This window comes from Lygodium microphyllum, chromosome 9 (assembly GCF_053477565.2).
Source record: "Lygodium microphyllum isolate KBCC chromosome 9, Lygodium_microphyllum_v1.1.10, whole genome shotgun sequence".
Classification (NCBI taxonomy): Eukaryota; Viridiplantae; Streptophyta; class Polypodiopsida; order Schizaeales; family Lygodiaceae; genus Lygodium; species Lygodium microphyllum.
Genome location: NC_141143.1, coordinates 113,664,940 through 113,737,028, shown reverse-complemented (window position 1 = coordinate 113,737,028; position 72,089 = coordinate 113,664,940). Strand labels below are relative to the sequence as shown.

At 38.9% G+C, this 72,089-nt stretch overlaps 1 protein-coding gene across 1 annotated transcript; it reads right to left on the bottom strand.

Moving 5' to 3' along the window:
* Window positions 1-33,896: 33,896 nt before the first annotated feature.
* Window positions 33,897-68,269, bottom strand: LOC148031441 (UDP-glycosyltransferase 85A2-like). Its single transcript, XM_087684980.1, has 3 exons — window positions 67,624-68,269; window positions 34,790-35,208; window positions 33,897-34,599 (listed from the first exon to the last, which is right to left on the bottom strand). Exons 1-3 carry the CDS (start codon window positions 68,252-68,254, stop codon window positions 34,063-34,065), a joined length of 1,587 nt encoding a protein of 528 aa, XP_087541106.1. The 5' UTR covers window positions 68,255-68,269; the 3' UTR covers window positions 33,897-34,062.
* Between the last annotated feature and the right edge of the window lie 3,820 nt (window positions 68,270-72,089).

Here is a 72,089-nt window from a genome sequence, read left to right as displayed (position 1 = left end):
ACACATTTGCTCTATCCTTGGGTTGCATGTTCAATGTTGTTGAGAGGACAATGTTGTATGACAACTTGTAGCACAATGACATCATTTGAATACTCAATCCATTTACACATAGCCATAATGAAAGATGTACCAAAATGGCATCCCTATACATTATGGTCTTTCCAAAATGTACCAATCCATTTACACATAGCCATAATGAAAGATGTACCAAGCAAAGATGGCATCCCTATACATTATGGTCTTTCCAAAATGTACACTTGTAAAATGTGTTAAAGATTTTTGGATGAAAGGACAAATGGATCAAAGTGGCCTATAAAAGGACATGTCATGGGTTGGCCTCTCCATTACTACATTCTAGCCTTTTCATTACATCATCTTGGTCATTATCCCATTTTCAGCACCACTTCCTCATCAAATACATTTCCAATTGAACCTATATTAATAGTAGCCAGTCATCTGCACTTGTGGCATGCACTTGTGGCAACTTTTCTCCTATTTATTAACATCAAACTTGATGTTTCTCAAGGTTTGTTGCTAATGTTTCCTATTGGTTTTATAAATCTCCACTAAGACCTGAACTGTTGCGTTTTCAGCTTGGTAATTCTACTGCCATCTCCGATGGTCTTCCTTAGTTTTCCATGCCAACAACCAGCCATCATAGTTATTTTTTTTCCTAAATAGCCACACAATTGGGTGGCATCATTTTCAAATCATAGATGGACGACTACTCTATTTAGGATCCATATGGGGTACAACACATTCTCATACCTGCTTCAAAAGTCATCAACTCCACCATCAACTCAATTCCCCCAATCCTTAAGATGTGTAGGTGAAAGGCTCATATTATTCTTATTTTTTTATACACACTTATCTCATTGATTATTTATTATAGATTATTATTGTCTAGAAAAACATATTTCTACATGAGTAGATTTGAATAGATACATGTGAGAGTGTATATAGACTTGTGGGGCCTACATTTCTTAAGAGTTGATGGTTACAATTAGATATTTGATGATGTCATGGAGAAGATGTACCATGCATATTAGTAGTATGACTAAAAATCTAAATTGGTCCTAGCTTTTAATAATTGCAAATTAGAATTGGAGATTACATATTTATTATGATTAGGATGCTTCATATTCATCTCAAGGTATTAGCATCTTAATCTATAATTCTAAGGATAAATACAATAATTGGAATTTTGTCTAATCGGTATCATTCATCTCAAATTCTCTCAATTAGAGCTATGTATATCATGTGCTTTAGATGGTGATATTGGACCTCTCGGTCAATATACTAATAGTCAAATTCTTATACTCTTTATCTGATATCACTAGAACAAATACATCATTTAGTACTTGCTTTGTTGGTCTACAATTTTAATAGTCTCTGGCTACATGTAGGTGTCTCATGTTCTAGAGATGAGTCTTCTTATGCATGTTATATCATTCTTTAAATGGTGATATTGGTCTTGCTTGTTAGTACTAATAGTCAAAATCTTATGCTCTTTCTTTGAGCTCACTAGAATCAGTACATCATTCAATACTTACTTGTAGGTCTACAATTTTAAAAGGTTTTGGTTACAAGGCTTAGGTGTCTCATGTTGCTAGTGGTGAACACTCTTATGTATGCCAATGTGTAAAGCTTCTGTTTGATTGTACGCCTTATTGGTATTCACTAGGTTTATATTTGAGTGCTGTTATGCTTCTCATGCTTCGATTGGTGATAAATTATCATTTTATTTAGTGAATGAAGCTTTAGATTTGCCTTGTTAGTCCAAAAATGTAAACCTAGAGGTGTTAAGAGTACTACAGTAGGTTTGTTATAACAGTTATAGATAGATTGCCCTCTTGATCCATGGCATTCCTTATCATTTTCCTAGTTAGAAATATACATAAGTAGGGAAAGTAAATAATAGGGAAAGTGGAACAATCCCTAGTTAGAGAAAGTAGGGAACTGCATAGGAAATTTTTATAAGCAGGGAAATTTCCCTACATTAGTTAAAGAAACTAGGGAATCGCATGTGATATTTTCATAGGTAGGGAAAATTCCCTATGTAGGAAATTTTTTACGCAATTCTGTATTTTCTTTAACTAGGGAAATTATTAGGTAGGGAAATTTCCCTATGTAGGAAATTTACAATTCAATTCCCTAGTTTCTCTAGGTAGGGAATGTTCCATTTTCCCTAATATTTACTCTCCCTACTTATGTGTATTTTTAACTAGGGAATTGATAGGGAATGCTCTTTTTTTTCCTATATAGGGAATGATTAAAAGTTCCTTGTGAATGAGTTTCGAGGCGGTGTCGATGCAGATAGGCATGAAGGTGCTTGGTTGGCCTAGATTCTTCTCGTGTCTACATCTTTGAAGAAGACCGACAAGGTTCTCGAGTGCACGTTTCTCGACCACCATCACTACAAGTCTTGCAAGAAATGTAGGAAAAAGCATTGCCATGTGTCATGCAGCTTAAGGGTTTTGATCTAGGCTAGTGCAAAAACTGTTCAAATAAGGAAGTGGGCGGCATGGACACGGTAGTTAAAACTGACCACAAGCAATCATTTTTTGCATACTTTCTCGGCACATCAGAATATTACCTTACAAAGGAAGGTCATTCAAATGTATGGGCCTTAGCTAGATGATGTCTTAAGTCATGTAATGATTTAGTTGGAGGAGTGACAACTTGCAAGAATATAGCTACGATGAGTGTTCACAAAAAATAAATTCCCATATGATGGAAAATACGACAAGGTTGAAATGTGATCTCTTTCAAAGAAAGAAAAAATAGCAAGTTTTATTACTAAAATCTCTTTCAAATAATCATTATAGCTATCTCGTATGCCAACAAAACCACCACCCTTTGGGAGCAACCATCCTTCCATGTGTAGTATTGACCTGTCTAGCTTTCCCTTTGCTAGTTAAACTATGTTAACAAATTTGATGTTGCATGAAGTTGGCCATTGGAAAAATAGTATATGACTATGCAAAAATGGATTGGCATGGGAGAGTGCAAGCCCTTTTGATTGTTGTGATTACTGTGATGTGCCTACTACTAAATACATTTACACTTCACTATAAGTATTCGAATCATAGGTTGCACCTGCTTCAAATATTTTGCTAGCACATCCAAGGATATAAAAAGTTCACCATTGCAACGAAGAGAAATAGCAAGGTGCTCCATTCACAAAAATCATGATGTTGCACTACCCTTCTTTGTGCCATCCACTTGCTACCAAACAACCACATGTCTCTCCCCTATGTTCTCTTACCCCCCTTTGATCATAATCTTTATCTAGTTTTAAGGAAGAAGGTGATTGATTTCTATTACTGCGCCCTCAAATGGTGAAGGTTACGATCTCCCAAAAAACAAAGGTTTGAACTCCTAGGTTAATAAGAGTTCAATTATTATTGACTTGTCAAAGCAAAAAAGCAAAAATCATAATTATATACAAGATAACAAAACCTATCATCATAGAAGAGATACACATTGAAAGGCAACACATGAGGTTTAGAGACCATTGAGGTTTTTGAGGGTTAGCGGTCGATTCTAATCTTAGACTTAAATAACATGCTTTGTTATTCCTATGATAGCGTGAGTCAACTGCCTAGTTTTAATTTTTAGGATGTGATACAAACCAAAGTGAATGGGAAAAAATATTATGTGTGGCATGATGTTGAGCGGTTTCTCTATCATGCAAGCTAGTGTTCAAATTTGTTTCTCTAGAGTTTCTCAAAGTTAGATAATACTTTGAATATCTTTGATCAGTCGATGTCAATTGATAGAATGTTTTTCAAATGGATTTTTAGGCTTGAGCTTTGCAAGGTGGTGAGCATTCCTATATTGGAAAAAAGTTGATTTTCTTCAAACAAGTGGATGACATTTAGGAGCACAACCCTACCTATAGTATGGTCAAGAGTCTAATTGTTGATGTACTTGCAAAAGTATATGGCAATCCGAAAGAGACCTTTTTTATTATTCCAAGAATGGATATTGATGCCAGGAGGCATATTCCATGGTGGATTCTGTGAGACCATGGTGGATTCCATGATGTTTTTATTCCACGGTGGACTCCGTGAGGTTTTTCGATGGATTCTGTAAAACTATATTTATTTGTTGGGGTTCGTACACAAGGTGGATTCCTTGTGCGAGAAGTTGACGAGGATGCCTGTTCTTTTTCGGGCATCAAAATAATTTAATGTGCACATGGGTGATTTCGCAAAATACATATTAAATTAATAGATGTTTATGAGTTTAGACTGCACTCGTATTAAATTAAGGTTATGATAGAGCTCCAACCTATTTATTTATTTTGTAGCTGAAGACTGCTAGGTATTCACTTTTTTTAGTTTAATTTTATTATTTTCTAACAATCGTGAATGCTTCAGTTTTAATGTGTAGAGCAGGCAATGGTGGCATTGAGAAGCACTGGGTAATGGCGTGTATTCAGATTACCTAGAAGAAATTATCATTTTTGATGGGTGTGCGCCTTATCATCAAAGGTGTGGCACTAATATTTATTTAGATGCACTTATTTATTAAAGCACTTGATAAATATTTATTATTTTGTATACGCATAGGTGCTTGTTTTAAATATTTCATTATTGGACATTGTATTTGGGCACAGTCCAATTTTTGGGATGCCCAATTGCTTTATTCTTTATTCGGATAAAAGTAAACACAAAAGTCAAAAGCATGCTAATTGTAAATTGGGCTATTTTTGAGCTTGGATATTGATAAATTTATAAATACATGCCTTGGCAAGCGCTAAGACAAGGCATGTGAGGAGATTGTACCCAATTTGTCTTTTTGTCTCATATCATCCAAACCTCTATTCTTGCTTTATGAGTTTTTGTAGAGTTCTTTGTTCTTGGGAACCTTCCAACATTCACCATGGGCATATACAACATCCGATTTGTACATCAGTGGTATCAGAGAAAAGCTGAAATCAAGGGCTTCCAATCGCTTACCATCTCGCGCGAAGGCAAAGCTCCTAGAATGAACGGGAAGCTTAATGTTTAAGCTTATAAAGCTTAAGCTCCACAATTCAATCGTCGACAATGGCAGCATGCACTAAACGACGACCTTTGTGGCCAGTACAAAACAAAATCGCAAAATCTTTTTTTTTTTATAACAAGCCTTGTAAACCCAAACTTGAGTTATGCTCATCTCTCTAACGAGATTTCGAGTGTGTGAGGTTGTTTGAGATTTTGCAGAATGTGCAATTAAAACATGGAAGATTTCATAGCCGAATGTGATTTTTAGGAATCAACCATGGAGTAAAAATTAGACTTAATTATGATGCAACTTCAAGAAGCGCGAAGAGCACATCAAAATTTGCAAGCACAACTAGCTACACTTCAACGATCCAGTGTTGATTAAGATGGAGTGCAATCCGAAGATGTTATTCGACGTACGATTGATGCGACACTCAATGCATAGTCTCTTAGGAAAGAAGCCAAGATAAGTAAAAGAAATTTCAAATTCTATACTTTTCATGGACAATGTGATGGAAAAACTGTTCTCGCTTTTATCAATTAGTTTGATGATTATTTTCATGAAGTGCTAGTAGTATGCTGAAAAAGATAAACTTAAATGCGTCACTAACCATCTAGTAGATAGAGCATGGTTATGGTGGATTGTTGTTCGTAAGAGTATTGATTGTCCCACTAATTGGGAGGCCTTTCAAAAGAAATTTTTGTAGAATTTTCTTCCACCTCAATTCCATGAAAAAGCAATTAAACAGTGGGATCTTCTGCAACAAAGCGATCATGAAGAGCGTTTTTGGAGTGTCTTACTGCAGCTTCGAACGCTTGAAGATGTTCCTAGAGGCGATCCACAAGCACAAGTATATATCCGGTTTGCTTGGTCACTTCTATGCGGAACTGAACATGTTCAAGCCAAAGACTTTGGAGGATGTGATTTCTTTAGCGCATGATACTGAAGATAAAATTCATGGATGAGAAAAGCGATCGCAACAATTTTCGACTAATGATAACTTTGGTACAAAGTAATTCAATTCTAACTTTTGAAGATTCAATCAAAATCGCTTTGTTCCTTCTTCTTTCCATAAAACCTGGACTCGACCTCCGTATTTACCATCAAACACAAAATCAAACCCTAAGCCTCTCTCCAGTCAAATCCCAACATACCCAAATTTTCAGCCCTTACCAATAATGTTTCCAAAGCAAAGTCTATAGTTTGCTACAAGTGTCAACAACCTGGACACTTAGCAATGATTTGTCAATCTAAGAAGCCAGTTGTTCAAATCAATTACTTGGGAGTGACTGAAGATGAATACCATAAAGATATGCTAGTTTTTACTGAAGATGATGGTGATATTGGTGATACTTGAGATATTTTACCAGGTATGCCAAATCCTCATTCATTATTAACGATGAAATGTTTTGTCCATGGTCAAGAAAAGATTATTTTGCATGATGATGGAAGCACACATGATTTTATTTTTGCAAAGTTGGTAAAAGAATTAGATTTACCTACTGTTCCAACTCATTACCGCATAAAGGCTACATTCTTAGGTACTAGATACAATGGTACACAAGAAGTTCATGACTTAGAAATTAAAATTAGCGATTATGTTGAGCCCAAAAATTTCTTGGATGTGCCTTTGCAAGCTAGTGATATTATTTTAGGAATGCCTTGGCATCACAAATATAATCGCGTCATAGATTATTCCACACATTTCATGAAAATTCATTTTAACGAAAAATAAATTACATTACATGGAACGCACACCTTTGATAATTTTCCCTTGCTTAGTCTCACACAAGCTAAATGTGTTTTGAGAAAAGGTAGCAAATCATGCTTAGTATGGTGAATAAAATTGAAGCTAAGAAAAATCAAATGCATCCTAGGCATGCACAATTTCTTTCACAATTTAAATGTTATTTTGCTATTGATTTACCCCCTGGTTTACCACCTACACGTCCTAAAGATCACAAAATAGATTTAATCACTCGTTCTCAACCACCATGTAAAGCACCTTATACACACAATCAGATTGAATAGAAATAAATCCAAGCAGAAGTTGAAGAATTGTTAACCTGAGGACTCATTAGGCCTAGTAGTTCTCCTTTTGGTGCACCTATCCTATTAGTTAAGAAGAAAAATAATACATATAGGATGTGCATTGACTATCATGCCCTAAACAAGATCACTGTTAAGAATAGATATCCGATCCCTAGGATAGACAACCTCATGGATAAACTATAAGGAGTCACTATTTTTAGTAAGATAGATCTCAAATCTGGATATCATCAAGTACGATTGGATACACCTAAAATTTTCAAAACTGCATTTAGAATTCAATTTGGTCATTATGAATTTCTTCTTATGCCTTTTGGTTTGTCCAATGCACTAGCTACATTCAGTCGTATGATGAATCGAATATTTTTGAAGTATCATAATTGTGTCATTGTTTTCTTTGATGATATATTGGTTTTTAGTAAGAATGAGAACAAACATTGTGAACATCTATATTTGGTTTTCAAATTGTTGAAAGATAATCAATTATATGCCAACCCTAACAAGAGTGAATTTTTCAAAACCCAAATTGAATACTTAGGTCATATTGTTTCTTTTGATGGTATTCGTGTTGATCCTAAAAAGATAGAAGCAATTTTGAATTGTCCAATTCCTAAAAATGTGCATGAGTTACACTCTTTCTTAGGTCTTGCTAGCTTTTATAGAAAATTTGTGAGAAATTTTTCATGGCTTGCATTGCCTTTGACGAAATTGTTAAAGAAAGGTAATGTGTATCATTGGTCTGACAACCAACAAAAGTTTTTTGATTTATTGAAACATGCTTTAACAGATGCACTTGTTTTGCAATTACCTGATTTTAATAGACCATTCTTTCTAGTAGTTATCACTAATGCTAGCGGATCAAGAGTAGGAGCTGTCCTCATGCAAGATTCACATCTCATAGCCTATATCAACTGAAGCATTCACAATTATTAGAAAATAATAAAATTAAACCGACAAAAGTGAATACCTAGCAGTCTTCAGCTACAAAATAAATAAATAGGTTGGAACTCTATCCTAACCTTAATTTAATACGAGTACACTCTAAACTCATAAAAATCCATTAATTTAAATATGTATTTTGTGGAATCACCCGTGTGTACATTAAATTAATTTGACACTCGAAAAGGACAGGCGTCCCCGTTAACTTCTCGCACAAGGAATCCATCTTGTGTACGAGCCTCGGCAAATAAATATAGTTTTACGGAATCCACGAAGAAAACTCACGAAATTCACCGTGGAATATGCCTCTTGGTATTAGTTTTCACTAACCATGATTTGCCAAAAGTTATTATTTTTTATTGTGATTTTAGATTTTACAATAATTTTTGGACTACTTTGTTTTCTAATTTAGGTGCTAAGATTGATTTCTCATTTGCATTTCATCGTGAAACTAATGGGCAAAAAAAGCTACTAACGGTACAATTCTAGATCTTTTGCGTGCATACACAATATCAAAACCACAAACATGGAATACACACTTGCATCTACTTTAATTTACATACAATAATACACCACACATAGCTACATAAAAAGCACCTTTTAAAATCATTTATGAACATAGATTACCTACATCTATTACATCATTGTCAAACAAAGTTAAAGCTACTTATGATATTGCCAATACGCATTATACCATTTTTGCTGAAGTTAAAGATATGATTGCGAAAGCTCAACAATCATACACTAAACAAGCTAATAAGAAAAGAAAAGCCATGAGTTTCAATGTTGATGATTATGTTTGGTTATGCATTAATGAAATGAGGAGATTGCAAAGTGTTGAGAAACACCCTATTGTTAAATTGGCACCTAGATTTTATGGACCTTTCAAAATAATTCACAAGATCAATGACAATGCATTTAAATTAGAACTACCCCAACATTGGAAAATCCATAATACTTTTCATATCGGTTTACTACGACCTTTTAGAGGCCAATTACCTGTCCATCCTATCTATGAAAACCCTCCTTTGTTAGAAGAAGAAATTGAAATCCTTGAACCTGAAACTATTCTAGACACTGACTTTATGACCACTAGAACTGACCATAGATATTCTAGATGTTTGGTTAAGTTTAAAAATCATCCTGTTGAAGAGGCCCAATGGATACACGCCCGCGACCTAAGTGCTTACCCCTCACTGCTCGCTCCACATTGAGCTAATAGCAATTGAGGACAATTGCTATCCCACCCTGGGGGTATGATACCAGGAGGCATATTCCATGATGGATTTCATGAGGTTTTTATTACACGGTGGATTCCGTAAGGTTTTTTGGTGGATTTCATAAAACTATATTTATTTGCTGGAGCTCGTATACAAGGTGGATTCCTTATGCAAGAAGTTGACGGGGATTACTATCCTTTTCAGACACCAGATTAATTTAATGTACACGTGGGTGATTCCACAAAATACATATTAAATTAATGGATTTTTATGAGTTTAGAGTACACTCGTATTAAATTAAGTTTAGGAAAGAGTTTCAACCTATTTATTTATTTTGTATCTAAAGACTGTCAATTTAATTTTATTATTTTCTAACAATTGTGAATGCTTCAGTTGTTGTGTAGATTAGGCAGTGGTGGCGTTGGGAAGCACTGGGCAATGGCGTGTATTCAGATTACCTAGAAAAAATTATCATTTTTGATGGGCGTGCGCCTTATCATTAAAGGCGTGGTACTAATATTTATTTAGGTGCACTTATTTATTAAAGCGCTTGACAAAGATTTATTATTTTGTATGTGCATAGGGACTCAGCTTAAATATTTCATTATTGGACATTGTATTTAGGCATAGCCCGATTTTTGGAATGTCCAACCGCTTTATTCTTTATTTGGACAAAAGCAAACACAAAAAGCCAAAAGCATGCTAAAAGTAGTTTGGGCTATTTTTTAGCTTGGAGATTAATAAATTTATAAATACATGCCTTGTGAAATGCTCACACAAGGCATGGGGGAGATTGTACCCAATTTGACTTTTTGTCTCATGTCGTGCAAACCTCTCTTCTTTCTTTATGAGCGTTTGTAGAGTTCTTTGTTCTTGGGGACCTTCCGGCGTTCATTACACATGCATATAACATCCAATCTGTGCACCAGATATACCTGCAAACATGGAGGAAAGAAAACTCAAATTATTCTTGATGGAGAAACTAGATAGTTTCCTTTACAAGTGGCTCCAATTCACTAACCTTGCAGAGATTGTATAGTTTGGCCCTCAGGGTCAAAGAAAAGATGGGAGGCAAGTCAAGCATATGGAGTTGGCCAGAAATGCATTAGGGAAATGAAGGATGATGGCCTACGTGGATTGGTCTAGAGGTCAAAGAAGACCTAGATTGTGTCAAAAAACCTGCCTTGTAAGAAGTTGGGAATAGTTAAAAATGTTGATAATATGCCATGTCACACTGACATTGGTATAAAAGGAGAGAAGATGTAATTTTTCATATCTTTTTGACACATTAATACAATTACAGTCTTTCTCTCCCTTCTTGCTCACAGCTTCTATGGCTTCCTCATCTTTCTTGTCTTCCTCTCTCTAAATCTAGTCTTTCTCTCTCCTCGTCACTCTTATTCTCTCTCTTTCGGCAGTCTTTCTCTCTCCTTCTGCAGTCTTCTCTCTCTTCTTTCTCTCTCCCTGGTTCTCTCTCTGACAAGTGGTATCAGAGCTTCAGTCTTTGATCCATTATTTTCTTCCATTTTCAGTCCCATTTTCCTATTTCAAAACCAATTTCAGACAAAAATGGTACAAGATAGTGACTAGTGGAGTGCTGCAGGACACCTACAGTTAGCAAGTGACTACATCTGGAGATATCCAAGGTCAGATATGGTGGGTAAAGGCTTAAATGGCTGGACGTTATCAAATTTTATGCAAAATTGAAGATAACTAGGGTAAAGGATGGTTAACCGGGCCTAGTTTGGAAACAAACTGTGGTTACTTTGAAAAGAGGGGTTTCTATTTCCCCTTTCCTGGAATTTCCTGCAGGTTTCATGGAAGATCAGCCCTAAAGATCAGTTCATATCTCTCTAAACCCTAAGTTTCTTGGTCAAATATCACATGGAATAGATTCCTCAGCTCAAGACCTTCAGAATGAGCATATGGTTGCTCAAGTTTGCCACTGCCATGGAGCCAGAAGCAGCCCCAAAAATTGCGGCGCAATTTTCGGGCTGATTCCAGCCCTACCCCTTGCTCAGTTTACTTCCCCTCAGCTCTAGCACTCTTCTTGATCCATTTCAAACATAAATCTTCAACAATATTAAGATTCTCAGCTCCATTCAAGGATTCCTCAGCTCTTCTTAAACCCTAGGTGAACAGTCCATGGGCAGCCATGAAAGCTTCAGCCCAAGCTTTCATTTATTGACAATTTCTTGAAGATTCTTCATCCTTTTGGCCCGTGGAATCATCTCAGCAAGGATTCTTCAACAAATTGCAAGGATTAAGCACGGAATGGTTAAAGATTGAAGATCAAGAGCTTCTATGGAGCAAAAATTTGGGGGAAATGGGTTTAATGCTTCAATTTCAAGCATTTGAAGCTTCAAGATTGGTCTCAAGCACCGGATAAGCAAGCCTTATAGATTATTTTACCAACATTGGACAACCGGGGGCTCTATCAAGCATTTGAGAATTAATCAAGTCATCTTCAGCCATGTCAAGATATTTCTCTTCAATTCTTAAATCTCTCTCATTAATCCAATTGCTGAGCTTAATCCATTTGATTGAGAGATTAAAGAATTGAACATTATTCATCAAATTCCCAGCCAACCTTTGCTTGAATCCATCTATTCATGAATGCAATGCTTGCTTAATGCATATTAGTTCCAATCAGTGAATTAGAGGCTTCAATCTGAAATTTCAGCATAACACTTGAATCCTATTGACTGAATACATTGAATTGATGCCTTTGTTTACTCTAATCCAATTGATTGGCTGAATTTCTTTTGCCTAAATTGAAATATTGTAAAGGGTAAGTACTAGCAATTAGTGAGTCACTGAATTGCAGTGGTAAGACCCTTCCCCAATCTCAATTTTTCTTATCTCAATCAATCGCATCTCATGAAAGGCTGAATGAATATTTCTGAATTGCATATCATGCTGATTGCTTAGCACACTAGCCTCTGCCATGTTGATATTCCCACCGAGGAAAAAGGTGGATGTCGAGGGAGATAGTGGGACAAAAGAGAGGTGACCCTCCCTCACTATCGAAGATCCCGAAGGGGTGCAACCAACCGACCCGGGGGGAACTTTGCCCACCTCCCGGTGATTCGGAGCCCGTGTAGGGAGCCTGCCATGCCGTTTTATCCCTCACACAGGTACATCGAGTGGAGGATTGAAGATTGAATACTTTCCAAAGACTCAAGTACCTACAGGACCAAAACAAGGTAAAACAGGGAATTTACAGATCACTTACAGGGTATTTATAGGTGGATACAGGTACACCCTTCATTGCTGAAGCATAGGTGCATGTACTACAGGGTACCCACAGGTCCTATATACCCCTTTGCAGGGTTTGTAGCCATTTGGGGTTACTATCTTGCATTACAAGGTCAAAACAGGGCACTTACAGGTCTAGACAAGGTGCAGGACTGGACAGTTCAGACTCTGAAATCTAGCTACAGAATTTTCTGTCCTAAACATGTTATAGCGTGCTATAGCTCATCTCGAAGAGGGCATTGTTAGCTTCGATTTGCATAAAAAATTTCTGAAATCGGAGCTTCCTAGCCAAAGTTATAGCCGTTTTACTGACAGGGGATACTGCAGGACTGCACTAATATGGCAGGACATAAAGGCAAAAATAAGGTCCAAGAGGATTATGCTCAGCAAATCAGGGATTCCATGATAGATAGCACACTTCAAGAGAACCCTGAAGAGCTTCAACAACAAGGAGAAGTGAGTTTGCTCAACAATACTTTGTGTGCCCATGAACAAAGACATAGGGAACGACATGAGGTCATCTTGTCAAGAATGGAGCAAATGGTTCAATCTACTGATCAGACCAAGGCTTCTATTCATAAGTTGGTAGAATCCAACGAACAAGTCATGGCACAAATTGCTAAATTTATGCAGTTGCAAATGGCATCAAAGGAAGTTAATGAGAAGGCTTGTTCAAATAGTGGCCCTTCAATCCCACTTCAGCCATCTAATCAGAATGGTCATGGAAATGGGATTATTGGAAGAAGAGGCATTCCAAATAGTCAGTATGAAGTAGGAGAAGCTTCACAAAGGCATGATGACTATTTGGGCTGTTTGAATGGGGCCAATACTCAAGCTTTTGGACTGCATACTCAGAATTCCAGGGGTACTTTACCAACAGGAAGATTACATGGTGATTCTCAGCTACCTGTTGGAAGATTTCAGTCTCAATTTGGAGGTTCTGTACTTGGAAATCCTGATCAGCCAATTTTGGGACAGCAACCCTTTCATGAAAGAGAATTCAATGACAAAATTATTTTAGCCAAATTCAATGGCCAGTCATCTTCACCATCAGAATTAGAGGAATGGACCTCTAAGATGGAGTCCTATTTTGATATATATCCTAAAACTGATGATATGAAGATTCACTTTGCTTCCTTGCACCTAGAAGGATTTGCCCATACTTGGTGGAGGTATATCAAGAAAGAGAATGTACTTATTGAGAATTGGGAAGCTTTCAAGGCACTTATGGCTGAAGTCTTTGTTTCGCCTCTTGAAAAAGAGAAGCTAGCATGGAGATGGTATGGTTTGGAACAAAGGGGCCTAAGTGTAAGAGAATATACAAACCAATTCCTCAACTTGACCATGTATGTGGAAAGCATTAGTGATGAGGCCAAGCTACACAAGTTTATGTATGGTTTAGAACCATCTTTGTCAGCTGATGTTATGGCGCAAAATCCTACTTCACTTTTCAAGGCTATTGAGCTTGCGGAGCACTATGGAAGAAAGTATAGGAAAGAGTCTTCATTTCAGCCAAGTTATGGACAGCCAAGGACTGTTTTAAAGCAAGGACAAGTTGGTAACATTTATGGCAGCAATCATGTGCCTAGTGGGAGCTTATGGGTACCAACTTATCCTCCATTCAATGCTTCTAGGTTTCAAAGTAATTTTAGGACAGCAAACAGTCCAAAGGTTGAATTTAAGCAGGGTGACAACAAGCCTAAGTCCATTTCAGCTAATACAAATCCTAAATCTATTCCCATGGATCTTTACAAGGAAAGGAAGGACAAGGGCTTATGCTTCAAGTGTGGAGAAAAGTATACTCCTGATCACGCTTCAAAGTGTGTATACAAAAATGTCAAGCCAAAGCTTCAGAGTATGCTAGTTTTTGAGGACTTTGAAGATGACATAGATGAAGGTAATGCAGTGGCAATCAATGCTGAAAATGAAGATTTTGAGGATGATGGTGGACAGGAGTACTTTTATGATCCAGCCGACTCTTTTCCTTTTGATCTAGGCGGAGATGTTCCATTTGATCCTAGGGGATCTTGTGATGAGTCGCTTGCTGCCACTAATTGTTCTATCTCTATGGATGCTTGGACGGGATCTACGAGCCCTAATACACTTCGTATGAAGGGAAGCATATGTGGAAAGCCAGTGTTCATTCTGATAGATAGTGGCAGTACTCACAGTTTTGTCAATCAGTCCATTATGAACAAGTTAAATTATGTTCCCACAGACTTACAGCAGCCCATTAGAGTACAAGTGGCTAATGGTGAAGAAGAAATCAGCACACAGATTTGCCCACAGGTTTCTTTGCAGTTGGCTAAAAATTTTGAAGTCAAAGTAAACCTAATCACTTTGGAAATGGGGCCCATAGATATTGTACTTGGTTGTGATTGGTTGATGACATTAGGCAGGATCACTATGGATTTCTCACAGTTATACATGGAGTTTATCACCAATGGACAGCTCATCCATTTATAGGGAATTCCTAGTAGATCTGATTTTCAGCTTATTACCATTCAACAACTCAAGAGAGAATACAAGAAGCGCTCACAGATATTTGTTTTGCATTTGAACAAAGAAACACAGGATCAGCCCAATAATTCAGCAAACCATCCAGCCTTGACAGCTCTTCTTGAGGAGTATAGAGATTTGTTTGAAGTACCTACTTCATTGCCTCCTAAGAGAGCGGTGGATCACCCCATTGATTTGGAGCCCAACTCAAAGACAATCAATAAGCCACCTTACAGACTATCAAAATGTGAACGAGAGGAAGTAGCCAAGCAAATCAAAGAACTTCTTGAAATGGGATTCATTGAACCAAGTTCTTCACCTTATACATCTCCAGTCCTGTTAGTCAAAAAGAAAGATGGATCTTTCAGAATGTGCATTGACTACAGGGATCTCAATAAGATAACAGTGAAGAACAGGTATCCTATACCTAGGATTGATGATTTGCTTGATGAACTTAAGGGGGCTCGATTCTTCACGAAGATTGATTTGAGATCAGGGTATCATCAGATTCACATGAGAGAGGGTGATGAAGTCAAGACTGCTTTTAGGACTAATCGTGGGCTCTATCATTTCTTGGTGATGCCATTCGGGCTTACAAACGCTCCAACTACCTTTCAAAGCCTGATGAATAAGATCTTGCAACCTTTCCTCTTTCAGTTTGTCTTGGTGTTCTTTGACGACATTTTGATCTATAGCAAGACTTTACAGGATCATTTGTCACATATGAGGAAGGTTTTTGATGTGTTGAGACATCATAGGCTTTTTGCTAAGGAGAAGAAGTGTTCTTTTATGCAGACTGAAGTGGAATACTTGGGGCATATAGTCAGTGAAAAAGGAATACAGGCTGATCCCAAGAAGGTGCAATGCATAAGAGATTGGCCAACGCCTACTACTACTATCTCTCTTAGAGGATTTCTTGGTCTATCTTCATTCTATCACCGATTTATAAAGCATTATGCGGCAATTGCAGCTCCTTTGACTGACAGGTTGAAGAAAGAGGCTTTCTTTTGGGATACTCTTGCAGATAGCAGCTTCAACCAGTTAAAGGAATTACTTACTTCTGCTCCTATCCTAGTATACCCGGATTTCTCCAAAGAGTTTACTATACAGTGTGATGCTAATGGCTGTGGCATTGGGGCTGTTTTGCTTCAGGAGCATGGAGTAATTGCATTTGAGAGCCGAAAGCTTACAGATAAGGAGATGGCCATGAATGTTTATGACCAGGAAATGTTGGCTATCCTGCATACAATCAAGAAATGGCACCATTACTTATATGGCAGTCGATTCAGAGTACATAGTGATCATCGGGTACTCAAGTATTTCCTTACTCAGTCAAATCTCACTCCAAAGCAACGACGATGGGTAGCTACATTACAGAATTATGACTTTGACATCACTCATACAAGGTGCAAAGATAACATAGTGACTGATTCTCTTTCTCGTATGTGGGCCTGCAAAGTGTCAGCCATGACAGAACTACATAATGATTGGATTGAAGAACTACAGGAGGCCTATCTTTTAGATGAGGAATTCAGCCAAATCTTTCAAAAATTACAGCAAGATCTTATGGAAGAAAACTCGCATTACCAGCTTAAAAATGGTCTTATTTGGTGGAAGGGCAAGATTGTTATTCCCTCTACTTCTTCTTTCAAGCGGAAAATTATGGAGGAGTTACATTCTTCGCCTTTAGCTGGACACTTGGGAGTTTTCAAGACTTATGACAGGATCAGTAAGAGCTTTTATTGGAAAGGACTGTGGAAAGATGTCAAGGACTTCGTTATGAAGTGTATGCCTTGTCAGCAAAATAAGGATAGCACCCATAAGCCAGGAGGTTTGTTACAGCCATTGCCTATTCCTACGGGTAAATGGACTCATATTACTATGGACTTTATCACTGGCTTACCTACTACCAAGAAGGGGTGGAATAGTATTTATGTGGTGGTTGACAGACTCACCAAAGCAGCTCATTTTATCCCAACAAAAATTCAGTTTACTGCTTCTCAAGTGGCCAATCAGTTTATGGAGCATATTTTTAGACTACATGGATTACCGCAGGTGATTGTCCATAATAGGGACTCAAAGTTTATGAGTAACTTCTGGCAAGCGGTATTTACATCTATGGGCACTAAGTTGGCTCCATCTACGGCTTATCATCCCCAAACTGATGGACAGACAGAGAGAGTTAATAAATGGTTGGAGACATACCTTCACCATTTTTGCTATGATGTCCAAACTTCATGGGATTCTTGGTTACACCTGGCTGAGTTTGCTTACAACAATTCCACTCATGCGAGCATAGGAGTTTCACCCTTTGAGGCTTTGTATGGTTACAAGGTGCCCTTACCCACAGTCATCTTTAATGAAAAGATCAATCCTCATGGGAAGGAAGAGTTGGAAAGAATGCAGACCCTTCTTCAGCAATGCAAGGTGAATCTAAGAAAGGCTTAAGATCAAATGAAGATGTATGCTGATGAGAAGAGGAGGCCTTTAGAGTTTCAAGAAGGAGAGCTGGTTTTGTTGAAGGTGCCCAAATCCAAGTACTCTACGTTGTCGTGATGCTGTGCATCCGAGCCGTATACACCTTCATTTTTGTTGTGCATTTGTGTTAATTTCTGCGTGTGATTTGATGCATTTTAATAATCCGCATCCAATGTATATATTCCCTTAGTGCATGCGCATGATTTTGTTTGGATGCATGATGTGTCACCATTGCTCCTTTCTCACTGAAATCCTCATGAGAGATTGATAATATATAACCTGTCAAAGGCTGTCATAGTGGTTGATCAGGTTGCGGTAAATCACTACGTTAGAAGCAAGGAGATGAACAGAGGAACATAAACAAAAATTAATGCCCTTATTACGAGATTAAGTGGATGATGATGCTGTGTCATAGTGGTGGGGTAAAAAGGAAGGACGCTTGCCTAATTCTAACATGTGAATAAGAGGAAGAAAAACTAAAGATAGAGGAGAAAAGGAAGGGAAAAAGGAGACTAATTGGGGAAAAGAGTATTTTTGAATGGCAAAAAGAGGGGGAAAAAGACTGGGCAGGACGCGTTCGAATCGAAGGAGTCGATGGCATAGACGAGCTGGGAAAAGACACACAGGAGGGGACCTACAGAAGAGGACTGCGAGGCTGGTTTGAAGTTTTGGTGCCGAGACATGAAAGGGGGAAGAAGGGGCACCAGATTTCCAGAGCCATCCTGCACACTCTAGCCACTGCGTGCGTGGAGCAAACCTATGGCGATCTCTTCAAATTCCCTCTCTCTGTCGTGTCGGATGTCAAAAAGGAGTTGGTTGAGTACATAACCAATCCCCAGAGTTATGGTGCTTTCACGCCTGATGCTGAAGCATTGGGCCCCGTGGTGATGGCTCGGGACTTTCTGGATCAGTTTGCACTGTCGAAGACAAATTTCCTAAGTAGAGTCTCAAGCAAGCTAGCCGTGATGCTGCTGCCTTTCAATATCGATGGAGCGAGACACAGAGAATACTAAGTTTAAAAAAAAAAAACTCAGAATGATCTTGATCATATCATGCAATAATCCTCTGTATCCGTGTACAGCTCGACACTGAAGATGGTTTACTGCTGTGGAGGCTCTCGAGAATTGTCGGTATGAATGGATGCAGAAATACCACATGCCACAAGGATCGATGATGTGCGCACCAGGGGAGTTCTTATTTTTTTTCCAAGCTGAATGATGAGTAAAGTGCTGCAAGACGTTTATTGATTCTTGAGGAAGAACTTAGTCTGTCTTATATGTTTCAAAGGCTGCGCTTAAGCAGATCCTAGACGAGTAAACATAATCGATATAAAAATGCAACATATCCCATCTTGCATACAAATCTAGCGACTTCTGTGAATGAGGATTGTTGCTTCTGGATCGTCGTTCGAGTGTTCGAACTCAGGTTGAAGTTTGGCTTCAAACATTTGCTCCAGGATCTGAAACTCCAATTCATAGGCACTCCTGCGAAGAAGTTTTTCTAGTGTTGAAAGGGAAAGGATCTATTTTTCTGGAAACTGAAACTAAAACAAAATTTCCAGGGCAACCAAAAGAACACATCATCTCCTCGAACACCACATTTACTATCCCTGTCAATTATGTCCATCAGTTAAGGAACACAGATGCACAAGAAGACTTGCAGGTGGTTGTGAAAATATCACGGCCTCCAATCAAAGTGTTTGTTTACAAGACTTGGGACTCTCCACATGCAGCAGCTGTGCTGAAGTTCCCCTATCCATGGGATGCAGCATGTTTCCAGGAGATAAATGAACAATCTGAACTTGATTATACTTCGGATGAGTTGTGATTTTTCCTAAAACAAGGGAGACCTAAACAATGCCTAAAGAAAGTTGATTGTAGATGGTGTATCCAAAAAGGAAAGTGATCTGCTCAATGTGAATCCTCAAACCTATGGGTTGAAAAGCTACAAGCTGTTTACTGAATCAAATATTTGCCGATAGCAGAAGCAGATTTATACTTTCTGAGGCAGGAAACAGTATTCTCCATAGCTGATACATTAGTCAAATATATGGAAGGTGTGAAAGTTTTCGTGTCTAAAAAATTCCAGCAGAACTCTTCAAGTCTCTTCAAGCCCATGTGCCAAAGGCATAACTGTCTTCAAACACCTGAATGCAAAACAATTTATGAGATACTACAGATTTTTCTGAACTTGGACCTCATGTAATTTACTTGACAAACAATATAGAGTACTTTGGCATAAAAAAATTTGAGTTCTTCTTGTTAGCCTCTTTCCTTGTTATTTCTTGAACCCCGTGTTCTGCAGCTCTTGCATAAACTCTACGACATTTCTGGTGAACCCGACGTGAAAGTGCTGCGTCATCAGCAAGATGGGAGACTCGCAAGAAGAGATGACAGATGATAATGTTATGAAGAACCTGTTTCAGTCATTTACCATGTATATGCAGCAGCAAGTTCATGCAAAGCGAGACAGTGATGCTATGGATGCTTTGAAAGCTGTCCAACAGGAGTTGAAGCAGTTTAATGGCCAGCAAGTGTCAACTTACCTGCATTTGTATGAAGAAAAGATGAAGTTTTTTGGTGTTTCTCAAGATGTTTGGAGCCGCTACTTCTTGCGGATCGTGGTGCGCGCTCTTGAAGGGCGAATTGCAGAAATTCAAGAGGCACATGCAGGTTGGGCTGAATTTAAAAAGGCATTAAAAGATGAATATTTCTTGGAGGATACAGGTCTTATGAATCGCAGGAATTTTTTAGCATGGGTTTCTATGCCCAACAAGGGACTTTCTGTTACCGCTCTTCTGCGAGAATTTGAAAGCCGTTATGATCAGTTGGATGGGACTGAACAGCAAGCTTTGGAGATGCAGAAAGTGGAGTTATTTTTGCAAGCTGCAGATGCTGATTTACAGGAGAAGTTGGATGATCTTTTGGAAGATCAAGCTACTGAGTCAGGTTTAAAGACTGAGTGGAGACATGTCATTGATGCTGTAAATGCTCTTGTCAAGAAGCAGCGCAGGAGAGTTAGATTGCATCGAAATACCGGATTAGTTCCTGAAAAATCCTTGGAGACTTCTTCTTCTACCCCTGCTGCTACTCCTTTGCCTAAGCCTACTCCTCCTGTTATGAATCCACCAGTTCCTGCTGCTCCAGTGCCCTTATCTGTAGATGATGTTATTAAAGGCTTGGCGGATTTGACGATTGAAGCAGTCAAAGCTGAAGTTGGTAAGTTAAAGGAGCAACTTATGTCAGTACCTGCTGTAGCACCTGCTCCAGTGACTGCTTTTCCAGCTGGTCAAAGAAAAGGGCGACGATGTATTTGGTGTGATAGTACAGAGCACCAACACTGCAGAGATTGTGATGCTTTTCAGGAAGCACGTAGGAAGAATGTAGTGTTCTGGGGACAAGATGGGAAGATATGGCTGACAGAGACTGGCGCTCCTCTTGACACAAACTTTGGTAAGGGAGGTATGAAGAAGCTTGTTGATGATATGGCTGCACGATCAGCTTATGTGAGTGTTAGAGGAGATGCTTCAGCTTTTGGAGTCCAGCTTGAGCAGAAATCTGATGGAGACTCTGCCTTATGGTCTTCTGCCTTGGAGATAGCAAGAAGAGGGAAGATTCAAACTTCTACTATGACTTGTGTGGGCTCTAGCATCCGAGGAGAAACAGGATGGGATTCTCCCGTTGACAGGTATTCTATTTTTGCTTATATTGCTAAAACACAGGGTTTAGATGCCATGGTTGAAGAAAAGAGAAGAAGAGATGAGGAGGGTCCTAGTACCTCCAAAAAGACTAGAGGGGGTGACTTTGTTTCACCACCTATTACAGCTCCACCTATGCCAAATTCTCCAACTCAAACAGGTTCTGACCAACCAATGGGAGACAAGCAGAAAGAAAAGAGGCAATCAAGAAAAGAGCCAGGATTCAAGCTCTTGTCAGACCTTGATATGCAAACGGATATGAGTAAGATTTTTCATGAAAGAATTTTGAATAGTGAAGTCACTTTTACTGTTGGAGAGGCTCTTGGGATTGCTAGAAGAGAAATACAGGATCAGATGCAGGATCTTTTGCGAAGGAAACGACATGCGATGGAAGGACCTGCTTTACAAGGATTGTGGCATGGAGCTCTTGGAGAAGAGCATGATGATGCAGTGATGGTTGAGAATGCTTCTATGGAGAAAATAGTGCAGCCTATGCAGTATGAAGATGATGAGACCCCTATTCTCATTCCTCGCAGCCATTTTTCACGAAGTCATTGGGCTAGAGCAACCACTGAGACAGTGGTAAGGATTGGAGAGAAACAAATTCCCTTGATTGCTTTAGTTGATCATGGTTCTGAGATTAATCTTATTGCTCGAGGTGTTTATGAGAGTGGCAAGTGGCCTATGGATGCAGAGCATGGCTGGCGCATGAGAGCCGCCAATAATACTTCTGGAGATATGTATGCTGCTTGTCCGAGTATCAGAATTTCTATTGGTAATGTTGAAGAGGATTATCATTGCTTTGTTCAGGATTCATGCTCTTATCCGATTATTCTTGGACAGCCTTTCATTACAGAAGCAAGAATGGAAACAAAAGTGATGGATGACGGATCAGCTTATGCGCGGATACGCAGTAAAGATGGTATGCGAGCTGTTCAGTTTATGACTGTTGGGGTAAATCATCCAAGAAACAGGGACTCCTTGCGTGAGGCACCACTACCTGCGAAGGAGTTGGATTTTCATTAGGTACCGCTGTCTTGCGAGACGCCAGTGGTACGGAGCGGAGAAAAGAGGAGATCTCGCCTCCTGGCAGTCAGTCTTTCTCCAATAACTTTGTTGGATTTACTTCAGATAGTTCGGTAAGTTATCAGAAAATTTCAGATTTGCCTAGAGCTGCCAGGCAGTACATTGGTCGTAAGGAGAAAGAGTTGAAGAATGCAGGTATTTTGCAAGCAGAAGAGCATGTGGATGGATTGTATGAAGGAATGTCCTATGCAGATACATTGCTTGAGATGAGAACAATGCTGAAATCTGATGCATGCAAGGGTTCAAAGATTATACCTGTGCAAACCTTGGATATGTTTCAGGAAATTTCTGGTTTTATGCTGCAAATAGAGTTAGAGGCTGAGAAAATTCAGCAAACTGAATTTATGGCTGATCTTAATCAGCTAACAGAATTGCAGAGGGCTGAAATCATTCAGCCAACAGAGTTGAATGCAGAAAAATTTCTGCATACAGAGTTTCAGGACGCATCTATGCAGTCCATAGAGCCGAGGGCTGAATTCATTCAGCCAACAGAGTTGAATGCAGAAAAATTTCTGCATAAAGAGTTTCAGGCTGCACCCATGCAGTCCATAGAGTTAAAGGCTGAAATTTTTCAGCCAACAGAGTTGAAAGATGCTGAAAATTTGCAGAAATTGCAGCAAAGGAAAGAGTGCTTGAATGATGCCAAGGTTGACACAAAATATAAAACAGTTGATAAGAAGGTTAAGCCGGTTGCAGGCCCGCTTCCTTCTGACAGTGATGAACAGATTGAGAAAGCTATGAAGCAGCCTATGTTGAGGGATCCTGCGAATATTGGACATAAGTTTACAGCTGAAACTCTTGCAGAATTGAAGATTGGAAATGAAGATTTTTTGCTTCCAGTGGAAAAAGAATGCTTTAGAGAGATGCTTGGACGTCATGGTAAGGCATTTGCTTTCTTTCCACATGAAATTGGCTGCATTAGTCCCGAATTGGTTGCACCTATGGTCATCTTCACTGCTCCTCATGTACCGTGGAATATACGTCCTATTCCTGTGCCTAAAGCACACTTGCCAAAGCTGATTGAGTTGCTGAATGAGAAGATTAAAATGGGGATTTTGGAACCCTCTTCTGCACCCTATTCTAACAGGTGGTTTACTGTACCAAAGAAGAATGGTACTTTGAGATTTATTCAGGATATGCAGCCCGTGAACAAAGTGACAATCAGGAATGTGGGTACAGGTCCAGTTGTGGATGAATTTGCTGAGGCTTTTGCAGGACGAGCCATCTACTCACTAGGTGACTTGTATTCAGGTTATGATCAGTTTCAGCTTGCCTTGGAAAGCAGGGATATTACTACTATGCGGACACCTATTGGTCTTGTGAGGATGTGTACCTTGCCTCAAGGTGCTACAAACTCAGTTGCTCATATGATGAATGCTATGCATATAGTTCTTCGAGACTATATTCCGCAGTATACCATGCCATTTCTAGATGATGTGCCTATTAAGGGTTGTGCAGAAGAAGAAAAGAATGAAAGTCTTGATTTGCGTGGATGTAGACAGTTTGTGGCTGATCACTTGAATGCTTGTGAGCAAATATTGACACGATTAGAGGAGGTAAATTTGACACTTTCAGGGCTGAAATCTGTCTTTGCTGTTAATGAAGTCATCATAGTTGGGCATATGGTTGGATATTATGGCAGAAAGCCTTCTCCTGCAAAGGTGGATGCCATAAACAGGATTGCAGAGTATTGCTCAACTACTTCAGAGGTGCGGAGATTTGTGGGAGCTTGTGTATTTTACATGATTTGGATTCCTCATTTTGCTCATATTGCAGATGTTCTCTATCAGCTGCTTCGAAAGGGGCAGAAATTTTATTGGGATGAGAAGCATTCAAGAGCCATGCGTAAGCTCAAGAAGCTGTTGCAATCAGCTCCTACTCTACGCAAGGCGGATTATCAGTGTGGACGGCCGATCATGTTGACAGTTGATACTAGCCCTATTGGCATAGGATGGGCTGTGGGACAGGATGATGCTGAGGGAAATAGGTATGCTATCCGCTTTGGAGCTAAAGTTCTTAATGAGCGACAAAGAAGATATCCACAGATCAAAAGAGAGTTGTGGGGAGTAGTCACTGCACTGAAGTGTGATAAAGGGTATTTCATTGGAGCTTCAGTTGTTGTGGAAACAGATTGTTTGCCTTTGCTTGGCATGATTACTAGTTGCTCAACTCCAGATATAGCGATGCTTCGGTGGATTGCCTATATCAAATCATTGAATCCAGAATTTCGACACATAGCAGGGAAAGATAATCCAGTTGCTGACATGCTTTCTAGAGCAAGATATGAGGATGAGGAGTCAATGCTTGCAGAAGATGATGAGACAGAGTTTGCTGCTTCTGTCCTTACTCATGATTGTCATGTATCTACTGTTGAAGCTTTTATTGAAGAACTTTATGTTGATGAGTGGCTGCAAATTGGACAATATCTAAGTTCATTGACTCGAAGAGCTGATTGGACAGATGATTAATTCAAGAAAATCAGAAGAAAGGCTTATGGGTATTTCTTGAAAGATGGTTTTCTTTGGAAGCATCCAAAGAAGAGAGGAGGCTTGCCCTTGAGAGTAGTTTGTGATGTAGCGATGCAAATACAGATTATGCGAGAGTTTCATGAGAGCTCATGGGCTGGACATAGAGGTGTGTGGGCTACATATGAGAAAATCAAAGAAAGATACTGGTGGAAAGGGATGTATAAAGATGTTTCTCACTTTGTGGAGACTTGCAGGGATTGCCAGCTTTACTCTTTAGTGCGACATCGTGATGAGTTGCATCCGACTTATCCACTATGTATGCATTACAAGTGGGTAGTAGACTTGGTTACTTTGCCAGTGGGACTTTGGCAGATGAGATATCTTGTCTTGGCTAGGGAGGATCTTACAAACTATGTTGAGGGTAGACCACTGAGGATGAAGACCACCGCTACAGTATGTAAATTCTTATTGGAAGAAATATTTTGCAGGTATGGATGTATAGGCAAGATTACAGCTGATCGTGGAGAGCTAGATGCTGATGAAGCTAGAGAATTCTTCTCACGGCTTGGGATTAAATTGGCTCTTACTACTGCCTACAATCCAGAGGGAAATGGTAAAAGTGAAAGAGGACATCCGCCTATAGTTAAAGCATTGGCAAAAGCTTGTAAAGGTCGGATTGGAGATTGGCCGAGATTGCTACCTTTTGCATTGTGGGCTGATCGCTCTACACATAGTGTGACTACTGGATACATGCCTGCGGAGTTGATGTATGGGCAAAAACCTGTCATGCCTACTGAAATTTGTGCTCTCACTTGGAGTGTTCTTCCTTGGCATGAGAATTTATCAAGGGAAGAGCTGTTAGCCCTTCGGATTCGTCAATTAGAGAGAAGGACTGAAGATGTGCAGCTAGCCATTGACCGTTTGAAGGCAGCCCGTCTCAGAAATAAGGACAGGTTTGATTTAAGGCATCGCTTGAGGCCTAGAGTCATAAAGGAAGGGGATTGGGTTCTAGTCTACGACAGTAGTCTAGAAAATCAGCATAGTAGCATGAGAAAAATGGTTCAAAGATGGTTTGGGCCGTATGAAGTGAAAAAGGTTTTTGACAATGGTACTTATGAGCTGGCTGAATTAGATGGAGCATTATTGAGGGTGCCTATTGCTGGAAAACGAGTCAAGATTTTCAAGAGAAGAGAAGATGAAGAATATGCACTTGAAGCATTGACAGACCAAGAGCAGGTAGATGAAAGACAAGCTGAAGAGACAGAAAACATAGATGATGAAGCCGATGGAGAAACAGGTTCACTAGAATCAGAAGATGGACTTGATCTGTTTGTGGACTTGAATGATCCTGGATAGTTGGCACATCCGGAGGATGCGCAGGTTTAGAGGGGGTGGATGTCGTGATGCTGTGCATCCGAGCCGTATACACCTTCATTTTTGTTGTGCATTTGTGTTAATTTCTGCGTGTGATTTGATGCATTTTAATAATCCGCATCCAATGTATATATTCCCTTAGTGCATGCGCATGATTTTGTTTGGATGCATGATGTGTCACCATTGCTCCTTTCTCACTGAAATCCTCATGAGAGATTGATAATATATAACCTGTCAAAGGCTGTCATAGTGGTTGATCAGGTTGCGGTAAATCACTACGTTAGAAGCAAGGAGATGAACAGAGGAACATAAACAAAAATTAATGCCCTTATTACGAGATTAAGTGGATGATGATGCTGTGTCATAGTGGTGGGGTAAAAAGGAAGGACGCTTGCCTAATTCTAACATGTGAATAAGAGGAAGAAAAACTAAAGATAGAGGAGAAAAGGAAGGGAAAAAGGAGACTAATTGGGGAAAAGAGTATTTTTGAATGGCAAAAAGAGGGGGAAAAAGACTGGGCAGGACGCGTTCGAATCGAAGGAGTCGATGGCATAGACGAGCTGGGAAAAGACACACAGGAGGGGACCTACAGAAGAGGACTGCGAGGCTGGTTTGAAGTTTTGGTGCCGAGACATGAAAGGGGGAAGAAGGGGCACCAGATTTCCAGAGCCATCCTGCACACTCTAGCCACTGCGTGCGTGGAGCAAACCTATGGCGATCTCTTCAAATTCCCTCTCTCTGTCGTGTCGGATGTCAAAAAGGAGTTGGTTGAGTACATAACCAATCCCCAGAGTTATGGTGCTTTCACGCCTGATGCTGAAGCATTGGGCCCCGTGGTGATGGCTCGGGACTTTCTGGATCAGTTTGCACTGTCGAAGACAAATTTCCTAAGTAGAGTCTCAAGCAAGCTAGCCGTGATGCTGCTGCCTTTCAATATCGATGGAGCGAGACACAGAGAATACTAAGTTTTAAAAAAAAAAACTCAGAATGATCTTGATCATATCATGCAATAATCCTCTGTATCCGTGTACAGCTCGACACTGAAGATGGTTTACTGCTGTGGAGGCTCTCGAGAATTGTCGGTATGAATGGATGCAGAAATACCACATGCCACAAGGATCGATGATGTGCGCACCAGGGGAGTTCTTATTTTTTTTCCAAGCTGAATGATGAGTAAAGTGCTGCAAGACGTTTATTGATTCTTGAGGAAGAACTTAGTCTGTCTTATATGTTTCAAAGGCTGCGCTTAAGCAGATCCTAGACGAGTAAACATAATCGATATAAAAATGCAACATATCCCATCTTGCATACAAATCTAGCGACTTCTGTGAATGAGGATTGTTGCTTCTGGATCGTCGTTCGAGTGTTCGAACTCAGGTTGAAGTTTGGCTTCAAACATTTGCTCCAGGATCTGAAACTCCAATTCATAGGCACTCCTGCGAAGAAGTTTTTCTAGTGTTGAAAGGGAAAGGATCTATTTTTCTGGAAACTGAAACTAAAACAAAATTTCCAGGGCAACCAAAAGAACACATCATCTCCTCGAACACCACATTTACTATCCCTGTCAATTATGTCCATCAGTTAAGGAACACAGATGCACAAGAAGACTTGCAGGTGGTTGTGAAAATATCACGGCCTCCAATCAAAGTGTTTGTTTACAAGACTTGGGACTCTCCACATGCAGCAGCTGTGCTGAAGTTCCCCTATCCATGGGATGCAGCATGTTTCCAGGAGATAAATGAACAATCTGAACTTGATTATACTTCGGATGAGTTGTGATTTTTCCTAAAACAAGGGAGACCTAAACAATGCCTAAAGAAAGTTGATTGTAGATGGTGTATCCAAAAAGGAAAGTGATCTGCTCAATGTGAATCCTCAAACCTATGGGTTGAAAAGCTACAAGCTGTTTACTGAATCAAATATTTGCCGATAGCAGAAGCAGATTTATACTTTCTGAGGCAGGAAACAGTATTCTCCATAGCTGATACATTAGTCAAATATATGGAAGGTGTGAAAGTTTTCGTGTCTAAAAAATTCCAGCAGAACTCTTCAAGTCTCTTCAAGCCCATGTGCCAAAGGCATAACTGTCTTCAAACACCTGAATGCAAAACAATTTATGAGATACTACAGATTTTTCTGAACTTGGACCTCATGTAATTTACTTGACAAACAATATAGAGTACTTTGGCATAAAAAAATTTGAGTTCTTCTTGTTAGCCTCTTTCCTTGTTATTTCTTGAACCCCGTGTTCTGCAGCTCTTGCATAAACTCTACGACAACGTTGAAAGATGGATTCAGTAATAAGCTTGCCCACAGATTTTATGGCCCTTACAGGATCCTTAAGCGGATTAGAGATTTGGCATACAAACTAGAGCTTCCCTCTTCTACAAAGATTCATAACGTCTTTCATGTTAGTCAGCTCAAGCTCTATTATGGTGATCCAGTGGATATAGTTGATGAGTTGCCACCTATTGATGAAGATGGTCTTGTTCAGTACATCCCAGAGGCTGTTATAGGTCAGCGTGAAAAGAAGCTTCGATCACGATCTATTGTGGAATATTTGATCAAATGGAGAGGTTTACCCTCTGAAGAGGCTTCTTGGAGACCTGATTCTATATTGGATGAGTATCCATACTTGAGGGAGACATTGGTGGCTGAAGCCTATTGCTTATGGAGCTAATATTGATGCAGATTGGTTCAGGACAGCACGCTGTTTTAGAACAGTTTTTATTGTACCTAATTTTCAAAATCAAGCTATCTACATGGGCTTATAGTACTCTTCAAGAGCTTCGTTTTGATATATGGTACATCTCATTTGGACACTTCTATCAAAAGTTATGGCAGATTTGGTCCAGCAGGGACTGTTTATTCAGCAAGCTGTCTACTTTGTTCTGGGACTATTTGTTGAAGATTTTATGGCTCCATTTGCTTTTGAAGTACTTCAAATCATGTATATAGTTGAGCCTTACTTCCGTTCTTCAAATTCAGCTCTTGTAATGGTCATTCTTCATTAATTTCCCATTTGTAAAGCTGTAAAACAGAGTAGTACTCTGTTCTATCCATCTCCTCTCTAGTTGTTTCTAGGTTTGTTTTTTAGGACAAAAACTTTTGGGAAGGGATGGATTGTAAGAAGTTGGGAATAGTTAAAAATGTTGATAATATGCCATGTCACACTGACATTGGTATAAAAGAAGAGAAGATGTAATTTTTCATATCTTTTTGACACATTAATACAATTACAGTCTTTCTCTCCCTTCTTGCTCACAGCTTCTATGGCTTCCTCATCTTTCTTGTCTTTCTCTCTCTAAATCTAGTCTTTCTCTCTCCTCGTCACTCTTATTCTCTCTCTTCCTGCAGTCTTTCTCTCTCTTCTGTAATCTTCTCTCTCATCTTTCTCTCTCCCTGGTTCTCTCTCTGACATGCCTATAGATTGTCAATAAATATCCTAGAATTGCTTTTGTGGTATGTTGTATGTGTATGCTTACAAGTTGGTATGCTATATGTATTCACTCAAATGTTTCTCCTTCCCAATTTTTTGTATATCATTGTATTATACTAAATGTAAAGCCTGAAGCATTGCATATATTATAGTGATATAACATTATACATTATATTGCAAATCTTATGTTTTTCTTTTATTTGTTACTATGTTAACTAATCACCATATTCATAGTTCTTTCACATGATGTTTCCATATGACATACACAAATGGGTATGAAAGCATGATTGGAGTATGATTTAGACCTTGCCTTAATTTCTTATTCAAATTTTTAAGGATTATGTAAATGAATCTACTCATATATACAAGACATAGCAATCTAATTAACAACCATAGTAAAATACTTAATTCAATTATATTTACTAGATAACCTAATATAATCATCCGAGAGCAAAATCGACTAAACTATTCATATTTCATAGCAAAAGATTCATCATATTCAACATATCAGCCATTCAACTTTTCTAGACTATAGACTCAGATATATAAATCAACAAATACTAGTGATTTCTCGAAATCCAACAAGTAGAGTATTCTTTCTCTTGCCCTAAAGAAGAGCCAGTATGAAATGTCTTCATTTCAGGTACATTTCATATGTCTGGAATTCCAATCATATTAGTATGAATGCAACTATGTCCAGAATTAGAATATTAACTGACACAACCTTGAAATTGTGAGCAAGGGGATTTTGTCATTTTCATAAACCAAGTCAATTTACATATTAAAATGCGTGCTTTCTTTTTGTCTCTTCATTCAACTTGTACATGTTTGTCTGACCAGGTAGTACAGGCTCCATATGGAACTTGATGGCCTGAACCAAGTGTTAATATAGCAACTGCTAGACTTCTTTATGCACTCATTCATAGTAGTGCCCACCGATCACCAACAAGTGTGCTAGCAACAAGACATTACCCCTATTATCAGAACGTCCTCGAGTTAGCTTCTCCTTGGTTGAAATGAATTTAATGATGAAAAATTCTATCCTGGCTGGGCTTTCCTCCACATTCACATCAAAGTTGTCCCCAATAGACAAGGCGTCACTCAATACATCTAGGTGCCCTGCATATGCTGGAAGACCAATATCCTCCTTTGTCACTAGAGCTATTATCTTCATGTCCATCATTAGCAAGGGGTTCAATGGTGTGGTACTCCCAATTCTTCACAATATGCTTGTTTCTACATCTTCTCCAATACTCATCCATACATAAGTCATAGAAGCATGATAGTTCTTGACATCTTATAGAATTTGTATTGGTGAATATATATCCATTTACTAAATGCATGGAGTGGGACTTGGATATGCGCTTGCAATCCCACTAATTTTCTCTATCCACATCACCTAACTTGACCTCCCAAAAAACTTTGTTCACACCATTGATAGAATACCTTTCCGTCAAGAAAGAAACTTGATTCGACACACGTCTTAGCATGGATCTATTTTGTTTGAGTTGTCCATGTATCAATTCTTGCTTTTTCTCAACATAAGCACCATCATGCTCTCTCTTTTCATGTCATGAGAGCATGGATAACTCCAAAACATCTCTAGACTAGTCATATCAAAGTATCTTGCCACAAAATAAAATGGATGCTTTGTGCCCTTGAATTATGTTGCACAACCATCAGACCACCCCCAATGATGTTTCAACTTGTACCCGTGATCATTTAACCACCTATCATGCAAAAGGAAATAGCATTGGATAAACAATGTGTCATGTATTTTGCCATCAAAGATATAGAAGTGATAAGTTTTTTCACATCTTCATTGTAATGAACATAACTTATATGCACCAATATTGTGACATGGTCATAGTATTAGTGCATAGACTATATTTTGTTTTGTTCTCTGAAGGAATAGTTCTTTGTAAAGTCAATCACTTTGATTACTACATCATCACGAAACCTTGCTATGCAATCTTTAAATTGTTGACTTTGCTACCTATAGATGAAGCTATGCACACTAAAGCTTTTGGTCTTCACTTTCAAAAGAGGGACATGAATTCTAAGCACCCCATTTACTCCACTGAGAGATCTTTCCTCTTCTTCTTTTTACCACTCTCATTAAGTCCAATTTCTATGTCTTAAAACACCTTAATTGATAGCAAGAATGATGTATTGCTAATCTCCATCGGGAACAAGGCTAATTTTGCAATGCCACATTGAGAAAAAATCCCAAAAATGTATTTGCTATCATGAAATGCAGACCCTCCAGGTTTAGAGTGAATCAAAGACTCCTAGAGAGATGTGAGCCCATTTTAAACAAACTGCCTTATTGTGCAAGTAGAATACACAAGTATACCTATCTTTGAATGATTGTACAAAGTATGGCTTCAAGCCCTCAAAACATGTCAAAGAGATCTAAACATAAGGATAGGTTCCCTTAAATCTCTTGAAAATCTTTGTATGCATGCCACAATGTAAAAAAATATTATGCTACATATGTTTTTAAGGAAATAAGCACTGGTTATCACTAGATTTCTCGAGAAGAAAGATATAAATACGATTGAGCTTACTACAAATGGACCAAAAAGTAAATCCTCGATGAAAGAAACAAATTTTATGACGACTCTTCTCAGAAAAAGAAAAGTGCTTTCGAAAATGGAAAAGTGCTTTCGAAACTAGAAAAGTGCTTTTAGATATTAAAAATATTTTCAAATATAAAATATACTTTCAAAACTAAAAAAGAGATTGAAAAAATGGAAAAATACTTTCTAAGATATACAATTACCTATGAAAATAGAAAGACGCTATCGAAAATACTTTCCAAACTAAAAAACTACTTTCAAAAATAGAAAAATCAATACAAAATTGCTTTCCAAAATGCAAAAGAGCTTTCTAAAATATGAAAGTGTTTTTGAAGCTTTCAAAATACAAAAGTGTTTTTTTCAAAATATAAAAGTGCTTTCAAAACACAAAAGTACTTTTCAAAATACAAAAGTACTTTCAAAATGCGAAGTAATTTATAGAATGGCTATTTAATATACACAACTGCTTTCGAATTTGGATAAGTACTTTGTAAAACTGAAAAGCACTTTGTAAAATTAAAATGCACTATATGTAATGGAAAAAACTCTTATGGGAGTAGAAACATGCTTCCATAAGAAAAAAAGGCGATTTATGTGTACTATGTGCTTTCTTTCCTATGCAAGGCCTTTGCATTACATACCACAAAGTGTTAATTGATAAAATCAAGTGCTTTTCTACATGCACTTGATATGAAAGGACATGAATAAACTATTCTCAAAAGGAAAAAATGTGCTTTTTGAAAAAGAGGAATTGTTTGAATATGAGAAAGTACTGCTTGAATGAGAGAAAGCATGATCTATGCAAGACGAAGTACTTTTATACACTACAAAAATACTTTGAATCATAATAGAGACCATGCAAGAGAAAAGAAAGTACTAGTAATGCAAATGAATAGACATGAAAAAAGTGATTTTTGAAAATGAAAAATTGTAATATGAAGAAGAGGAAAACTGCTTTGAACATGGAAATAGTTTTCTGGATTAAGAAGGAGAACATCATTAGATACAATCTAATATTTAACTTGAATTATATGCTTTTTGATATAGAGGAAAATTTTGTATTCTCTAAAGAAGAGAACATGAAGTGCAGATAAGGCCCCAACTAGCATGAAGCCATAGAAAGAGAATAAGAAGACATGAAAATGATCATGGAGTTGAACATCCATTATGCTAGGGTTGAACACTTGCAACACATGCAGGATAGATCCCACGCACACACACATACACATACACACACAAAGGATGATATCATAAACAAGGTGAGATGTATGTGTGTGTGTGTGTGTAGCTTTCAATTATAATATCTGGAGTGAGAGGAGAAATGGTGGCCCAATCCATTGGGCCGTTAACACAAGAAAAAGGATGTGGATATTCAATGTTCCACTTTTCTAAAGTTTTTCCCTCTTTTAATCTTGAAACTCCCCTCCACAAACCATTTGAAAAGTGGTGTCACTTTTTGATACCAGCTAACCATGCTTTCATCGAAGTGCATATCTTCCCAAAAGATTGGGGAATGATACTTTTCCCAATAATTATGAAACAACAAAGAGATGTGTATTAGCTCTTTGACATGCTACTTGTATAGCATGTTCATGTGTGTTTTTGTGTTAATACTGCTGTGATTTTATGAAGTAATATGTTAATTATTAAGCCTAAAATTTAATTAAATGTAAAAGCCACTATCTCAAATTTTGACCCAGCAACTTTCTAGTTTCCTATTTTATGTTTTGCAAGGTACTCTTTATCTCAAGCACTACAACAAGTTTCGTTGTGAGTGTTATTTAAATAAACTTACCGAGAAGATCAAAGTACATAGTGAAATAACCTTATAAAAAAGGGGTCCCTTGTCTTGCATTATTCACGATTATGTTTAATTAACAAATAGCCCTCCATGAGGGATGGAATAATAAAGTTTGTGAGTTTTCGAAGAAAACTATTACTATGTAGACCTAGCTGCAAGGAGTGTCAACCTAGTTGATCAATGAGCTTGTGCTAAGTTTTTTACACCCTTAATAAACACATCTAGGTTTTGGTCCGATGAGCCTCCTTTAGACAGAGCGTTTCTGGCTAGTAGAGCCACTTCTTTAGCTCGTTGCTTAACCTGGTCACCTATTGGGCTTGACATCAGGGTGGTGATGGTTGTGGAGATTTCTTCGTGTGTCACAACGTGATGGCTGTCTGGTCGCTTGATCTGCAAGCCAGTCTTCCAGACGTCCACAACATAGCGGGCATTCATGTTCTGCTCACCGAAGGCACCTGGGAAGGCAAGGATGGGGAGTCCAGCATACATGGCCTCAGTGAGAGAGTTCCAGCCACAGTGGGTGAGGAAGGCGGCGGTACTGGGGTGGGAGAGGACGAGAAGCTGGGGTGCCCATGAGACGATAAGGCTTCGGTGGCGGGTCCGCTGCTGGAAGGAGTCGAGGAAGGAGCGGGTGGCGGGGTCGTCGACGGTAGAGCGGAAGACCCACAGGAAGGGCTGGGGGCTGGCTTCGAGGCCGAGGGCTATTTCCCGCACCTGGGCGCGGCACGCATGAAAAGGTTGGCAGGCAACACGATAATTACTTTCGTAATTCTGTCGCACTATTAGTAATCTACGTAGTTTGCTAATTCTACCATAACCAAGCGAAGCTCATGCGCTCTCTCTCTCTCTCTCTCTCTCAGCCGTCACAGTGTATTGTAGGTTGTTCGCCAGCCCCAGCCCTTACCTGGTGCGCCTCCATCTGCACAATGCTCCCAAAGGAGACGTACACGACGGAGCCCCGAGCCTGCCCGTCGAGCCACCTGCCACAACTACGATCCTCCGGCCACAGGCTCGTGGAGGCGTGGCAGGCCAGCGCAGTCGATGTGGATGATGAGCTGTCAATATAGAAGGTTGAGAAGAGCGGGCCGATGGGTAGAAAAGAGCGGACGTGGCACTGGAAGGCGTGTACCGCGTCCTTCTCGAGCTCGTAGATGTTGTTGCCCAGGTTCATTGCAGCTTTGGCCGGTTCGTCGCCAGCAAACTGACTGGCGCACCAGTTGAACAGCCAATCCTCGTCGTCCTCAAAAAACGAGATGAGCTCCGACAGGCGTAGTGGCACCACCCCTGCCATGCTCGTCACAAGCTCGGACCGGCCCTCCTTCCCTATATAGTATGTACATCCAACACGTGGTTAACTTTGGACTTCCCTATAATATACGTCCAGCACATGAAACGTTCAAACATCGACAGCAAGTCAATGGAAAGTTATAATATCAACACTTTTGGATGATTTTTGTATTAATTGAATATTAGGGTTTACATCAATACTGGTAGTCAAGGGGCGCCCAAACCTTTGTCACAAAGTGGAATGATTCAAGCAACACCAAGTCAATATACATTGCTTTATACTGCAACATATCTATCATAAACTATTTACAAGCACTCCCATTACAATATCCATCTTCATGACCTAGCCAATAGTGGAGCATTGATAACAATTTTGAAAGACCTCTTGAAAACCAGTTTTCACAAAATCGAGGTTTCATATCGAGTGAATTTTTAGATTGCCATCGAAACTTGAAAGTTTTTCAAGGAAGGTTTTCTAATTTTAAAATCTAAGATCAATTTGTATGTAAGAAAAAACCTACAAATTATTGAAGTCGAAAGTTTTTACATTCAAAAATGCATTTCATGAACATTGCAATATAGCACCCTCACATACACATGCACATGCACTAACACATGCGTGCATGTGCACACACATACACACACTCTCTCTCTAATCAATCAATCAATTTCCATAGTGAGACAGGCAACCAAATTACAAACGTTATTGTCTAATGAGACTTCTTTTAAAGATTGTGCACTTATATTAGTGGATGATTGATATGTTAACAAATGCTCAAAGACTTAATTTTTATTTTTCCATTGAAAAATGAAAAAAAAATCATTTGACAAAAGAAAGAAAGGCAAAATTTTTATCAATTGAACTTCTTACACTTTTACAATTATAAGCTATTAAAAATATCTCTCATACATACAGGTAGTTTATCATGTAAGGTGTAATAAGAAAAGAAAATTCTTGAGATTGAACGATTTCACATGGATGGCTAAAGATGGTCTTCAAAATGGCCACTATTCACAAAGAACATCTTTGGTGGCCAATAGAAAAGCCCTAACCTTAAGTTCAGCGAGAATTTTGAATCAAATGACATGTTAGTTGACCCCACTGACTTTGTGTTGCACGGTTGCAAATTTGGAAAGCTCGTGAGGGTATATGTCACTTGGTTTGCATTCTTGTGAGCCCCCTTTTCTCACAGAAAAGGGATGGGTGATGTGTTTGATGAACAATAGATGGTGCACTATGTGCATAAGGTTGGGTAAAAGTGCACAAATCTCAAGAGGAAATATTTATACTGTCATATTTGCAAACTCTCTAAATGAAGTAAATGTCACAAATACATTTCACCATCAATTATGCTCTCAAAAAGGATTAACATGCTGACATACTTTGATGCCTCCAACCTCAACTCAAATCCTTACCAGAGATAGCATTGATGCTAATCCTAGCATAACCGTCTTTATTAAAGATCAAGCTAGCCCATTTGATATGCTTAATATCATTGTTTAAAATGTGTCACACACACACACACACACACACACACACACAAAGAAATGGCCAAATCAATCTAATGATTGGTGTCGCAAGTGATCCACCTTAGTAATTGATAATATGTCTAATTTTCTCCTCCTTTTCTCTTGTCACAAATTAATGGTGAAATTCTTTCCCCATGCCCACATAAACACACCATTGCAAACCTCTCTCTCTCTCTCTCTCTCTCTCTCTCTCTCTCTCTCTCTCTCTCTCTCTCTCTCTCTCTCTCTCTCTCTCTCTCTCTCTCTCTCTCTCTCTCTCTCTCTCTCTCTCCATTTGTGTGTGTGCCATGCATGCATGCATGCAACTTTGTAATATATGATTCTTTAGTGTTTGGATATTGCTAGCATTCTCAAGGTGGAGAAACCTCTTCCCACCAACATGCAAAAGTCCAAAAGATAGGATCAAGTCGTGTTATCTTGGTGGGGAAAACTAGAAATATTTTTCTGAGCTATTGCAACATTTTTTCTTCCTTATTTTAAACACTGGTGCATCTTATATTCCATGGCTTGTATTCCCCTTTATCTTCTACCAAAAGTTCCTAACAAATAATGCATCAATTTGAGTTTCAAGTGGGAAATGGTTTCAATTTTGCCTTACTTGTATCCTCTATTAAGAGGCATTATGTTGGCCATAAGGGTGATTATGTTTATACTATTCCTTGATTTTTTGGTTTCACTCTTGAGAGTATTCTTAATTGTGAATGTTCTATGTGGATCTCCTTTCCTTGCCACTTGGCTAACTAGAACGAGAGATTTCTACTATTGTTGAGAGCCTTGAAAAGGTATTGCATATGCCAAAAAATTCATTTCCAAATAAAGGAGCCAAAATACTATAGGATTGGAGAAAAGATCCACTTTAAATTTTGGAGATTTCTAATGCTAATGGAATTGAGCTTTCTATAAATGTAAAGTTTGCACACTTCCCCAAGGCATGCTATTTGTGTAGAGAAATGGGTCATTCGGCCTAAGAGTGCATGTAAAGAACTGGACTTGAAGCTCTCTTGAAGATAACAAAGAAGATCTCATGATTGTGGAGATTTCTATAAAGATTAATCAACCATCTAAAAGTTTAACAAACAATAAGAGCGCACCCCATCAAACTCTCTAGTTTTGCCTTAGGTAGTTACTTCAAAAGATAGTGAGGTTTTGGGATCTGGTGCAAATGAATCTACAAAGGTTTTCATTTGAAGTAGTGTCAGCTTGATATTGTGGCTATACAAGAAGTGAAGCTATGGATGGATGATTGTGTTGCTTCGAAAGATGGAAATATTGTTGTAGTGTTGTGTGTAGTATAGAAAAATATTGTGGCTATACAAAAAGTGAAGCTATTGATGGATGATTGTCTTGCTTTGAAAGATGGAAATATTGTTGTAGTGTTGTGTGTAGTATAGAAAAATGAAGAAGAGATAGATGTTCACTCGATATAAGCTCCTAGTGATTCTATTGAAAGAGCTCTTTTTTTGTGAACAATGTAGAAGATAACATCTCCAGCAACTTTGCTAGGGAGATTGGATTATGATTGTAGGTACTTGGGATCTTTTGCATTACATAATCAACTTAAAGATGATGCTTTCTTGATTGCTTTAATGATGAAATCCCCTTCACTTGGCATGATTGACACACTCCAACCACACATGGAGGGACACATGTTTGCATAGGATATATGATGCATGTGATTCTTAGGAGAGCCGGGGGTGGGGGGGGGTGGTGCAGGGGCCAACTTTATCTACTACATGAAGTGCTTGATTATGATCACATCCCTATTGTGATGGCAGCCAAGAGAATGTGTGCCACGAATGAGGTAGTATTAGTTTACTAAAATAATGGTTTGTATATGAATGATATTCCATTATTTGAGCTTTTAATGAATAATGGTTGTATTTTCATATAACAAGATTTTCAATTAAAAAAACAAATAATATATATTTGAAATTGAAAGTATTTAGACTATTTTATTAACTTATATTCCAATTTTTCATGTATAAATTTTATACGTTGATTTAAATAAAAAATAGTTATACACACACACACACACACAAATGTGTATGTTAATTGATAATTAATATAAATTAGTTATTTACAATAATTAATTAAATATTTATTAAAATAACTAATTTAACCATTTAACTACTTTATATATCTATAAAATAAATTATTGAATTTTCTATTATCATATTTAAGTATTAGAAAATCTCAAACATAAAATGATGATATTGAAAAATCAAAATGATCAAAATGTGTCTAATAATCTTTAACAAAACATCAGGATAATTCTAGGATAACCTCTAACACAACATTAGGATAATTCTAAAACTACAACTTTCATTTACTATGTAAGTTTTATACAATTCAAGTTAGATGCAAGAACACAAGGGTTTGCAACTTGGTAAATCTACTTATAACAACATGAGGTTTCCTTTGTACATAAGTAAAGCTTTGAAATCAAAAGCTTTTCAATTGAATTTTGTTTTGATTAAAAGAAATTCAGTTGAAATGTAAGCGTTGTTTGGCTATATCTTGAAATGGTGATGTATCACCGGATTATACACTTGAATTTTGATGGCTAATGTAAATTTTGGCTATTATTCACATAAATATGATTTTTAAATAATGTAAATTGTAACCTAGATACCAAATCTATTAATAGTCCTCTTCCTTCCAAGCTAAAGTTGTCCTTATTATAGGATACCTAGTTTGTTCTAAATGTTACAAGGTAGTGGAGTATTATAGCTATGGGCATCTGACCCTTGTCTTACGATGGTAAGCTTTCATGCAAGTTATTATTGAGTACTCTCTAAACCTTGTCTAAAGATGGCAAGCTTTCATGCAAGCCATTATTGAGTACTCTAATAGTGTGGTCATTGTAAGGCTAAAGCTTAAAGATACGAGGTTTTTTTTGTTGCAAGATCTCAAGCTTCTTTTCGCTAAAAGATAAACCTAGCAATCTTATGTTGAAAAGGTTAAAAATGTTTAGTTAAGGGTACTTTGAGATGTTATGGTAGATGTGCCAAATTATTGTTATTTCAAGTTCTCAAAGAAAATCATTAGAAGGAATCAATAGTTTTGTTCAAGCTAATAATGGTACCCTTGTTCGATAATGTTTGGGATGTGGCCTTTGTTTTCCAAACACACATGTTTGCTCTTCTTGTTTCTTATCTAGTAAGCCATAAGAACCCTCTACATATGTTCTAGCTTCATGATTGAAAATGTAGCTTCAAAAGTTATGCTTCTCCTTGATAGATCATTTTATACTAAATGTTCTATTTATATTGAAATCTAAGAAGAAGGGAAGTTGTTAGTAGGGATTGATAGTTTTCAAGTTAAATTTTATCTTACCATTTTGGATGTATGTCTCTTGGATCTTTTTGATCTCTAGAATCATTTCAAGCCATCAGAGTGATTAGTCAACAAATCAAGGAGGGACTAATTAAGCTATATAGGAGAGGCTAAAACCAAGTCATTAGAGGCCTCTCACAATGCTTAACCTTTCTTGTAAGGAGTTCTCTAAATCTAAGGGATGTAGCATATGTATGTATCACCCTTGAATTCTTCACTCTAATCAATATGGCTTTGTTAATGGAAGGAGAATACATGATGGAGTTTTGAACTTGAGATTTACAATGGATTATGTGATTGAGAATGGTTAAGCAGCCACATTGCTAAAATATGGGCTTGGATAAGGCCTTGGACCACATTAGATGGGATTATATCTTAGCGCCCCATGACATATGTTGGCTTTGGAGCTAGATTTTATAAAATAAATTTTTTATTCACCAATTCCTCTCAGGGTGAAAAATAAGGGATCCCTATGAGTTTCAGTTTATAGATAGGTAGGTAAATATTTGATTGATCAATGGTGAATAGTTTAGAAAACGAGTGAATATTAAGGGAAATCCTAAAAGAGGTCATTTTATGGCCTTATAGCATGCAAAGAAAGGATATTTCTTAATACCCTTTGAACACATTATATAAATGATTTCTTATAGGTGCACTTTCCAAGTATGTTTCCACTATGAAGCTCAAATAGCAATCTAAACAGATGATACATGGAGACCTTGAGACTCGTTGAAAGAATTGTGACTAGATGAAAGAGAGATTAATGAAGACTTTGGACGAGTCTTCCTTTTATAGCATGGGAATGTAGTATCGTCAGCATGTTCGAGCATCAATCTTTCCTAGCCGGCCAAGGAATATTCTAGGAAATATTTCCTTTATCATTGAGTTTGGAGCACTATCCCCACTATGGGGATCACTAGTCCCCCTTGAGAACCCCCAACCCTCGAATCCCAAAATAGGGGTCCTTAATAATTCCCACATCCCACAACTCAATGTTTTGTGCCTCGAGTTGCTACTAGTATAACTATTTGTTCTAATCCAAAGGTTAGATCTACAAAGGTCACCTTTTTGTCATCATATCACATAGATCTCATTTGATATACAAGTTAGGATCCACCTAGCTAATGTTTAGGCAGCTCACACTTGGCTTCTCCTCATAACGGGGGCCTAAGAATTTAGAGAGCCATGGATCATTGGTGACACCTTATGAGGGTGGTATATTAAGCATATCTAAGAACCTCCCCCCCAATGTCCCAGAGATGAACTACATCCTTGGCCCAATGCCGAATCTTTGAAGATAAAAAATGTGAACTACATGGTCGAATCTCAAGTATCTAAAGATAAAATCAAATTAGATCCTTTGTAACTGCTTTGGTGAATATATTTGCTTTATTCTCCAAGACATTAGTCAAGCTCTACTATCTTATCCTCGATCAAATCATGCACATAATGATATTGGATTTCAATGTGTTTGGTGTGCGTATGAAATATTGGGTTTTTGGTAAATGCCAATGCAACTTTGATTGTCACATCTTAGCAATATTAGATCTTCATCCTGCACTCTCATATGCTATAGGATCCTCCTTAACCATAATGCTTTATATAACAACAAAACAAACTACTTTGTACTCTGCTCTAGTAGAAAAAAATGCCACTATTGGTTGCTTCTTATTGATCCAAGAGAAGATTTATGAACCCAAAGAGCAACATATCTGAAATTGATTTCCTAAAATCATTGTTATAGACCTAGTATGAGTCAAAGTTTCCCACAAGAGAACTTCCAAAACTATATGTGATACCATAGTGAACAGTTCCCTTCAAGTATTTGAGCATATGCATCCTAGCTTTCCAATGAATTTCTCATGGTTTCTTTGAGAAACTACTCAAAAAACTAATAGCAAAACTAATAAATGGCCTAGTGTTGCATAAATATGAGAAATTTTTCCAACCGCATGTACCTTCCAATGTCTGCTAATGCTGATGTATCCTTAATGGATAACTTCAAATTGACCTCCATAGGTGTAGCTATCTTCTTATACTTAGTCATGCCAAATGCTTTCAAAATCTCCCATACATAATTCTTCTGAGATATGAACATCTTTCCAAGATCTTCCCAGACTTCAATCCCCAACAATAGTGTAGCAAGATTAAGTTGAAAGGAGAGAAGGATCGAAGCTTGCTTAGAAGAGCTATGGCAGGAAAGCAAGAGCAAGAAAGAGAGAGAGAGAGACCAAATGGGAACTCCAACTGTCACAATGTGTGACTGGGCCTTCCTTTATTCAAACTATCACTAAAAGAATAAAGAATAAAGTGACGGTGACAGGCGCTTGCCACATGTTGTGTGCAGTGGTGGGTACTGTCAATGTAGTAATACATAGGTATCTAGACAGAGGCGCATTCACCCCCAACAACCTCCCACTTAAAGGAAAATTTTTCCCAGTGAGGAGTGAAAAGAAAAATAAAAGATAGTACAACGTACACATGCACAACAAGATGACGAAAAACATCATCTCATCCAACACCCATCAATCTCCTGAGGAAGGCAAAGTGCTTAGTAGTGAGGCTTTTCGTGAGCAGATCTACAAGATTTTTGTCAGTGGAAATCTTGACAAGATCAACAGACTCGTCCTCCACGACCCCACGTATGAAGTGATATCTCACCTCAATGTGTTTTGTCTTTGCATGGAAGACTGGATTCTTGGCTAGCTGAATAGCACTCATAGAATCCGAATGCAGCATATATATAGTATCAATCCCAAGGTCATGAACCAAACGGCCCAACCATATGGCTTCCTTGCAAGCCTCAGTGGCTACAACATACTTGGCCTCAGTGGTAGAGAGAGCCGTACACTTTTGAACCCTAGACATCCAAGAGACAGCACCTCCAGCATAGATGAATACATAGCCAGAAGTGGACTTCCTACTATTTGCATGTCTTGCATAATTAGAGTGTGTATCCCACAACTCCTGTATCCTGGCTACCATAGCAAATACACATATCTATTGTGCCTTTCAGGTATCTCATGATACCCTTCATGACATCCCAATATTTTGTAATAAACCAGTTCTCACAAAAAATCAAATAATTGGAAATTCATGAAATACACCATTCTTGCAAAGAAATACAAGACATACACCATGTTTGCAAGGTAGCCATATGAATACTCACCTCATGTCAAGGTGGGACATGGTATGCATCCCATATCTTGGTGGCTAAGAGCATGCACCCTCTTAGTTGTTAGGAGGAAGGAACCTCAAAACATGATTTGTTTGAAAAATGGAAAAAATATCCCTCAAGTTACATCTCCACCTTTTATACTCAACCCTAGCTTACTCTAGACTAAGGTGACTTATGCTTTATTACAAGCCATCCCGACCTAAAAGAGCTTTGTCCTCAAAGCTGAATGGGGAACAAATTACAAGGATGATAACAAAGATAGATTAAAGCATTTAGAATCATGCTGAAATAAAGCTCCATGTTGATGAAGATCAGAGAAGTTGATGAAGATGGATCACATAAATGGAACAGACTACTTAAACTGTCCAAAACAGGCTGTAGTACAAAATGGGCCATATCTTGAGCTAGAAGTGGCCAATTTCCATGTGCGAGATATAGAAATGTAGAGGATAACATGTAGTATCCAGCCATGCCTTCAAAATCAAAGTTTGAAGCCAATAAGTCAATTTACTTTCTCACAAATTTAATACAGCAAGCGATTTACTGCTCTGTTTATGAACTATCCATTTGTTGAAGCCATGGAAATTGTTCCAAATATGATGTTTGTTGCCATGAAGACTCTTCGATAGGCAAGCCCTTCCATTTGATAAGGTATTCAACAAGAATACGGTTCCTTAGAACCTTCTCCCACTTTGCCAAGAATCTTCTCAGGCTCATAAATGATTAAACCATCATCATCCAAGGGAGGTAGTTCTTCAAGAACTTGAATTTGAGGTCCCACATACTTTTTAAGTTGAGACACATGAAAGACATTATGGATTCTTGTGTTTGAAGGTAAGTCTAGTTGATAAGAAAGATCCCCAACTCACTTGACAATACGATAAGGACCATAAAAACTATGAGCAAGTTTGTTGTGTCCTCCTTTAAGAGAAGCATAACGTGACTTGGGAACCTTCAAAAATACCCATTCATCTTCCTTAAACTCCACATGTCTTCTTTTCTCATCCGCATAGACCTTCATTGTCTCTTGATCTTTATGAATGTTGTCCTTGCATTGCTTCATAAGGGCCTCCATCTTTTCCAACTCCTCATGGGCTTGTGGATTTACATCTTCATGAAACAATACGGAGGGTACTTGTACTTTGTAGCCATATAAAGCTTTAAAAGGAGACATTCCAATGCTCATATGGTAAGTATTATTGTAACAAAACTCCGTAAGATGGAGCCATTGGTCCCATGCATTTTGTGTCTCATGGAAAAAGTGCCTCAAATAAACCTCTAGCCATTTGTTAACTCTTTCAGTTTGCCCATCTGTTTGTGGACGATATGCAGTACTAGGAGTCAAAAGAGTCCCCATTGAAGAGAACAAACTTCTCTAAAAGCTGCCCATAAACTTAGTGTCACGATCGAATACAATCTTCATTGAAAAACCATGAAGCTTGAAAATACAGTCCATGAATTGTTGAGCCACTTGCTTTACTGTAAAGTGGGCCTTAGTAGGGATAAAATGGGCTGATTTAGTCAACCGATCAACTATTATATAAATGCTATTCCACCCATGCTTAGTTGTAGATAATCCCACAATAAAATCCATAGAGATATCAGTCCACTTGCCTTGAGGAATAGGAAGTGGCTAAAGTAAGCCGCCGGGTAGAAGAGATGAGTCTTTATTTTGTTGACACAGAAGACATTGCATCACATAATCCTTAACATCCCGCCAAATGCCCTTCCAATAGAAACTCTTATGGATGTTGTCAAATGTTTTGAATAGCCCATGATGACCCGCTAAAGGTGAAGAATGCATCTAATGCAAAACACGATCTTTGAAAGAGGATTGTGGTGTCAAGTAGACTCTACCATGATACCATAAAAGACCGTTGTGCCAATTAAAATTGGGATACTCTTCTCCTTTTCCTTGCTGAAATTCCTTCATCATCTTTGATGCTTGCTCATCAAGAAAATATTCTTATTGGATGTCATGAATCCAATCCTTGTATATGACTAAAATTGAAGATAAAGAACATGCCCACATACATGATAAAGCATCTGCCATAACATTATCTTTTCCAGCTATGTAGGATATTTTAAAATCATAGCTTTGAAGAGTAGCTAACCACCTCCTTTGTTTAGGGGATAAATTTGGTTGGGAAAGGAAGTATTTCAGCATACGATGATCGCTCTTCACCTTGAAATGGCTACCATATATATAGTGATGCCGCTTTTTGATAGCATGCAAAATTACCAACATCTGTTGTTCATAGACATGTAGTTGACGTTCCTTGTCATCAAGCTTGCGACTTTCATAGGCTATAACTCCATGATCTTGATATCAAACAGCCCCAACTCCTCTTCCACTAGCATCTGCACATATAATGAATTCCTTAGAAAAATCCAGGCATACAAGAATAGGTGCTGATACTAATAGAGATTTTAGCTCATTGAAACTCTTGTCGCCTATGGAGTCCCAAAAGAAAGCTTCTTTCTTCAACCTATTGATCAAAAGAGCCGCTACATTAGCATAATTTTTTATAAACCTCCTATAGAATGAAGATAATCCAAGGAAACCTCTCAAAGAAGTAGAATTCATAGGAGTAGGTCACTCTCTGACACATTTCACCTTGTTAGGATCCACACAAATGCCTTTCTCTCTCACAATGTGACCCAAGTATTCCACTTCATCTTCCATGAAAGAACACTTTGACATTTTGGCAAAGAGTGTATTTCTTAATGTGTCAAAGACCTTTCAAACATGCACCAAATGCTCAACCTTGGATTTACTATAAATGAGGATATCATCAAAGAATACAAGGACTGTTTTGAACAAGAAAGGATGTAATATCTTATTCATGAGTGCTTGAAAAGTAGCGGCACATTTGAAAGCCCAAATGGCATAACCAAGAATTGATATAACCCTCTTTCAATCCTAAAGGCTATTTTATATTCATCCCCTTCTTTCATTTAAATTTGATGATAACCCGAACACAGATCAATCTTGGTGAAGACCTTTGCATCTTTGAGCTCATCCAAGAGGTCATCAATGCGAGGAATCGGGTATCTATTCTTCATCGTGGACTTGTTAAGCTCTCTATAATCAATGCACATTCAAAAAAATCCATCTTTATTATTTACCAAGAGCACAGGAGAGGCAAACGGAGATTGACTTGGCTGAATTAAACCCTTTTGCAGAAACTCTTTAACTTGTCTTCCTACCTCTTCCCTTTCAAACTTTGACAAGCGATAGGGAGGTTTGTTGATGGGTTTTGTGGTGGGTAGCAAGTTAATAGGGTGGTCCACCTCTCTCTTTGGAGGCAAAGATTACGGTTGCTGAAATAAATATTTGTATTCTTCAAATAGCTCTTCCATTCTTGAATCCTTTTGCTTTGAAGAAGATAATGGCTTATTTGGTGACTGCTCTTCATCCACTTTCGCAAGCAAAAGAGTGAATATGCATGACCGTGCATTGATTTCTTTACACATCTTCTTCCTAGAGATGAGTTCCATTTGCTTTTGACCAATGCCCTTCAATATCATACGCTGTCCATTCCATTGGAATTCCATCAACATGTTTTGCAAATCCAAAGAAAACTTTCCAATGGTTTTCAACCAATCGCAACCAATGACAATATTTATGGAACCCATTTCCAAAGTGATCAAGTTCACTTCCATAACACATGAAGGAGATAGGGTAATAAGAGTGTGTAGGCATATTTCATTACTTGATTCAAAAGCTCCATTAGCAGCTTGAATCTTCAATGGCACTTGCATTTGTTGAGGAAGCAATCTCAACCCATGCAAATATTTGGTATTAATGAAGCTATGGGTGCTGCCCATATCAATCAAAAGATTAACTTTTTTGCCATTGATCAGCTCTTCAAGTTTAAGAGTATTTTCTCCTTTACAACCGGTCCAAGCATCATGAGAAATTGCACATAAAGAACCACCCAGATCAAAAGGAAAATTGTCCACAATATCATAAAATTCATCATTACTTCCTTCCTCTTCGTCATGCATTTCTTCAACCATAGGGTTTGCTTCTACCTGAAATACATTCCCCTCTTCACTTTTATCCTCATCCGTCTCATCGATTATGACAAAGTTAAGCTTGCTATTTTTGGATTTGCATTTTAGTCTATGGTCTTGTGTCCACTTTTCTCCACACTTGAAGCATAACCCTTTTTCTCTCATGTCTCTAATTTGTTCATTTGAAAGAACTTTGTTGTAAGTGATGTTCTGAAATCCCTTTTGTGCATTTTCAATCCTTGCAAAGCTCTATTTTGCTTCAGTCATTGGTCTATAACCATTTCCTCCACTTGGTTTTGATCCATAGACCATTGGATATGTAGGCAACTTGTTATAATTACTGCTGTAGTTACTAGTTCTCTCGCTTTCTTGCCTATAAACATCCCTTGGCTGGCTGAAATGTGCTTCAACCTTTGAAGGATGATTAGGTAATGAATACTCTGCACTTTTTGGGTAAACTCCCATGGAATCACTTCTATATTTCTGCCCATACCTTTCAACATATAAAATGGCTTCACGAATTGTCTTGGGCTGCATTACACCTACTTCCGAAGAGAGGGCTAAATCTAAACCAAATATAAATTTGTTTAATTTGGCCAAATTATCAATCCCTTCAATGTACATAGAAAGATTAAGGAACATATTAGAGTAATCATGGATAGACATGCCCCTTTGTTGAAGACCATACCATCTTCTTTGCAATCTTTCTTTTTCCATTGGAGAGACAAACACTTCCAACATTGCCTTCTTAAAGTCCTCCCAAGAAACAAAATTGTGACCAACTCTTTGCATATATCTCCACCATGTATGCGTGTAGCCTTCAAGATGGAGTGCTGCAAAATAGATATTGGCTTCATCATAGCGAGGAAAAAGTGTGAAGTACATCTCCAATTTATTTACCTATTCTTTCCACTCCATTGGAGATGCATTATCCCCCTTGAAGTTGGAAATGGTAATCTTTTCTTTGTACTCACTTTCATTATAAGTTGGCTGGAAATTGTTGGAATGCTGCCCAAAAGATGATTGTCTCAAAAAATCTCTATTCATTGAATCTCTTCCGAAGGAATTTGGTCTAGGATTATTACCACCATGATTTGGTTGTCCCAATCCAAAAGAATGATGTTGTCCATTATTGGGCTGACCATAAAATGACTTATCTTTGTTGGTGATGCCATGAAATCACATTCTTTCATCAAATCTTCCACTCTTATAATGAAAGTTCAATTCTTTTTGCTTGATGGCAGATTGAGAGGGAAAATATTTGTAGAAGGGGTCACATCCATGAAACTCCTCATTATTCTCTACTCTTATATCCTCCTCTTCTTCATAAGTAGCCTCACATCTTGGATTGAATTGAGGACGAGCATGGTGCTTTGATAATATTGGTGGCCGATAATGAGTACCCCTCAATGTAGATGGCTCTCGTTTCTCAAAGGTTGACATAATAGGTTGATCAATCTGCTTTCCTTTCATATTGGAGGGCTGAACTAAAGTATTTTCAATATGAATAATGGGTTCATTTGGTGTAGAAGATGTGGATTAAGTCTTCAAATCCTTGATAGTTGCTAGTATATTCTCAAATCCACTCTTCATGAACTTGACTAGCTGCTACTGAAGTCCTTCATCCACTTTGTTGGATGTATTCTCAATCTTCCCTAGGGATTTGGAAAGTTTCTTATATTGATCATGCATCCCAAAGTTCAACATACTCATCTCTCTTGAAAACACGTGCTCTTCAAAAAGTTCATGAGACAAGGGATTTCCATCATTACCCAACCGTGCACTATGGACATTACCAATCCTTATATCATCATCTTTTTGGTCATGATTAAGGGCTTCATTAGTATTGTTTTGATCATTGATGTATTCTTCGATATCTTCTTGAATGGTCTCCATGACTTGATCTTTTCTCTTGTGTTTGGCCATTAAGGATAAATACTGTCAAAACGACTGTGGAGAAGAAAACTTTCAATAGCGTACTTAGTATTGCACCAATGCCAATGGTTTATTGACCCAAATGAAGCTTATATATCAGGGATATTAGATATTTAGTAATATCTCACCTTGTAATAGGGTATATGGGTAGAATAAACTCAAACAATGCATCCAAGTCAGCCTATCTGGGTGTAGTCCACTAGACCACCTGTTAGTAAATTGGCCATTACTTTTGCTCCCGATGTCCGATTGCTAAAATAGGAACTCTGTACCTGTCCAGAGAATTCCTACAACCTATTAACACCCTGTAGGAACCCTGTTTGACCCTGAAATGAATCCTATATTACTTGTAGAACTTCAAAGCAATTAATAGACATGTGATGGGTTGTAAGGCACCTGTAAGTATCTAGTAAACCCTTGCAAATGATAGGTACCTGTGTGGAAAGGCTTGTAAATCTGCCCAAGGATGTCATAGACTGCCCTATTTGGTACCCCTAGTCTTCAAATCTTCATCCACTCTTTCCCAAGTGGTCTTCCATGGTCCACCACCTGTGGTGAGGGATAAAACTGTAGGACAGGCATCTAAATGGGCTCTGAAACTCCAAAAGGTGTGCGAAGTTCCTTTTGGGCCAGGTTGTGCACCCCTACGAAGTCTTAAATAGCAAGGGAGGGTCACCTCTCTTTTGTCTTGCTATCTGGTCCAACTTCAACCTTTTTCCTCGGTTGGAATATACACGGCAGATCTAGTATTGTATCAATCAAAGTATGATATGCATGGCTGAATCAATATCTTTCCATTTCATGATATGCAAGAACAAGATGGAATAGGACTGAATTGAAATGGATATGGGTAAGGAATACCTATAGCAGTGACTCACTGCTTTACAATTCTATTCCATTTACCGATTGAATCTTATTTTCAGTCATATTTCATTCCATCACAACAAGCCATTCAAGGTTAGGATTAGTACAATTTCTCCAACAAATGGAAGGGATTAACAACAATTGGCTATTGATTTTTATTAGGTAAAATGAAAAGAATTCAGCATTACATCATTCAGCCCTAAGTTGAGTCTACATACAATCAAATAGTATTTGTTAGATAAGATTACTCTTAATTATCTCTTTTCAACAAATGGATGGCTTAAGCATTGGATTTTAAAGGGATTAAGAGAAAAATTAAGAAATACCTCTAGTATTATTGAAGTAGATGATTATGGAAGCTCCAATATCCATATGAGACTTGAAATTCTTGAACGCCCGCTTGATGTAGCCAAGAATACATTCAAATTTCAATTCCCATGATGAAATTGTAGCTCATAGATCCTAATCTCTTCAAGAGAGCTCCAATATCCAAAAGTTTGATATAAGTGATCCTTGTAGCCCAAATGTGACTGGAATTTTGGGAAGAAATCAATGATGAGCATCCACAAAGGTAGAAGACTTCAATCCCTAATAAAGAACTCTTCCATTGAATCTTTGAAGCTTGCACATGCTATCCATACACTTCCAATGACAAAAAGAAGCCCTATTCTTGCAATATTGATGCAAGACCATGAATTCTTGATATAATCCCATGCATAGAAGCTTTAGGATGCATCAAGAATCAAAAGCCCCATGATACCATCCTTCAAAGTCCAAGAATTCTGAAAATTCAAGTGGCTGCCCTGTTTTGACTCATTTCAAGAGAAGAAATGCTCTAATCTTGTAAGAAATCTTCAATGTTGGTTCAACTGTTGTCCTAAATCTGCCATAGCTAGGGTGTTTGAAAGCTCAAGAATGGTCAAGAGAATGAAAATAGAATTGAATACTTGTTGGAATGCTTGAATAATCCCTGTTAAAGCTTGCAATAATCACAGACAAGCTTCATGGCTAGAATTTTCGTGGAGTAGAAGAGGCTCGAAATCAGCATAATTTGCGCAAACTGCTCCTTCTATCCTAGATGATCAAGCTCATCAAGTTTAAGTGATATGCTACTCTACCTGAAGCTCATAGCACAAGGAGTCAAGCTTTGATGTCTCCTCAGTGAGAAATGGTCATTGGAAGAATATTGAAGTAGTAGAATCCATGGATTCTTGGAGAAAAGCTTGAGAGGAAGAAGAGACAGAAACTAGTCCCCAAAAGTAATCTCAATTTAACCTCTGTAACCCCAATTAGGCTCCAGTTAAGGTCAAAAACCTTCAAAATGGACCTCCATTTGACCACGTCCTGCTATTTCAGCCAAGAACCTCCATCTTCCTCAAGATCTTCTTCAAGAAACCTCCAAAATTAGTCTCGACTTGTTGCAGAGATCTGTGACTAGTCATGGTTTGAACTGTACCAAACCCTGTGACCAAATCTTGGTACTCCAATTAACTAGTTCATGTCCCTATGAATAAATTCTCCAAGAAAATAACTCTTCCCATGGATCAAAGTCCATGCTCTGATACAAATGTAATAAACCAATTCTCATAGTAAATCAGATAATTAGAAATTCATGAAATACACCATTCTTGCAAAGAAATACAAGAAATACACCATGTTTGCAAGTTAGCCATAGCTAAGGTAGCTAAGCTTGAAATAATATTGCCAAGGAAGGCTGAGAATCATAGATGTAAGCTGCAACATGAATACTCACCTCATGTCAAGGTGGGACATGGTATGCACCCCATATCTTGGTGGCTAAGAGTATGCACCCTCTTAGTTTGTGGGAGGAAGGAACCTCAAAACATGTATTGTTTGAAAAATGGCAAAAAGATCCCTCACAAGTTACATCTCTACCTTTTATACTTAACCCTAGCTTACTCTAGACCAAGGTGACTTATGCTTTATTACATGTTTCTTGCTAGGTGTAGCCCTATAGCGTGCCACAACACCAATTGCAAAGGCAATATCTAGACAAGTGGCTATCATGGCATACATCAAACTGCCCACGGCTGATGCATATGGGATCTTGGCCATCTCAACCCTCTGCTCATCTGTCTGTGGATAATCGGCTTGTGAGACCTTCACATAAGATGGTAATGGATAGCCAATAGGCTTCACGTCCTGCATGCGAAAACACTCACGGACTTTATGAATGTACTCCCTCTGTGAGAAAGGTAAAGTAGTCCCTGATGCCTATCGTGCTTAATGCCCTGTGTGCTGCATAAAGGCATCAAACTTATGATACCACTCCTTAGGTGCCTGCTTCAAGCCATAAAGACCACAGAAGGAAAAACTTCATCAAAGTTAACTCCATGCGCCTGTTTAAAACCCTTAGCAACAAGTCTTGCCTTATAAGCCAACTTGGGGTTCCCATAGATACTTTTTAGCTTGTACACCCATTTGCATGGCAAAGCCTTCTTGCCGTGAGGCAGTGCAATCAAATCCCAAGTCATATTCTTATGCATGAAGTCCATCTCATACTGCATAGCCCTCTCCCAAGAGTGACAATCACCCTTGCACATAGCCTCATCATAGGTGAGAGACTCTTCTTCATTTATAACCAAGACATAATGCATCGAGGGCTCAAATCTATTAGGTGGATGTCTAGCTCTAGTAGACTGTCTCACTACAAGCTCTACTGCCTATCCAACACCCTAGCCATGTGTACCAACTGCTACTGCAGGGGATGTCCAACTAGCTGTGCAAGAGCACATGGCTCCTCTTAGAATATAACCATGCGTATCATACCACCTTCTCAAGCTGTCGATGCATCTTGTCTTCATAAAAGACTACATCATGGTGGCTGCGGATGACTTTCCGTGCCTACAAATCCCAGAGGTGGTAACCCATCTTGCTTGCATCTCCATAGCCAAGGAAAATGCATTTGACACTCTTAGGATCCAACTTACTACGCTTGTCCTTGGGCACATGGCAAAATGCATCACATCCAAAGACACGTTGATGCACATAAGACCAAGGCTGTCCATACCTCCTCTATAATCTGAAAATCCAAACCATTGGAAGGTGATCTATTTATGACATGCACAACTATACTAACTGCTTCAGTCCAAAAGCTCTGTGGTAGGCCTGCATGGCTAAGCATACTGCGTACATACTACTGGATGGCCCTATTCATCTGCTCAACCCCAAACCATTTGGGGTGGGGTATAGGGGATGGTCAACTGACGCTTAATATCCCTCTTGTCACATAGTTGCTCAAGGGTACGTGACACATATTCTCCCCCATTGTCAGTCCTAAGACATTTCAACCCTAGTTCTCAACCAATACAAGTCATCTCTAAAACAAAACCAAGACATCTGACTTAAGCTTAATGGGGTAAGCCTAGACTTTATGCAAAAAATCGTCAATGAACATCACAAAATACTTTGCACCACCCATAGACTAGCAAGACATGGGCCCATAGACATCCAAATGTAACAATGCCAGGGGCTCACTCATGCGTATCCTACTAGACTTCTTATGTGTATTCCTAGTTTGTCTGCAATAAAGATAATGCTCACATGAATCAAAACATGCATAATCAAGGGGCAGTAAGTATTGCAAACCAAAAAACATTTTCATTCCCTTCAAATGCATATGGCCCAAATGGGCATGCCAAAGAGATACATGTGGGATGGAACCCTCTGGCAAAACATGGTCAACAGAGGATCCATCAACTACAAGAGGATAGAGGCTGCCAGCCTTGGCACCTCTAGCAAGCACAAGTTTTCCATATGTGATCTTCCAGGTAGAATCCTCAAAAGAGACATGAAACCCAGCATCATCAAGCTGCCCTGCAGACATAAGATTGTATGTAAGTGCAAGTACATGACGTACATCTTGTAACAAAAAAGTACTGCCGATAGACACATGAGAGACATACAAGTTCTTATGGTTAATCTCTTCTTGTAGAAGAGCACTCTCTACATCAGGCAAGTTCAAAATAGTAGCAAGAGCACATAAGGCAGTACGGAATACATCCCATGACTCACTCAGAGTCTCGAGCCAAAACAATAGAGCAACATCATCATTGAAGGTAATGCCCTACGAAGTCAAGTTCTTGAGAATAGCATGGAACTGGCTCAAACGAGCAAACATCTTCATATATTCCTTCATGCACAGATCCATAAGTTGCTTCAGTCTCAATGCACAAATCCCAAAGCTTCCAAGCACTCCATGCTTCCTCAACCACATTGTAATGCACCTATTTAGTGAGAGACAAGATAAGGGTGGACTTGAATAAGTCATCAAGCTTATCCCATTCGGCATCAATGATAGTCTTAAGTTGCTCATCATGAATCCTTAGTGGCTTGATCTAAGATTTCAGCACCAATACTTGTCAAACTTGTCTCTTCTAGTAGGCATAATTTGTACCATCAAGCTTAATGATGTTGAAGATAGCACTAGCAGTGGAAGAAGATGCCATACTGCAGGCCAAAATGGTGCAAACAATTCAAAACTACTTGTTGTTTTCTGTAAACAGCCAAAATACCACCAAAACCAAGGCACGAACTGATAGCTAATGATGCTACCTACCAAATGTCATCAAAAGTACATAAAATCAGGATGATTTAGCAGAAAATTCCACGTCAGTCCATGCATAACTGATTGCTGTAATAAATTACAATCAGGTACAATGAGAGAAAATTGTAGGAAAAATGAATGCACCAAGTCAATCACTAACTGTCAAAGCATAATCGGTATCAAGTGGGCATAAATCATCAAGTGATAGTCATACAAACATTGACCAAACACCCAAGCATGCCAAATGAATCCCTCAGTAAGCTGGCACACCCATAATAGGGCAAAGTATACACAACATTGGCAAGACCTGACATAAAGAGGTGTATACTCAGGGAGTGTAAATTCCAAGTTAGCCCAAGTACATCTGTGAGGACCACGGCATATCAACCATGCAACATCCAAGTAAAGATCCTAATCTCAAGTATCCAAATGCTCAAGTAGCATAAACCACCTGCTCAATGTTTGTCAAGCATATCAAGATACTCCCACTAGCACAAAACCCGTAAATATCAAGCAAAGAATCTCAACAAGGGCATATAATAGCACCAGTGTGCTAGAAGATCCAAGATCGAGCATCAATAAGACCTCATGAGCATATAAGTCATTCACAATCCATACATAGCATCCATAGACATCAAGTACATCTAAACTATAACTATGGCAAGCTGAAGTAAGCTCTGGGCAATCAAATTTCAAGCCGAGAAGCAAGGCTTAGTAGCATCCAACGCCAAACAATGTAACATGCATGTAGTAGTGGCATAGGCCAAGCATATTAAGATCGATGGTCACACATAAGCAAAGTATATGCCATAAGTATAGTAGAGATGAGGATTCAAATGCTATGAAAAGCGAGCTCAACCTCAACCAATGATCCAAGAGCAAATCCAAGCTCTATGTCGATCCCTGAGAGTCACTACATCAATGTATACATCCAAGACATAGCCCAAATGCATTAGGCATATCCAAACATAAGCAAATGAGCTTTAGCCCTGAATATTCCAGCAGCAAATAACCTTTGTAAATTGAGAAAATCAATACTCAAACCAAGCTCAAATTCATAGGCAAACCATAGGTATACATTTCCTGACATATAGGCATCATCTGGGGATAATCGGGCATCAAATGACCATCACATGTACCTGTAAAGATCAATGACAGGGAAAATGAGTTTCATCCCTGAATATTCTAGTAGCAAAAACCTCTGTAAATTGAGCAAATCAATGCTCAAACCAAGCTCAAATTGATAGGCAAACCATAGGCATACATTCCCTAACATATAGGCATCATCCAAGGATAATCGAGCATCAAATGACCATCACGTGTACTTGTAAAGATCAATGATATGGTGCTACCCTGTTTATGACAGTCCTGGGACTATTCAAATAGTCCATGACTAAGCTAAATTAGCTCCAAGCTCAATGGCAACCACAAATATCACTGCCCAAACCCAAAGCCCAGTGTCGAGAGGCTTCAACAAGCGATAACCAAGTGCCATATTGTTGGGGGGTAAAGGCACCTCCGCTTAGCCGCCCATGTATTACTACACTGACAGTCCCCGCCACTATTACACACCGCAGGTGGCAGGTTCCCATCACAGTCACTTATTCTTTATTCTTTTAGTGACAGTTTTAATAAAGGAAGGCCGGGCCACACATTGTGGTTGTTGGAGTTTCCACTTTGAGTTTCACTCTCTCTCTTGCTCTTGCTCTCTATCCGCCATAGCTCTCACCGCCAAGCTTCTTCCTCCTGGGTTCCACTTCCCTTTCGATTGGTATCAGAGAAAAGGCATTGGAGCTTGCCCGGTATTCTCTTCAGCCCAGATTTGAAGAGCTTCAACCCGAGCTTCAATGGCAGCCATGGCACCTTCATTTGCAGGTATGTTTTGATCTCCTGCCTCCTCCTCGATCTTCCGGCCTTCCATTGGCACCTTGCAGGGCTGCATTGGAGCCCCCTCAACATTGCCAAGTGCTCCAAAGCACTGCTAAAGACCCCCCAACCCCCAAGAGCAGCCAACACAAAATGTGGCACATTTTTAGGGAGCTGGACTGATCTCCTCCTAGCATTTCCAGCTCCTTTCCTCGACTTCTCGACACTGTTGGCAACCTTCCCAATCATCGTTAGACTCCTCAGCATTAGTTCTTGGCTCCCGGTTTCGATTCGAGTGCTTCCATTTTCAGCCATTGCTGTATACACCGTCCTAGGACTGTTGAAACAGGGCAGCACTTGACATTTATTGTTTGATGCTTCTTCGCATTGCCCGTTTGATACCTATTGATGCATGGTGATGCCCAGATGTTATAGGATTGTATGACTATGCTTTGAGACTGATTTGGAGTAGATTTGGGCACCGATTAAGCTTCATTTGACAGTAAATATACTGCTATAATACAATGGATTGAAGCTCATTTACTTTGTGTATGCATTGGTTCTTGGATCCGAGATGCTTGCCAAAGATTTGAATGATCATACCTATGTATTTGGAGATTGTCAAATGCTTCTTTTTGGTTCCGAAATACTTTTGAGCTTGGATTAGGCTCCACCTTGGTCATCATTCACTGGCATTTGGCTTCAGTTGACATGCTTTGGACCAATATTGTCACTACTTAACATTTAGACTCCTTGCATTTATGCTTTTGTCAGATATGGATGCCACTTGGTTTGCCCATGCTTGATAGTCACTTGGAGCTTTGTCTTTAGATGTATTTGAGCATTTTGGACCTACTGGGCATTACATTTGGTTGTCAGTTACATGCTATTTGAATGCTTTCATGCTTATGCTTTACGAGTCTGAGATAGCTTGGGATTTATGCTCCGGATGTACCATATTGGGATTTGGAATGCCTGATGCTATGTACTCGATGTATTAGAGTGTTTCTTGCTCTATTTGCATCTGACTTTACTTCCAATGGGAGCCTCTTGGTATATTTCGATGGTACACAGAGTCTTACTTACACTTGAGCTTGAGCTTGTGGGACAATTACATGCATTTGCTCTCTTAAGAGCTTTATGTCTGCAATTAGTCTGTAGTGGGCTGATTTGATACGCCTATTGGGGCAAGCACCTATCTTTGTCATAGGTTTTTCAGTTTTGTATGCATCTTCGATGGTTATGCATTGAGCTTCTTGCTCTATCACTTGTGCTTGTGCTTGGTCTCTTCTCTTACCCCAAGACCCATTACATGCATGACTTCTAGACTTATGAGATGTCTCTTTCCTGACAGGTTATTGGTTTGACAATTCTTGGTACCTTCTTGCCCCTTGACACTCACTATTGGATGTATCTTCCTACCTGGCAGTTGTAGTGACGTATGTATCAGTGATTGCTTCACCTTGATACAGGTTTACATACTCCTGTCATTTATTCCAGTAAGATGAAATCTACAGATTTCGAGCACTTCTATGAGGGTAATGCTTACTATTTGATGTTATCTTGGTCATATTTGGTAGATAGGTGGTTCTCTTGGTGATATCCACTCTTTCAATTAGTTTTAACAGTGGTTTTAGTGCATTTTTTGCTAATTATAGTAATATGTAATTTTGCTTTTTTGCTTTGATTTGGGACAGTATGGTTGGTCATCTGAAAGACACAGCTCTCTTTAACATTGCCAAGTTGAATGGTACCAACTACGGGTATTGGAAGTCCTAGATATGGCAAGTTTTGGTGCAGAAGTTGTAGATTAAACCCTTATGTTTCGAGGGTGTTAAACCCGAGGATATGGATGATGATGTTTGGATGGAAGTTGATGAGCTATGCAAGTCTACCATTATCTTGTCACTCTCAGAAGAGGTCCATCATAATGTTGTTGAAGATGAGATTCAGGGTGCATGGGATTTATGGGAGAAGATTTAGGAGCTTTATGTGTAGCAGAGTCCTGCGTTACAGATATATGGGCTGAAGCAGTCAATGGACCTTCGCGTGAAGAAGGGGATATCCCTATCATCTCATTTTAGTCAATTTCATGCTATCATGAAGAATCTTTTATCACAGGGTATTGAGTTCAAAGACAACTTGCACTTATTGTTTCTGCTTGGCACCTTGCTTAAATCATGGGATGCCTTCCGTATTACCATATGCACAAACAAGCTTGATGGGCTGAAAATCAAAGATATTGAGAGTGCTTTATTGATTGAAAAAATCAATAGGAGAAACAATGATGTTTTTCGCTCTTCACATACATTGACCATTAGAGGTGGCAGACATGGCAAGAATGATAATGATCATAAAAGCAAGGACTCTCAAAAGTCCAAATCAAAGTCACGTGGCCGTAGTAAGTCCCATGGATGGAAGTCTGATCTCACTTGTCATTATTGTGGGAAAGAAGGACATATTAGGCCGCAATGCCATAAGATGCACAATGATAAGCGCAAGGAAAAGGAAAAAGAGAAAGTGCAAGAAAAGTCTTTTGAGCACAGTATTGTGCCTACAAAGTCCAGTGTGAAGATAGAAGAGGCTAATTTCATGTAGGCCATTGATTCAAATGAAGATTACATACTTGCAGCTTCTTCGTGCGATGCCTTACAGGTTTTCTGAGATATATTCTATGTATGTGCAGTGTTGGCTTTTGGATTCAGGTGTGTCATTTCATGTGACACCCTGTAGAGATTGGTTTCATACCTATTGTACCATCTCTAGTTCTGTGCGTCTCGGTGATGATAGGTCTTGACATTGTGGGCATTGGAGATGTTAGGCTGCAGTTTCCTTCTGGTAGTTCCTTTGTTTTGCATGATGTATGTCATGTACTTGTGTTGACTCGCAGCCTTATGTCAGCTGGACAGCTTGATAATGCAAGGTATTTTGTGTCTTTTGGAGACTCTACATGGAAGATTACTCGTGGCAAGCTATGCTTGCAAGAGGTGCCAAGTCTGGCAGCCTCTATCCCTTACTTGTATCTGGAGCTACCTTGGATCATGTTTTGTCTGTGGGTTCTATCCCCCATGTATCCCTTTGTCATGCTCATTTGGAGCATATGTCCCTTAAAGGAATGAAAATGCTCCATGATTTGCAGTATCTTTTATCTTTTGACTCTTCACATTTTGATTCTTGTGATCATTGTTTGTATGGCATGCAGACTAGAAATACACATAAAAAGTTTGGTCAGAAATGCATGGGTGATCCCTTGGCTCTTGTGCACCCAGATATATGTGGGCCCATGCCCTGTCAATCACTCAGCGGGGAAAAGTATTTTGTTACTTTCATAGATGATTACTCACATAAGGTTTGGGCTTATCCCATAAAGAGAAAATTCGATGTCTTAGACACATTTCAACGTTGGCTTACATTAGCAGAGAACCAGTCTAGGAAAATGCTAAAATGCCTAAGGTCAAATAATGGGGGTGAGTATGTATCATGTGCTTTTGAGCAGTTTTGTGATGAGCGAGGTATTAAGCGTCAGTTGACCGGCCCTTACACCCCACCCTAGAATAGTATGGCTGAATGCATGAATAGGACCATTTAGGAAAGGGTCCATAGCATGCTTAGCCACAAGCTGGCTTACCGCATTACTTTTGGGCTAAGGCAGTTACTACTGCAGTACATCTCATTAACAGGTCGCCTAGTAGTGGCATTGACTTTCATGTTGCAGAGGAGGTGTGGACAGGCAAGCCCCCCTCTTATGATCATTTGTGTATCTTTGGATGTGAGGCATTTTGCCATGTGCCCAAGGATAAACGCAATAAGCTGGATCCTAAAAGTGTCAAATGCATTTTCATTGGCTATAGAGATGTAGGAGAGATGGGTTACCGTCTATGGATCCACAAGCGCGGAAAGCGATTCACAGCCATGATGTCATCTTTCATGAGGACAAAATGCATATGCAAACTCAGAAAGTAGTTGAGGTACGTAGAGTTATCTTTCAGGAGGAGCCACATGCTCCCGTTCAGCCCCGACCAGCTAGACAGCGTGTAGCATTAACTGATGCTCATGGCCCAGGTGTTAGACATGCTGATATTAGACAGGATATCAGTCAGGCAACAGAGCATGGGTTGAGGCGTTCTACTAGAGATAGATGACCTCTTGACCATTTTGTGCCCTCTATTGATTATGTATTGGTTACAAATGTAGGAAAGCCTCTCACTTATGGCAGCTAGGATACAGGATTCATGGGGTACACTGACTCTGATTATGCAAGACATGTTGATAGTAGGAAGTCCACTTCTAGCTGTGTTCACTTATGTTGGAGGGGCTATCTCTTGGATGTCCAGGGCGCAGAAGTGTATGGATATTTCTACTACAGAGATCGAGTATATTGTAGCCACAAAGGCTTACAAGGAGGCTATCAGGTTAGGCTGTTTGATTGCAGACCTTGGTATGACAGATGTTATGCTTACACTGCATTCGGATTCTATGAGTGCCATTCAGTTGGCCAAGAATTGGCCAAGAATCCGGTCTTCCGTGCAAAGACAAAACATATTGAGGTGAGGTATCACTTCATTCGCGAGGTCATTGAGGACAGGTCTATTAACCTTGTCAAGATTTCGAGTGAGCAAAATCCTGTAGACTTGCTCACGAAGAGCCTCACTACATAGCGCTTTGCCTTCCTTAGGAGATTGATGGGTGTTGGATGAGATGATGTATTTTTCCTCATCCTGTTGTACATGTGTACATATTGTACTGTCTTTTCTTTTATTTTCTCTCTCATTGGGGTAGATTAGCCTTTAAGTGGGAGGTTGTTAGGGGTAAAGGTGCCTCCGCCTAGCCGCCCGTGTATTACTACACTGACAGTACCTGCCATTGCACACTGCAAGTGGCGGGCACCCGTCACAGTCACTTATTCTTTATTGTTTTAGTGACAGTTTGAATAAAGGAAGACCCGGCCACACATTGTGGTTGTTGGAGTTCCCACTTTGAGTTTCACTCTCTCTCTTGCTCTTACTTTCCATCCACCATAGCTCTCACCGCCAAGCTTCTTTCTCCTAGGTTCCACTTCCCTTTCACAGATAAAGTAAATGAGTTGGGGGCTGTTGTAAATGACTGGGACAGGTTGAAATCAGGCATACTATTGTTTATACAACCAAGAGGAGCTCAAGATCAAATCCCCAAGTCATATGGAAGTGCCCAAGCTCAATATCAACTTTCGGGGGGTCTCAATAGACCATAAACAAGTGCCAAGTGGGTGAGGAGCTGTTGTAGATCTCTGTCATGTTAGAAAAAATGTATGTCAACATGGCATGATTGCACCAGCTGTAGATATGGGGCTAGGGGGATGCTAGAAAGGTTGCAAGTGGTGGGTGGGGGGGTCCCTAAGGGGCCAAGGAAGGCCACAAATCAAGCTAAGTAAGCAACCAAGCTCTCCAATGACTGCCACAAGCTCAAACCGTGTTGTGAACCTATCACCTAAAAATTGAGTGAGAGAAGAACTCACATACCTCGTGTCGATGCTGGGAAGCACTTGGGAAGGACGAGCTTTGATACCAATTGAAAGGAGAGAAGGATCAAAGCTTGCTTGGAAGAGCTATGGTGGGAGAGCAAGAGTAAGAAAGAGAGAGAGACCAAATGGGAACTCCAACAGTCACAACATGTGACCGAGCCTTCCTTATTTAAACTGTCACTAAAAGAATAAAGAATAAAGTGACGATGACAGGCGCCCACCACCTACAGTGTGTAGTGGCGGCAACTGTCAGTTTAGTAATACACAGGCAGCTAGGCAGAGGCGCCTTTACCCCCAAAACAAGTTTGTCATTTCAAACTTGGAGCTTAAAGTCTTTCAAGTTTGATAGCTCGTATCTTCATAGTCACATGTAATAATAAGGTCGTCCACACATAACACAATCACTGCAGACTTTTTAATATCCTTATAAACATATAAGTTAGCATCTAAGGCGCATCTATTGATGTTTAAGCCTAAAAAGAGTGTATCTATTTGATGATACCATTCTCTAGGGGGCTTACTATAGCCCATACAATGCCATCTTTAGTTTACAAACTTTATTCTCTAAATGGGGAGCCTCAAACCTTAGTGGCTTAGCCATATACACCTTCTCCTTGAGGTCACCATTTAAGAATGTTTATTTAACATCCATTTGGTAAACTAGCAACTTACGAGTGGGCATTGTAAGTATTGTGTGAATAGTTGTTATTCTTATAATTGAAGAAAATGATTCTTGAAAATCAAATCCTTCAACCTATGAAAATCCATGTGCAACTAAACTTTTCTCAATTTCCATGAGCCTTGTAATTTATCTTCTAGATCCACTTAGTACCAATAATCTTGATCTTTTCTGGTCGATCCACTAGCTCCCAAGTGTCATTCTTCATTATGTTGTCATACACAACTTACATAGCTGTTTTCCATGCTATATCAACAAGCGCTTCTTCCAAGTCTCTTGGCTCCTCAAGCCTTTCTTTACTCCTTTATTCTCTAAGATCTCCTTGGTCCATCTGCCTTTTCCTCACTAATTATAGGCATAGGATTACTATAGTCATAGAGCTACTTTGACCCATCATGGAAATGGCTTTTTTGGTGGTATAATTATAGTTTGATAAACTTTCTCGTCATCATCCGAAGACAATGCTTCCTCTTCCTTGAGGATAGGGATAGCTCGTAGGATAGGTTCATAGTGGACTACTTCTTCGGTGGATGATAAAGTGGAAGAACTTGCATTCTCATCCTTCATTGTATATGAATGCTTCTTGAGTACCACATCACGGCGGCTCATTATGATCTTTTTTGCCTCCTGGTCATACAATTTGTGAGACAATTTATAAGTCTTTTTCTCATCACTATAATCCAAGAAGATACATTTGATGATTTTTGGTTTTAACTTCTTCCTTATATCCCTTGAAATATGTGTATAATATTCAAATCTGAAAGTTAGTGCAAGACATATGGATTATTACTCATATAGTGCCTCATGAGGAGTTTTTCCCTTGAGATCCTTTGTGTAACTCCAATTGAGAATATAGATTGTAGCATTAACATCTTCAACCCAAAACTAGTTAGGCAATCCCTTGCCCTTAGGCATGCACCTTGCCATTTCCACAATGGTGTGATTTCGGTATTCCACAACATCATTTTGCTGAGGTGTATGAAGCATTGTCAATTGATGCTTAATCCCTTGCCCTTGAAAAAGTCTTCAAAGTCCATTGAGTTGAAATCACCACAATCATCTATTTTAACCTTTTTCACACTTTACCCTACTTCATTCTTAATATGTTTTAGTCATTCTTTAAACTTACCAAAATCTTGAGACTTATCACAAAGGAAATACATCCACATCTTCCTTTTGTAGTAGTCATTAATAATCAACATAAAATAAAAATATTCTCCCAAGGCCTGTGTAGGCATTTTATTCCACGACTCAACATGTAAAACTCTAGAGGAGCCTTCGCTATGTTCTTACTTTCTCGTGGAACTACCTTTTTCTATTGCTTTCCCATCATACGAGGTTGACATAGTTTCTTCATTTCACTTATCGCATGTAGATGAGCAACCATACTTTGTTTATGCATCTCCTTTAACTTTACAAATCCAATGTGACCATATCTTTTGTGCCAAAGTTTACATGTGTCTACACTAGTGGTGAGACTAGTGGTGAGTTGTAGGAGCACTTAACTCATACAAGTTGTTCTTTCTTTCTCCTTTGTCAATAACTTTGCTAGCACTGTTATGAATTTATGCACTTGTCTTGGTGAACTTCACTTCATGTGACCAAGATCAGTGATAGAAGCACTATCATGAATTTTCTCTTAATATTTGAAACTTACAAGATATTTATAAGTTTTTTGACTTCACTATTTGTAAAAACAAAGATTGATACTTATACCCTCATTAAGGCATTTTGCATCATTCCCAACTGTCATTGTGATGGATTCTTACAAAGGATGCATAAAATTGTATAAGTCTTTATTGTAGGTTAGATTATGTGATAGGAGGTGGTCATATCCAATACCCATGAGTTAGTGGTAGTTACTTCTTGTGTCAAGGAATACACTTCCTCAATGGTCATTATGAGTAACTCCAACTCTACTTCAGCTTTATTGGATGTCTCCTTTCCTTTTGTTTTTATTAGGATAACATTATTTTAATCTACCTTATTGATACAATAATCTACAATTACATGTCCTTTCTTCTTACAGTAGAATCACTCCTCTTGAAACTTTTTCTTACCACCCTTCTTTTTTCTATCACCATTGGCAAAGGAACTACCTTTGCCTTTTGCTATTACTACCTTTTTAGGCTTTAAGTGGCTACACCTTCTCCAGTAGTAGTGCAATCAATCCATCAAACTTTCATGGAATCTGTAGGCTTGCAGGCTAGCTCCTCACTGGTTTTTTGTATCCCAGTGCTAGCCATTTGGTTGGTGCAAATTCTTGATCCTAGTGATGAATGCTTTAGATATCTCTTCTTCAACAAACTTTTGTGCTACTGGTTTATTCTCTAGGTTTTGAATCCTTGTTTGGTTTCACATTTCATATTGACTCATCAATACATTCCAAGCCTTTGATGCCTTGATTGTATGCTAAATCAAGGTCAAAACACTATGAGAACAACTTGTAAGTAACACAACATATCTATTTTCTTTTATTTTCAAGCTTGCAAAAGATATGCATTTTAAGGATTCATAATACTTAAATTTAATAGGTCAAGGATGGATTGTGATTCTAGGTTAGTCCCCAACACCGTCTCCAAAAGCTCATAAGAATCAAGGATAGTTGTAATTTTAAACATCCACAAAGTGTAGTGTGTACCATCTAACTTACCTTCACAAGGAATTGATGGAAAAATACTTAGTGTTTTAATTGGCAATACAACAATATTACTGCTTAATGCGCTAGATGATATTTCTTCTCTTTTGATGTTGAAGCACTTACCTCTCACATATACTCTTCACTCCTTAGAGTCCTTTGGGCTCTAATACTATGTAAAAAGTTACACGGTGCAACGAATAGAATTTGATCAAGGAGTAGAGAATACACATCAAATATAAAAAGAACACAAACTTCTTTAATTCCAAACAAGCTGATACAAAGATGGCTTTGTCCACTTATGTGTTCCCACCATGAAGCTTAGATAATGATCTAGAAGGTAATTAGGTCGACTTGCCCAACCATATTATGAACCTTGCCTAGTCAGCCAATAACTACTCTAAGAAATACTCTTTTACCATTGGGTTGGGGGCACTGCTCTCGAATCCCCATTAAGGGGGGCTATTATTTCTTGAGATCCCCTAGCTACAGGCTATCTCTATGACTTCCAAACAAAGGTGTGGCTTGGGGGGAGTTACAATTCACACTTGTTAGAGAAAACAAGCTCACTATCAATGCAATGACAATGTATTGAGACTAGGTTTCAATCCTAGGCCAAATGGAGAAAGATTTCCATAATTAGATAGACTAGAGTTCATCCATCACCTTAAGGTTTTGGAGGCTAGATGGCTAGTCCCGATTTGTGGGAAGCTTTGAGTTAAGCACACACTAGCGTGAACAATACTAGGGCAGGCGACCTCTCAGGAAGTGGAGGTAGCACTTGCCCTCACCTAGTTTCTAATTATTTTTGTTAGACAAGTCAAAATAGGTAAACAGAATGGTGGTCTTGGTCTTGATGAAACTCAACATAAAGTTTTAAGCCTAAACTTTACCCTTCTAGAGGGATTGTTTGACAATCAGCTTTGGGCTACTTCATTTGATCAAATAATCTTCAACACTTACATGTTCACTTAAACATTTGGCTCTTGTGAATAAGCTATTACTTCTTAAAGGGAGTGTGCAAGCTTCTAAACCACCTATGATACATTTATTGGTAAAGAACTAGAAACTCATAACCAAGAGTTCTAATTGGGCGCACAAGTCTGGCTTCTCTCTTTGTTTTGTTATATGGTTTAATTAAGGGACCTTTCAAGATAACTTTGTTTTTTTTCAAGTAATTGTTGCTTTATCTCTTGTTGTAGGGCTGGGTGGATATTTGGGACACTTGTACTTTGAGCTTTAAAAGTGCAAAGAAAATCACATCACAATTTAGACGTACATTGGAGAAAAGGAACTAGGTTTAATATGTCTTGGGAGAAGCTCCAACAAAATTGGCCAACCTCTTGTTAAATCGAAGTCCAAACCAGACTTTGACTAAATGGACTTTTAACATGCCTACCTATTAGAAGAAGTACTTTTGCATGGATTCTCTCTTAGTGTGGAGGACAAAAGTCTAGAAGTCTTGGCATGCTACTCCATCACCTAGGCTCAACTTGTTGTGGAGGATTCTAATGAATAGTTTACATGTAAAATTGAAGCTACATAGAAGAATATCTCATCTTTATACCCTTATGTGAGCAAGAGGAAGATGCGATACATCTGTTTTGGATGTGCACTTAGGTCAACAAACCGTTACGCTCTAACCTTCTGAAAGGTTATGAGTGTTGATGGTTTATCATTAGCTTTTGGAGTCAAACATGCTTTGTTGCAAGATCAAGGCCGATATTGTTTGTTATGCTCTGTAGCTCTTATGAATTGCTTGAAAGATACCAATTTTGGATTTGCAATAAAAATGCTTAAGATGGCTATGTAAGTTAGCCTATTTGGTATTTTGTCTTTTCCTTTGGAAGTTGAAAATTTTTGTTAAAATTAAAAAATATATCTTTTGTATTTCATAAAAAACTTTGCAATATATGGCTTAAAAACACTAAGTGCATATATACATGGTAATGGCTGTGAAACACTATAATATGTTCTCTCTCTCTCTCTCTCTCTCTCTCTCTCTCTCTCTCTCTCTCTCTCTCTCTCTCTCTCTCTCTCTCTCTCTCATTTACATATGCATACACAACAAAATTTATATCGATGTGAATACCTCTATCCCTTTATATGTTAGGGTCATGTCACACCTAGCTCAGATAATACTATGTGGGAGTCTTATAAGTAAAGTAAACGTTGAAAATAAGCGTACCTTTACGTGGAAAGTCTAGTAAGACTTCAAGTGTGACACTACCCTTAAAATCTCAATATTTGTAACGTTTGAATACAAAGGTAATTAACTTTAAATATTATACCTCGACAGTTTGGAAACTTTGATTTTGTGGTGGGCAAGGAGTGGTACCTATGAAGGGGATGAGGCGTTGGGATTGGAGGAGAGCGTGGGAGCAATAAACGACGCTGGCGTGGGCGGGGGTGGTCCAGAGAGTCACTCTGGGCAGGCCCACGCGGTCGGCCACCGCCTGCACCCACGCGCACAGCGTGTCCGACACGATGCAGGCCACGGGGGACGCTGACGTGGCCATGATCCCCCGCAGGGCCTCCTCCAGTGGCCCTCTCATCTTCTCGTCCACGGACTCCGTGAACTCCCTCACGCTCTCGCTCAGCCGCCCGTGGCCGGCCGGCAGCCCGTCCGGGACCAGCACGAACCGTAGATTCGGTGCCGCATCCGACGGCCAGGCGCCGCCGCTGCCATTGGCCAGGATGCGCTCCTGGTTGTGGTGCGTGTTGATGAAGGTGACGTGGATGTCTGGCGAGCGTTGGATGAGCCGCCGCGCCAGCTCCATCATGGGGTTGATATGCCCCTGGGTGGGGTAAGGGAACAGGACTAGATGGACTGTTGAAGAAGAAGAAGGGGAGGCAGCCATGCTTGCTCTAATCCCCTTGGCAAGGCTCATGCAACGATCGACAAGACCTCCCGACAATATCAATATGCTTCCACGCCCAATGACGTCGTCACATGAATATGATTCCATGTCGTCATAAAAGAATCTGGACACCATATTTGTACTCTAAACAAATTCCCAAACAGCACCTGGTTTTACGCAACTTGAGAAAACCGCCATGTGCCCTCCTCTCCTATTTCAAACAACCATGTCCTAACCCATTTTTCCACTCAACCTTCTAATATTAAATCCTCCCTATAGCAATGCGCTATGGTTTTTCTAAAGCCTCTTGTGCTTCTCGCTCTCCAAATAATTATAGCATTCAATCCAACATTTTTAACTCGGATGAGTATTCACATTTCGGGTGAACCTTTACCATCAAAGAGATTCCTAATGAGATAAAGCTTATAACAATACGGGCGATTTCTTGTCTTCCATCATCCATGTTCCAACTTTACAAACAAAATGTTTGTCTTCTTGTGCAACTTTAGTGACAACATGATCTCTGTTCGATAAATATCCATCACAAGTTATGGCTACAATGGTTGAATCTTGATTAGGGTAAAGAATAGACGATGCACTTTTATGGTAAGAGTTTAAAAAGGACAAAGAATGCATAAAGTACTTAGATACAACTTTAAACAAGTGGATACATTCTTGAAAATGCTTTAATTTGTCAATTCTTATATTTGAAATGACTCTGAACTAATAAATGAGTGATTTTCTTTTTGAAATGGTTAGATAAAACAAGCCATTGTGAACGGATGGGCTTTAATGAATTTGATGAGCTTTGAGAGCATGTTATTGCCTTTTTTTTAAAAAAAATTGGATGTGCCTTACTTTCTTATTTATCTCTCCTTCACATGATGCTATGCCTTAGATGATAGAGTTGCATTGCTTAACTGCATTTTCCTTTGTCAAGTCTGCATTATGTTACTTGAACAATGCCAGAGAGGCACTATAAAACTTAAATAAAGCTACGTTGATATAAAAATAAAACGAATTTGGGCCTTCCTCCCATGACATGCAATAATTGAAGTAACATCCCAATACATATTCAACAACTTCTTTTGTATGCAAAACTTTGGTGCTCTTGCCGCTCGTTGAATGTTCTAGTAAGTCACCTCACTCCCATTCTAACTTTCGGTACCTAGTATGCTATCTTATTTGCATATAGCCAAAATAATTTGAATTATTTTTTTAAGAGGACATTTTACAAAGCTATTCTCAATATGATCCTATACATAGACTTTGCTTTGGTTCTAATTAAAAGTATTACCATAATCAAGTTGGATCTTAACAATGCCAGTGTCAAGATTAGGTTCCGACTTTATTCTTTTTGTAATGACCAAGTCTATCATGGAATTGAGTGGGACTTCATTTTACTTACAGTGTACAAGATAGATTTTGGATAAATATTTTGTATGATGATAATTCATAATCCATTCACAATGCGTTTAAATTTGTGTTTAACCTCATGTCCAGTAGGGAGACAATATATACCTTTAAACACACCTACAAATGTAAAAAATGATCAATATACATGCTCTTTCGAATGATGTTGGGGGTAAAGGTGCCTCTGCCTAGCCGCCCGTGTATTACTACACTGATAGTACCCACCATTGCACACTGCAAGTGGCGGGCACCCGTCACCATCACTTTATTCTTTATTCTTTTAGTGACAGTTTGAATAAAGGAAGGCCTAGTCACACATTGTGACTGTTGGAGTTCCCATTTGTGTATCTCTCTCTTCTTGCTCTTGCTTTCTGGCCATAGCTCACCTCCAAGCAAGCTTCGATCCTTCTCACCTTTCAATTGGTATCAGAGTGAGGCTTCCTGACTTCCCAAGCTTGGTTCGTGGCATTCTTAGCTCCCATTCAAATACCTATAGCATTGGGTCTCCTTCCCAGCAGCCATATCCAACCTTCCCAAGCTCCCGTCACTCCACGGCTTCCCAAGCACCCTCAGGGCATTACTATAGAGGTATTGAAATGTTCTTTTAGTGCTTGGGAAGCCGTGGAGTGACGGGAGCTTGGGAAGGTCGGACTATTGAGGCACCCTCAGGGCATTACTATAGAGGTATTGAAATGTTCTTTTAGTGCTTTTATTCAATTCTTAAGTTGCAATCAATCAGGGAAGCCATAGCTCAAACCCTTGGAGCTTGGATCTTGCTCCCACTTGCATTTAAGCACTTGTGTGCCTCCTTGGGCACCCCTTGGAGCTTCCTTACCATCCTGACCAACACAACAATAGTAGTAGAAGACCTCAGCAGATCAACATGATTTGCGCCTAATCTAGAGGCTCCTTGGACAGCTCATCTCCCACTTGTTGAAGGTCATGCCCTGCTCCTAGATCAATTTGGCATCCTTGGCATTGATGCTTGATATGATTTGAAGCCTCCCAAGCCTTGGACATTGATCTGAGGTCCTGTAGCACTGTTTTGAAATAGTTTACATCAACCTACAAACATTAAATGTCAATGCTACACTAGCAGTTGATGCCTATGCTTCTTTGGTCCTTCCTAGTTAAGCGGTTTGATACCTATTGATGACCGACCATTTGGGGATGCAAGGCACATGTTATGCCATCATTTTGGACTGATCTTCTTGCTAAAAATACTCAATTTTGAACAATAAATCACTATTGTACCACAGTGGGTTAAAGCCTATTACCTCATGTTTGGTTATGCCTATTGGCTTCGGGCTATGTCTTTGGGATATACAATGAAGTATTGACCTTCGGGGTACGACATCGAGCTTGTCTTTGGTTCCAAATCTTTATTTGCACTTGAGCTCAGATTTGGAATGCATTTGATCCTCTGTCTTGGATGTACATATGGCATGCATGTTACTTATGTCTGACCGGTCTTCACATGCTTGGCCTATGCCACTACTACATGCTCGTTACATTGTTTGGATTCGATTGTTACTAGTGCCTTGTCTTGGCTTGCATCTAGCTTCCTAGAACTTACTTGGGATATTTCTTGGCTTGCTAGAGTTGTATTTCGGATACAATTGATGTCTATGGATGCTATACTTGGAGGCTACAGAGCCTATATGCTCGTGATGTCTTATTGATGTCTAGTCTTGGATCTTTCGTCACTTGTGCTCTCATATGCCTTTCTTGAGCTTCTTGGCTTGATCCATATGGCTTTTGTGCCAATGGGAGCATCATTGGATGTTTAACAGACATTGAGCAAGTGGTTTATGCTATTGAGCTTTGAGTCTTCTGAGACTAGGATCTTCTTCACTTGGATGTTGCATGGTTGATATGTCGTGGTCCGCATACATGTACTTGGGCTGATTTGGGCTTCGCACTTACTGAGCATACACCTCTTTGTGTCAAGTCCTGCCAGTGTTGTGTACACTTTATCCTATGTATGGATTGATGTGGAATTTTCATGCTGAATCATCCTAATTTTATGTACTTTTGATGGTACTTGGTGGGTAGCATCATTAGCTATCAATTCTAGTCATTTTGCCTTGGTTCTAGTGGTAATTTGGCTGTTTACAACAGAAAATAGCAAGCAGTTTTGAACTGTCTACATTGTTTTGGATTGCATTATGGGTTCTTCTTCCACTGATAGTACTATCTTCAACATCACTAAGCTTGATGGCACGAATTATGTCTATTGGAAGAGCCAAGTTTGGTAGGTATTGGTGCAGAAATCGCAGATAAAGCCACTAAGGATGCATGGCAAGCAACCTGAGACTATGATTGATGGCGAATGGGATGAACTTAATGAGTTATGCAAGTCCACCCTCATCTTGTCTCTCACTGAACAGGTGCATTACAATGTGTTTTTGAGGAAGCATAGAGTGTTGGGCAACTTTGGGATAAAATTAAAAACCTCTATAACAAGAAAATTCCAGCAAGTCAGATGTATTGGCTGAAGCAGGTTATCGACCTGTGTATGAAGGAAAAT

Bases quoted from the DNA above. Each gene is read 5' to 3' on its own strand.
- LOC148031441 (XM_087684980.1), bottom strand. From the start codon at position 68,254: ATGGAATCATATTCATGTGACGACGTCATTGGGCGTGGAAGCATATTG. The intron at 35,209-67,623 runs GTACCACTCCTT...CATACTATATAG, and splicing joins ACGCCTCATCCCCTTCATAG to GGAAGGAGGGCCGGTCCGAG. The intron at 34,600-34,789 runs GTAAGGGCTGGG...TGCCGCGCCCAG, and splicing joins TGCAGATGGAGGCGCACCAG to GTGCGGGAAATAGCCCTCGG.